The following is a 72,089-nucleotide window of genomic DNA, read 5'->3' on the forward strand; positions in this document are numbered from 1 at the left end:
TAGATTACCTAGGTAGTCAGCCTTGTAGGCCTTTTGCAAAGTCGGTCCCTTGTGTATTGCAATATGTGTTTACTCCCCAACGATGTCGGCTTCAAGTAGCAGAATTCCCAACTAATAACCCTACTTAGTAGTTGGATGTTATCTTGTCAGCCAGCAGTGAAGATACTGTCAGTCCAGGGTTATAGCAGCCAGTTCTTCATGCCTGCCACCAGGAAGCCGTCCCTGCAGGTCTGCTATGAGGTAGTAGGCCTCACCAGGCCTCCCCTGGATGCGAGTTCCTGGACCCTCCTTAGGGGTGAGCCCCGGGACCAGGATGCCTCTGGCAGCAGGCATACGGGACTATCAGGTAGTAGGCCTCACCAGGCCTCCCTGAAGGTTTGCCTTTGGGAAGCAGGCCTCAGGCCAGGCCTCCCCTGAGGGCACGTCCCTCGGCTTCAGTCACTTGGCTGATTAACATGGGCTGTTAGCAGGTGGTAGGCCTCACTAGGCCTCCCTGAGGTCGAGTTCCCGAGTCAGGATGCTTGGGCAGCTAGCAAAGCTTGCTATCAGGTAGTAGGCCTCACTAGGCCTCCCTGAGGGTGAGTTTCCGAGTCAAGGTGCTCGGGTAGCTTGCGTAGCTTGCTATCAGGTAGTAGGCCTCTCCAGGCCTCCCTAAAGGCTTGCTATCAGGTAGTAGGCCTCACTAGGCCTCCCTGAGGAAACGAGTTCCTAAGTTTTGGATTCTCTGACAGCTAGCATGGATTGCTTTCAGGTGCTAGGCCTTACCAGGCCTCCCTGAGGGATTGAGTTCTCAGTTCAGGAATTATTAACTGGCATAATGCTGAGAGCTAGTGGGGACCTTGCTATCAGTGATCTGGCCCTTATCAGGCAGCATCTGAGGATGGTCTTACCCTAGCGCGAGTGATGTCGCTTCTGCTGCTTGGTCCCCAAGCGAGGGAATTTAGCCTACAACCTGGCGTACCTACCGGGCAGCCCCCTTTAAGCTCCCCTCTCTTGGAGGGTCGTCTGTGAGCCCGAAGCTGCCTGGGCCTGATCAGATGGTCATAGGCCCCTAGTGAGGCCTCCCAATTAGATCAGCTTATAGGCCAGTCTGGCCTCCTGAGTGTTTTTATTTGATAATAGCCCAGTAGATCCTTGGATCGAGTAGATTAACTCCCCTCGCTAGCAAGGGTTGAAAGCACTATGCTGAGTACCGCTCTCCAGGATGCCCGTCTCTGAGATCCGGTCTGAGGAGGACACTGCCAGTTTGCAGTACCTTGGGTTGGATGCCTCTCCAGGAGGCGAGTGTCCAGAGGCTCTGTTCTCAAACAGACAAGGATGGCCTGGCCGAAGTGTCCCATGGAAGCGGCACCAAGCCAGGACTCCTTGGTGGCATTAGTGGCTGGCTGGGGCGCCCTAGGGGCCCCTAGCCATATTCCCTTAAAGGAGCCCCTTCTGTTGAATTGGTTGGATCTAGGCCTTTGAGCAGCCTGAGAAGGACCTTGTGTGGACACACTAAGGTTCCTCATAAGGCTTATAGCTTGGGCTATGACCGTAGGGAATGCTGTCACTGACAGCCTTGTTTGACCAGAGGGGGAGTGGTTCAGGCATTTCACTGGAACTTGCTTGTCCTGGCAGTTGTCACTGCCAGTGGGCATGCACTCCCCTCAGCATGGCGGCGTGGGTATATCGTTCCCCGTAGCGTCTTTCTGACACAGCGCAAGTTCACTTTCGAAAGGGAACGTCGGTTATGTATGTAACCTTAGTTCCCTGAGAACAGGGAATGAGACGCTGCGTCTCATTGCCATGCCTCAGGGCCTGCCTGCCAAACAGTCCCTTCAGACGAGAAGTGGCGTCATGTTTGCAAGGCGCCCTTATATACTTCCTGGTCGCACCTCGATGACATCATCGGCTGTCGTCGGTCAATAGGATTGATGTGAATCGATTGTGATTTAGACACCTGTCACGCTGGAGGCGTTCCCCGTAGCGTCTTTCTGACGCAGCGTGAGTTCCCTGTTCTCAGGGAACTAAGGTTACATACGTAACCGAGACGTTCGTTCAAACTAAACCCTAACGCTCAAAATAATGAGTCGACCCAACTCAAATTTCTTTTCTGACCCCAAAGGACGTTTGCTCAAATAAAAAAAAATAAAAAAATTCCCTTTGTCCAAATGGCATGAGACTTTGTACGGTTGTCAACACTCTCTAGATCTACAAATAAAAAAATTAATTGGATTGATATCTGTTTTTATGTTCGTGCGACATAAAAAGTCACACTCAGGGGCTTAGAAAATGGACAAAATTCATCCTCAAAAACAGAAACAACACAGAACACACATACAGACATGAAGTAACACACTTCCAACAATGCATAAAACATCCAAAATGATCATGCTCACACACACGCGCGCACACACACACACGCACTCGCACACACACACGCACGCACACACACTCCTACACACACACACACACACACACACACACCAACACACTCGCACACACACACACACACACACACACACACACACACACACACACACACACACACACACACACACACACACACACACACGCACACACACACATTTATTATTGCTGTTCAGTTCATTGCATTTTGATGTTCATGTTGTGTATTTTTTACTCAATATGTAATATAACTGTTAATTTCTGTTAATGTTTGTTCTGTCACATTTAGTAACTGAAGTGTAGATTAAATGTTTAGAATTATAAGAAAATCAGACGTTTGTAATAAATGATAAACTCTAAAGACTCCCAACTTTTCTCTTGTTCAGGTTTGATTGTAATCGTAATGTAACATCAATGAAAAAAATATTTTTTCAGTACAAAAAAAAACGTTGACAAAATGATTTAATTTTAATTGTTATAAATGTGATTTCATAACATTTAGAAATGAATCCAACTGAAAGATACTTGTGAAAAGATGTCTTTCAGTCAGTCAAATAGCACATTTACTGGTAAAAGTCTTTATTTTTATTTTAAAACTGTATTTTCTAAAAGATGGGCAAAAATCTTACACTAAACCATGTCAAATTATCCATGTTATCCCCACAAATGAAAGTTAGAAATGTGGGTCTTTTATAAAGTGAATTTTACATAAAAAGCTGATTTTGTGTGAAAATCCATTAAAAATATATATTTTTTATTTATTTATATAAATTTAAAAATGATTATAAATACTCCAAAAACTGCACAGATGTTGAGTAAAAACATTAATAAACACAGTAAAATTACATTTGTTCTAAAAAAAAACAATTTTTTTTTACAAAATTACATTGTGTTGCCTGTGGTCTGTGGAGACCCCAAAGAGCCTGAGTGTAATTCCCAAACGAAGACCGTACACGGGTTAAACAAGTGAGTTATGAGTGTTTTGAACTTTCTTCTTCTTTTGAGTTCATGAACCCGACACATTTTAACCCTTAAATGCATGACTGTTTCGCCTATCATTCTCACACATTCATGTGTTTAGCGACCCGGATCTACATCTGACACCGGTCGTGATGATATAAAACTCTCCTGATATTAGAGTAACACTTACAGAAGAATAAAATAAAGCATATTTCCTTCTGGAGCTTGTGAGGGTTCAGTGTGAGCAGATGTTTTCAATAATAACCAACTGCAGAACCGCAGAACCCATATATGTCACTCACAACAGTCTGAGGACAACAGCGCCACGCCACAGTCTCATGCCGGAAGTGGGCGGAGTAGCAGCCTCAGATCGGAAGTGGGCGGAGTTAACGAAAACTAAACAATCGGCATGGCGGAAAAAGAGAACACGGTAAACAGTTTCAAGTAGATATATTTATATATAAGCACAATGTGCTTAAGCTAACAAAATACAAACAATATTTCATGTGTCTGAATATGTCCTATTAAAATCAAATCAAATACACAACCAAACATGTGATATGAATTGCCAAATATAGATATTGTTCAATTGGATGACGTTCTGAAAGTTTCTTTTATATTCTGAATTTGCAGTAAGTGGTCATTTTTGCTTGAGAACAATGAAACTGGTCTCTCTTGTACAATTTTTATGGTTACATTATATATAATATTTCTGTTTGATTATGTTGCAGTAAATTGACAAGCAGACTCACCCCAGCACAGGACAATGGAAGCTGATCAAAAACAAGGTTAGTTTTAAAAGGCTCTCATAAAGACATAAGCTACTTATACAGATAGTGTGTTGTTATATCTGTCACATCTTTTCCAGGAATAACTTAATAATGTTCTATTGTTTTAGACTGTTCCACAACAGTTGGTCGGCTCTATTGACTGTGGGATATTCATGTTAATGGTAAGACATTTTTTTAAAAATAAGAGCTTCTCTTCATTAGGATGAAAAACATGAGGGCTTTTCACACTTGAAATAGTAAACCCTGGGTATACAGAATACTTATCTTGTTTCACACTGATCATCATTTACCTGAGATGAACAATTAATCCTGGGTATTCATACACTGCCGTTCCACACTGTACTGTACTGAGCCATAGGATAACATCCTTATTTGCAGTGTCACTGATTGGACGAACACTGCACACAATATGTTTACATAAATGCTCAAGCTTTGCATGTCCTCGTATTACAAGTTTATCCTGAATGGACATTTAAGACTATAAAATAATTAAAATGGTCTCTTCTTCACTGCAATTGTTGCGTTTTCTGTCAGCATTTGACGTTTTTCCTCTCCAACGCTGAATTTATTATTTATATGCACAGTGTTTCAGTGACTGTCCAAAGCACGTAAATATAAAAGTGTGAAATGTTACTTTACCCGGGGTTAAAAGTGTGTTTAGAACGACGATAAGCACAGTGTGAAAAGCTTGCCTTTGATTTCTGTATACATTTTGAACTGAAAATGGTTAATTAATTTGATTTGTGACAGGGTATGATTTGTCACAAATATAGACATGAGGAAAATTGAATTTCAAAACTTTTTTACAAACTATTATACATGCTACATCCTTCAACACACGAGATTGTTAAAAAACTTCCAACATTTCATCCCATTTTTTGTACCCTTCTCTCATGAAGGAGCCACGGATGACAGAAGACCTCTGCACTGCAGGCGAACTACCAAACGTTTTCAGAGGTTTCGTGGAGGAGCCGTGCTTTCTGAAATTGAAAGAGGAAGACCAGGAAAAAGCCCTTCAACTTTCACAGGCTGAAATGGTTGACCAACAACTTGCCAAAGAGCCTTTAGTATTTTTTAAGTGTTTGGACTAAAGGAGTCTCAGAATTAATTGTATATTTATGGAGATTTCATTTGATTTAATTTGTCATGTACCTGCTGTGCAATAACTTTGAACCTAGTTCAATATATTCTCTTTGGTCTGATTGTGTATTTTTTTAAAGCAAACCCCAGCTAGTATATGATGCCTTTGGGGAAGTAAATAATTTGTGTGTTGTTTTGGGATTTGATTAATCTGAATCTGCTTGAATTATGCATTCCAGTGTAGAATTGTGTAATGTGTATTATGTACTATGAAAAAAGGTTCATTCTGAAATGCTTGAGTAAAAAATATTTTGTCATATAAATAAATGTTCAAATGCTCAATCTTTGTTTTCATTTTTAGTGTTTTAAGCTTTATGTTCAATTGATCTAATATAATCTTTAAAGACATAATATAAATAGAAACTTTTTACTTTAAAAATCCTTAACAAAACGTTGCAATGGGGTTTATATACTTACATTTATAAACTTACATTTTATATATATATATATTAATTTACATTTCATATTTAAATTGCGTTATATATATATATTCAATGTGTAATGTGTGTATTTTTATGATTTAACTATGTACTATTAATGAAAAGTGAGTCTATCTATGTATCTATCGATCTATCTATCTATCTATCTATCTATCTATCTATCTATCTATCTATCTATCTATCTATCTATCTATCTATCTATCTATCTATCTATCTATCTATCTATCTATCTATCTATCTATCTATCTATCTATCTATCTATCTATCTATATCTCTCTACAATTAGAACGTATTAATAAAATACTTGACATTATTAACATGGTTTTAAACTTGGGTTTGAAACGCTCCAATGTATGATTGCTCCATGAGCATTGAGCAATGTATACGAAGATAAATCAGCTCCGCCCACTTCCGGCATGAGACCATGGTGTGGTGCTGTTGCTCTCAGACTGTTGTGAGTGACGTATATGGTTCTGCGGTTATGCAGTTGGTCGTGTCTCGATGTTTTACACCATCATCACTGTCCTCGACAGATCTCATTTCCTCATTTCAATCATATTCATCATCATTCAATCAATATTCTGATCTCTGACAGCTTCTTCACCAGATCCACCATCAGTGACACTCATATCTGACTGAGAGTTGCTGATGATTCCTCCTATTCTAGTGTTTTCTGCCTGCGCTGACTATGAGTGTTTCGTCTCTTCATCAGTGTGTCAGACATCGCCACCTTGAGGAATAAAGGTGAAGTACACTTCTTCAGTCAAAGATTCAATTATTGCTCTGCAGAAAAAATACACATACACTGTTACACACCTCGGGTCATTAGCGACCCTATACAATTTCCACAAAAAATGAATGGAAAAACAGGCATTATTTTATAATTGTATTATTTATTCTTGTTCTGTTGTTTATAATGAATTGATTGAGGAATGCGAAGAAGGTTGATGATAAAAGAATGACGTCCCGGGTCACTAAAGACCCGAGGTCTGTGTTTAAAGGTTTAGTAATCTGAAGTGTTTCAATGTTTTGAGTTTTATGAACTTGTTTCTTTTAATTTTAGACAAACATAGCATGTGCTATGCTAATGCTAATGCTACCAAAGCATTGCGTCACCAATTAACTATGGCATTTATTGAATTAGCTAGTTAAAGCTAGCCAAGTTTCCACTACTAAAAATATTTAAATGTATTAATTATCTTACTCAAATATTTGAAGTTAAGAGCAATTATGTATGAAAAAATGTATGAGTACGAAACAAAAAGTTCTGCTTACTTAAACTTAACTTAAAGAATGTGATGTTTGCCAGCTTATACGGGTTTACAGTGCACATACACGGACATTAAATACTAAAGTATTAAACGTCACAGGTGAAACTCGGAAACCTCCGCCGGCTGAATCTCACTGTCCTCAGAATGTGATAATGTTCTTATCAAATCTTTAAACTGAAAAGGTGATAATGTTGTAAAACTCTTTGTAACGTATGGTGAGGTCACCCCAGTTTCCCTCACAAGTGGCACGTTAGAGCCCAACACATTCTCACCAGAGCCTCTGAATCTCCGCGATTACACTCCTCACGATCTGCTCTAATCTGCTCATTGTCACTTTGGGCCTTCCTGGTTTGGCTCTGTCATTATCTCATGACCTTTCACCCCTCGCTGACCCCTGGTAAGAATCTTATGAAGCTCAAAGACGCTGCTGTGACTCTTTTGCGTTCAGACATCTGATATTTCCTGACTGAATCCGACTTGAGTTACACTGAGACTCACAAACACAAACCCGACATCCGTGACTCTCTCACCTCTAAACGCAGCTGAAGGAACAAGATATTCAACACCCTGTAATTCTGCCCTGAAGACACACACACAGAGACACACACACACACACAGTAAAAAATCTGATAATTTCTTTCTTGGAACCAAATCTTCAAAAGACAAAACTCTAAGCCTGTAAAGAGCGTTTAATAAACTGCTGATATTTTGTGATTTTATTTATATTTCCAAAGAATTTTCTGTATTACAGTTTTTTCCTATTGCTTGAACACTTATTTCAACTCTTCGGCTCATTGTGTCCAAGCTGTACACACAAGCACACAACACTGGGAAATAAACTATTCACATCTATGTCGAATTGAAACTCTGCTATCAAAACCTAACAACCCTTTGTCAAAATGATATACACTTGCATCATATGAATACACTTTCAGATAAGCAGCAACACACTAGTGTACTTTATATAACACACTGCAGTCTTTAATGTTCACTGTTTTTATTCCCTTCATCAGTCAGCATTCTATGAAGCAATGAACACTTACAGTTTTTGTTCTTTTTCTTTCTCTTTCCAAAGGTTTTCACAACAACCAACAATGAAAGCACTGAAAGGTTACACATTACATGAACTCAATACTGTACATCACAGTACTACACTTCACAGTACAGTAAATACAGTAACGCAAGTACAAAAATAAAACAATACACAGCCCCACTTTATATTAGGTGGCCTTAACTTCTATGTATTTACATCAAAAAATAAGTACAGTGTACTTACTGTGTTCAAATTGTATTGCAAAACCCTTTATTGAGGTATTGAGGTGGGATATGGGCAGGGTTAGGGACAGGTGTGGTGGTGTGGGTAAGCTTAAGGGTAGGGTTAGGGACAGGTGTGGTGGTATGGGTAAGTTTAAGGGTAGAGTTAGGGACAGGTGTGGTGGTATGGGTAAGTTTAAGGGTAGGGTTAGGGACAGGTGTGGTGGTGTGGGTAAGCTTAAGGGCAGAGTTAGGGACAGGTGTGGTGGTATGGGTAAGTTTAAGGGTAGGGTTAGGGACAGGTGTGGTGGTGTGGGTAAGTTTAAGGGTAGGGTTAGGGACAGGTGTGGTGGTGTGGGTAAGCTTAAGGGTAGGGTTAGGGACAGGTGTGGTGGTGTGGGTAAGTTTAAGGGTAGGGTTAGGGACAGGTGTGGTGGTGTGGGTAAGTTTAAGGGTAGGGTTAGGGACAGGTGTGGTGGTGTGGGTAAGTTTAAGGGTAGGGTTAGGGACAGGTGTGGTGGTGTGGGTAAGCTTAAGGGTAAAGTTAGGGACAGGTGTGGTGGTGTGGGTAAGCTTAAGGGCAGAGTTAGGGACAGGTGTGGTGGTATGGGTAAGTTTAAGGGTAGGGTTAGGGACAGGTGTGGTGGTGTGGGTAAGCTTAAGGGTAAAGTTAGGGACAGGTGTGGTGGTGTGGGTAAGCTTAAGGGTAGAGTTAGGGACAGGTGTGGTGGTATGGGTAAGTTTAAGGGTAAAGTTAGGGACAGGTGTGGTGGTGTGGGTAAGCTTAAGGGTAGAGTTAGGGACAGGTGTGGTGGTATGGGTAAGTTTAAGGGTAAAGTTAGGGACAGGTGTGGTGGTATGGGTAAGTTTAAGGGTAGGGTTAGGGACAGGTGTGGTGGTGTGGGTAAGCTTAAGGGTAAAGTTAGGGACAGGTGTGGTGGTATGGGTAAGTTTAAGGGTAGGGTTAGGGACAGGTGTGGTGGTGCGGGTAAGCTTAAGGGTAGAGTTAGGGACAGGTGTGATGATATGGGCAAGGGTTAGGGACAGGTGTGGTGGTGTGGGTAAGTTTAAGGGTAGAGTTAGGGACAGGTGTGATGATATGGGCAAGGGTTAGGGACAGGTGTGGTGGTGTGGGTAAGTTTAAGGGTAGGGTTAGGGACAGGTGTGGTGATATGGGTAAGTTTAAGGGTAGTATTAGGGACAGGTATGGTGGTGTGGGTAAATTAAGGGTAGGGTTAGGGAATGGTGTGGTGGTGTGGGTAAGTTTAAGGGTACGGTTAGGGACAGGTGTGGTGGTATGGGTAAGTTTAAGGGTAGGGTTGGGAACAGGTGTGGTTGTATGGGTAAGTTTAAGGGTTGGATTAGGGACAGGTGTGGTGGTGTGGGTAAGTTTAAGGGTAGAGTTAGGGACAGGTGTGGTGGTGTGGGTAAGCTTAAGGGTAGAGTTAGGGACAGGTGTGGTGGTATGGGTAAGTTTAAGGGTAGGGTTAGGGACAGGTGTGGTGGTGTGGGTAAGTTTAAGGGTAGGGTTAGGGACAGGTGTGGTGGTGTGGGTAAGCTTAAGGGTAAAGTTAGGGACAGGTGTGGTGGTGCGGGTAAGCTTAAGGGTAGAGTTAGGGACAGGTGTGATGGTGTGGGTAAGTTTAAGGGTAGGGTTAGGGACAGGTGTGGTGGTGTGGGTAAGTTTAAGGGTAGAGTTAGGGACAGGTGTGGTGGTGTGGGTAAGTTTAAGGGTACGGTTAGGGACAGGTGTGGTGGTATGGGTAAGTTTAAGGGTAGGGTTAGGGACAGGTGTGGTGGTGTGGGTAAGTTTAAGGGTACGGTTAGGGACAGGTGTGGTGATATGGGTAAGTTTAAGGGTAGAGTTAGGGACAGGTGTGGTGGTGTGGGTAAGTTTAAGGGTAGAGTTAGGGACAGGTGTGGTGGTGTGGGTAAGTTTAAGGGTAAAATTAGGGACAGGTGTGGTGGTGTGGGTAAGTTTAAGGGTTGGATTAGGGACAGGTGTGGTGGTGTGAGTAAGTTTAAGGGTAGAGTTAGGGACAGGTGTGGTGGTGTGAGTAAGTTTAAGGGTAGAGTTAGGGACAGGTGTGGTGGTATGGGTAAGTTTAAGGGTTGGATTAGGGACAGGTGTGGTGGTGTGAGTAAGTTTAAGGGTAGAGTTAGGGACAGGTGTGGTGGTGTGAGTAAGTTTAAGGGTAGAGTTAGGGACAGGTGTGGTGGTGTGGGTAAGTTTAAGGGTAGGGTTAGGGACAGGTGTGGTGGTGTGGGTAAGTTTAAGGGTAGAGTTAGGGACAGGTGTGGTGGTGTGAGTAAGTTTAAGGGTAGAGTTAGGGACAGGTGTGGTGGTGTGAGTAAGTTTAAGGGTAGAGTTAGGGACAGGTGTGGTGGTGTGAGTAAGTTTAAGGGTAGAGTTAGGGACAGGTGTGGTGGTGTGAGTAAGTTTAAGGGTAGAGTTAGGGACTTACTAGTCATCATCATATGACTAGTAAGTCAAAGTCCAAATAACAGTATTTGCTGTCCTAACTTAATTGACATAAGTACCAATGTAGAACATTATATAGAAACTGTGTCTGAACATAACTGTGTAGAACATTATATAGAAACTGTGTCTATTCCTCGTTTAGTGAGGTCAAACATTAAATCTACTGTAAGATCTAGGAAAAATCTAATTGTGATTAAACCAGAAAATCTCAATATTAGTGAACAAAACCAATTTTGTACTAACTTAATTGACATAAGTACCAATGTAGAACATTATATAGAAACTGTGTCTATTCCTCGTTTAGTGAGGTCAAACATTAAATCTACTGTAGGATCTAGGAAAAATCTAATTGTGATTAAACCAGAAAATCTCAATATTAGTGAACAAAAACAATTTCTAAAACTAGGTCTTCTAAACATTAGATCGCTCACACCTAAGGCGGTTATTGTAAATGAAATGGTCACAGATAATAGTTTCGATGTACTTTGCCTTACTGAAACCTGGCTTAAGCCAAATGATTATTTCGGTCTAAATGAGTCTACTCCACCAGGATACTGTTATAAGCATGAGCCCCGTCTGATTGGTCGTGGCGGCGGTGTTGCAACAATATATAGAGATATTCTTAATGTTACCCAGAAAACAGGTCACAGGTTTAATTCATTTGAAGTACTAGTGCTAAATGTCACGCTATTAGATGTAAGAAAGAAATCTGTATTATCTCTAGCCTTAGCTACTGTATATAGACCTCCAGGGCCCTATGCTGCTTTCCTAAAAGAGTTTGCAGACTTTCTCTCAGATCTATTGGTCAACGTCGATAAAGCATTAATTGTTGGAGATTTTAACATACACGTAGATAACACAAATGACGCGTTAGGGGCTGCGTTTACAGATCTATTAAATTCCTTTGGGGTCAAGCAAAACGTCACTGGTCCCACTCATCGTCTTAATCACACACTAGATTTAATTATATCACATGGAACCAACCCAACCGACATAGATATTATACCGCAAAGTGATGATGTCACTGACCATTACATGGTAACTTGCATACTGCGTACTGCTGAAATCTGTCATGTTGCGCCACGTTATCGTCCAGGCAGAACAATCCTTCCAACCACTATAGATAGATTCTCAAATAGCTTACCTGATCTGGCTCAGCTGCTAAGTGAACCCAAACAAACAGATGAACTAGAGGAAATGACTAGCAGTATGAGCACCATTTTCTCTAGTACATTAGAAATTGTAGCACCAATTAGATTAAAAAAGGTTAGAGAGAAAACTAAAGCACCATGGTACAACAGTGCTACACATGTTATCAAGAGAGAAACTCGTAACTTAGAGCGTGAATGGAAACATACTAATTTAGAGGTCTTTAGAATCGCATGGAAAGAAAGTATGTCACGTTATAAAAAGGCCCTAAAAGCAGCCAGGGCTGAGCATCTCCGCAAAATAATAGAAAATAACCAAAATAACCCAAGGTTTTTATTTAACACTGTGGCTAGACTAACAAATAAACAAGCATCGCCTGAACAAAATATTCCGTTACAGTTTAGTAGTAATGATTTTATGAACTTCTTCGCTGACAAAATAGAAAGCATCAGAAACAAAATTGTAAATGTACAATCATTAATGATGTCTTATGATTCAACCGCAACTATCGCCCCTCAAGAACTACTACAGCGCTTTACAACTATAGGACAGGAAGAGCTAAATAAACTTATCATTGCATCTAAACCAACAACATGTTTATTAGATCCAATACCCACTAAACTACTGAAAGAGTTGTTACCTGTAGTGGAAGAGCCTCTTCTCAATATTATTAACTCGTCTTTATCTTTAGGTCATGTTCCAAGAATATTCAAGTTGGCAGTCATAAAGCCTCTCATTAAGAAGCCACAATTAGATCATAATAACCTAGCAAATTACAGACCAATATCAAATCTTCCATTCATGTCTAAAATACTAGAAAAAGTTGTGTCCGCTCAATTGTGCTCTTTCTTGCAAGAAAATGATATCTATGAAAAATTTCAATCAGGATTCAGGCAGCATCATAGCACAGAAACCGCACTCGTTAAAATCACAAATGATTTACTTCTAGCTTCTGACCAAGGCTGTATCTCAATACTAGTTCTACTCGATCTTAGTGCTGCGTTCGATACTATAGATCATAAAATACTATTAGATCGACTTCAAAATTACACTGGTGTTCAGGGACAGGCATTAAACTGGTTTAGATCGTATTTATCAGACCGCTACCATTTTGTCTGTCTAAATGGGGAAAAATCAAAGATGACGTCAGTAGACTATGGGGTGCCGCAAGGATCCGTGCTAGGCCCTCTGCTATTCTCAATATATATGCTGCCACTTGGTAATATTATAAGAAAACATGGAATTAATTTCCACTGTTATGCTGATGACACTCAATTATATATTTCATCACGACCAGATGAAAACGCTAAATTATCTAAACTGACAGCGTGTGTTGATGATATTAAACACTGGATGACGTGTAATTTTCTGCTATTAAATTCAGATAAAACGGAGGTGTTACTTATTGGTCCAAAAAATTGCCCACAAAACCTCTCACAATACAACTTTAACTTGGAAGGATGTCCTGTCGCTTTATCCACTACAGTAAGAGACCTGGGTGTTATATTAGACCGCAACTTATCTTTCGAAAGTCATATTTCATATGTTACAAAAACGGCATTTTTCCACCTTAGAAACATTGCCAAGCTACGTAACATGCTATCTATTTCTGATGCAGAAAAGTTAGTTCATGCATTCATGACCTCGAGACTAGATTACTGTAATGCTTTATTAGCTGGTTGTCCTGCATCCTCAATAAACAAACTGCAGTTAGTTCAAAACGCAGCTGCTAGAGTGCTTACTAGGTCAAGAAAATATGATCATATAACACCAATTTTATCATCCCTACACTGGTTACCTATTAAGTTCCGTATCAATTACAAAGTATTGCTACTGACCTATAAAGCCCTAAATGGGCTAGCTCCAGTGTATTTAACTGATCTTTTATCGCCCTACAATCCATCGCGCTCTTTAAGATCACTAAACTCGAGGCTTCTGGTCATTCCTAGGATATCCAAGTCCACTAAAGGAGGCAGGGCATTTTCACATTTAGCTCCTAAACTCTGGAATAGTCTTCCGGATATTGTTCGAGGTTCAGACACGCTGTCCCAGTTTAAAACTAGATTAAAGACGCATCTCTTTAGCCAAGCATTCACATTATAATTAAGTTTTATACTACAGTTAAATCGCACCAACAGCATTAATATTCTGAACAGCAGCTATGCTAATTATTTCCCATCTGCTTTTCTGTTGTTATCTCGGGACACTAGTCCCGAGGTAACTAGTTCGTCAGCTCCAGTTTGTATCCAGCCTCTGATGGAGACTTCAGATGCCCCGACACCTGTGATGAGACGACTCGACGCCTGTGAAGAGACGACTCAACGCCAGCGTTGTTATGGCCTAAAATAATACATGATTGATTAACTTATCCTAACATTTTTTCTTTAACATTCTCTTTTCTAACATTTTTCAATGTACATTTATGAAATGCACTTTCTGTGAAGCTGCTTTGAAACAATGTGTATTGTGAAAAGCGCTATACAAATAAATTTGAATTGAATTGAATTGAACAGGTGTGGTGGTGTGGGTAAGTTTAAGGGTAGGGTTATGGACAGGTGTGGTGGTGTGGGTAAGTTTAAGGGTAGGGTTAGGGACAGGTGTGGTGGTGTGGGTAAGTTGAAGGGTAGGGTTAGGGACAGGTGTGGTGGTGTGGGTAATTACAAATGTAACTACAGAGATTAATTACAGGTGTAATTACATGCAGGTATTTTTAAAAATGTAAGTACAATGTAATGACATGTATGTACACAGTAAGTGCAATGTATCAAATGATTAATTAAAATGTTAGTACATAGTAGTTAAGGCCACCTAATATAAAGTGGGTCCCAATACACTTCTGTAAATACAGACAAACAAAAAAGCAACAGGGAAAATAAAGCCTTGTGTGCCGGATCATCCATGGATTGACGTTACCTCAATGTCTCCGCAGGCCTGTAGAAGAGGCGGTCATATGGAGTATGAGCGGGAGTATGTGTTGCGTATTGTAGGGACCTAGTTTGGGATGGTGTAGTAGCCCTTCGGAGGCTTATGGCGGCACACATTACCCCCGCGCTGCCCCGGGACGTGCACAAGTGCCCTTTGGCCAATTACATTACGTCCCCGTCGTTAACTTCTGCTGAGGTTTAAACCAGCCTGATCAATGTAAATCAATTCATGAGGCTGTGCAGCTCCATCCAGTTAAGACTTTCTGCAACAAAAAATGCATAGCATGGATGGCTGGCATTACTCAAAACACACAACTGCACATACAGAACACCCCCACACACCCCCACCCCAACACACAGGTACCCATGTCCCTCTCTGCATGTATCCATGTGGTACTGATACAATGGTACATATTCAGCTATTAATGTACTGGATTACATAAATACGGTGTTGTAAATGTAAAGGACGGCAACACTTACCTGTACATATTCTTGTCGAAGTCCTTTGACCCTGATTCAGTTGCTCTCTCAAACGGGACCTTGTTCAATTGCTTCAATGTGATTTTGTGCTTTACCAAGACACGTGTGATCGTGGTAATGCCAACTCGATTGATGTTGATGAATACTTGCTGATCTGCAAGTGTTTGTTCCTGTAGCTGCTGGAGACGGATTGCATTGTTTGCTCTGACCATTTCCATAATGACAAGTTCCTGCCCCAGAAGGTCTTCTAGTCATTCTGTGGAAAAATGCAACCACAAATTGTTATTGGTTTGGTTCTTTACTGTATACTGGACACAGTACTGTAAAGTCTCAATGGTACAGTGCTATGTTCTGTACTGTATGTTCCACAAAACTACCATTTTTTGTTACAAAAGGAGCACTAGCCAACTTGCAATACAGTAATGGGCTACAGTACAGTACTGTAAATACTGTAGATCCAGTCTGGAGTGGAGAGTTGAAGACTGACCTGTTTTCCAGTCTGAATGTCCTTATGATGGATGCTCTCCCTGCCTCCATGAGGCCTATTTGTGATTGGCTGATTGGTGATCAGTTTTGTAAGGAAGTGTTTTCAATCACCCAGTGTGTTTTGTGTTTTGAATAGATGTGTTTACCCAATGATACCCATGAGATTTAATTTATGAAGTGTCTTATGTGTGAAATAGTGTGTAGAGTGCAGGAGCAAGTGTGTTGCAGAATCGCAACTGAAGTTATGGTAACAAAAGCTTCAAGTTGTGTAACTTAGGTCTAAGCTTGTGTCTGTAGTGTTCAAGCAATGGGCAAACCCTGTGAATTACAGCTGAGGCCGATCCTCAGACGTCTCTCTGTTCGGCTTGCTCTTCACTTGCAACAGTTTTTCCCTTTCATGCTGAGAGGAGATACCGATATAACCCTTCCCTCATGTTGAGTGTGTGTGTGTGTGTGTGTGTGTGTGTGTGTGAGAGCACTCTGAGAAACCAGGCAGTCGATCAGGCATAACATTATGACAGGCGAAGTGAGTAACACTGATGATCTCTGTTAGTGGGTGGGATATATTAGGCAGCAAGTGAACATTTTGCCCTCAGAGTTGATGTGTTAGAAGAGGACCAGTGGAGAACCGGCCACAGGGTCATGGAGGACCAGTGGAGAACCGGCCACAGGGTCATGGAGGACCAGTGGAGAACCGGCCACAGGGTCATGAAGGACCAGTGGATAACCGGCCACAGGGTCATGGAGGACCAGTGGAGAACCGGCCACAGGGTCATGAAGGACCAGTGGAGAACCGGCCACAGGGTCATGGAGGACCAGTGGAGAACCGGCCACAGGGTCATGAAGAACCAGTGGAGAACCGGCCACAGGGTCATGAAGGACCAGTGGATAACCGGCCACAGGGTCATGAAGGACCAGTGGAGAACCGGCCACAGGGTCATGGAGGACCAGTGGAGAACCGGCCACAGGGTCATGAAGGACCAGTGGATAACCGGCCACAGGGTCATGAAGGACCAGTGGAGAACTGGCCACAGGGTCATGAAGGACCAGTGGAGAACCGGCCACAGGGTCATGGAGGACCAGTGGAGAACCGGCCACAGGGTCATGGAGGACCAGTGGAGAACCGGCCACAGGGTCATGGAGGACCAGTGGAGAACCGGCCACAGGGTCATGGGCAGCCGAGGCTCATTGATGCCCGTGTGGTCCGATCAAACATACGCGCTACTGGACCTCAAACTGCTCAAGAAGTTAATGCTGGTTCTGATAGAAAGGGCTCAGAATACACAGAGCATCGACGGGTCAGCCAAACAGGGACCAATACAATGTTAGGTCATAATGTTATGCCTGATTGGTGTATATGTCTCTATTTTTTTGTCTGCTGAATGTGTTTTCAAAAATGTGTTAAAAAAAGTTATAAAAGGATATTGTGTACATTCTCTAAGATCTGTTGTTGGTCAGTGGTTTGTCACTCAGCTCATATTAAGGCTCAGAACAGACGTGTTTCTCCAGCGTGACGTTCAGGAGGAATCAACTGTTTACACGACCTGAAAGAGAAACACGTTTCGCATGAGCGCGCAGATACAAGCCTCTCTCAGACACTGCGACTCCTGTGTCTGTCTCACAGTCACTGAGTGTGGCAGATCATTAACTAAACTACATGTATCCAGTTTGACAGGCCACAGACTGATTCAGGATCTGAGGCGTTTGATGGAAAACTCTCAGGTGATAAAACTCTCTGGTGTTTGTGGAGAGCGATGGCAGCACACATTCTGTTCAGCATGAGCGAACGCTGCGTTTGACATGCGGCTACATGATCAGGAGTGTTTGCTGAACGAGTGTGTTATCAGGAGTGTTTCCTGGCGGTCTTATGCTCTCCGTCCAGATGATGGTGAACCATCTCTAAATGCCATTGCTTGGAAAAGAAACAAAATCCTCAGGCCAAACAAAACCTCTCCAGACTTTATCTCAGCAGTTTTTTGCTAGTGTGTTTGATCTAATCCTGCCGATAACATCAGGCTCTTTATTCCCAGCTGTTGTTTGTGTAGGACAGACGCGCGGTTCTTTCCCATAACACCCGGCAAGAGCCACAGAGATGGTGTTTATCTGATAGTGTTGCTGATTGTCTCGCTCTATCTTTGTTTTAATTCCTTCATACTGTCATGTGGAAATATCTGGCAGGAATAGTTACAGGTTCCTCTAAAAAGGTTTTGTGCAATCTTTAAATCTAGAATGAAAAAAAATGTTTGCAGTTGTGAAATCCTCAATGATAAATGTCCATACTCATCATAGATCTATGGAGGCCACAGAATAAACAAATAAAGGGAATTGAGACTTTTTTTTCAAAATTGTGAGATATAAAGTCAGAACTGCGAGATATGAACTCTTTATATTGACTTAATATAAAGCAATTCTGACTTTATAACTCGCAATTGTGAGATACAAAGTCGCAATTATCTTTTAAAATGTTTTATTCTGTGGCAGAAACAAGCTTCCATATACATCAGATTACAGTTTTTTACAATCGCTATGACAATTATTTCAATACTTTTAACACATTTCCTAAACTCTTAACGCAGTTAGCACAACATCTGTCTGTGTAGGCTATACTATTAACACATTCAGGGACGGATTGGTAATCTGTGCGTTCTGGAAAAGTCCAGAACGGCCGTCCAACTGAGGGCCGTCGCCCGGCCGTCGGCAAAAAAAAAAAAAAAAAAAAAGTCTATGGCTAGCAGAAAACGTAAGGAGAAAAGTGGATGGGAAAAAGTTTCCAAGTCTCTCGAGACTACTGGCTTTTTGGTTGCAGTGCAACTGCCAGCACACTACATCGCTTAGCCACACTAGGTACGTTTACATGGAGCACTGTAATCGGTTTAAAAGTCCAATCCGAATAAAAATACTCCATATAAACACCTCAATCGGAATAAAAATGGCCAAACCGAATGAAATTGTAATCGGTTTGAGAGGGGTGGGATAAACCTTTTCATGAACCGATCAAACGAAAAATTCCACCATGTAAACGACCTGATCAGATTACTTTGAGTGCACGTCTTTCTGTGACGTGATATACAGCGCGCGCCTCCTCAACTGAAGAGCACGCGCTCACACCACGCTAATGTTGACAAGAGAGGAAAGTTCATTTTTCTGAGGTATTAAACGTTTTATTTCGGAACATGTTATGAACATGATGTTGGAATAATGACACAGACATAGCCTGGCTACACCATCTAATCTTTACAGCGTTTGTCCTAGGCTTTAACTGCGCCTGACAGAATAATTTATTTTTCTGAGGTGATTCTTACACTTTACGACAAATAATAAATAGCTTTTATAAAACTGTACAAGTCCTGGTGGCCGTTGAGAGCTGCCATTTCAACGGGGAACATTCAAGCTGCTCTCTGTTTCTCGTTAGTTAAGCTGTCTGTCTAAATGGGGAAAAATCAAAGATGACGTCAGTAGACTATGGGGTGCCGCAAGGATCCGTGCTAGGCCCTCTGCTATTCTCTATATATATGCTGCCACTTGGTAATATTATAAGAAAACATGGAATTAATTTCCACTGTTATGCTGATGACACTCAATTATATATTTCATCACGACCAGATGAAAACGCTAAATTATCTAAACTGACAGCGTGTGTTGATGATATTAAATACTGGATGACGTGTAATTTTCTGCTATTAAATTCAGATAAAACGGAGGTGTTACTTATTGGTCCAAAAAATTGCCCACAAAACCTCTCACAATACAACTTTAACTTGGAAGGATGTCCTGTCGCTTTATCCACTACAGTAAGAGACCTGGGTGTTATATTAGACCGCAACTTGTCTTTCGAAAGTCATATTTCATATGTTACAAGAACGGCATTTTTCCACCTTAGAAACATTGCCAAGCTACGTAACATGCTATCTATTTCTGATGCAGAAAAGTTAGTTCATGCATTCATGACCTCGAGACTAGATTACTGCTTTATTAGCTGGTTGTCCTGCATCATCGATAAACAAACTACAGTTAGTCCAAAACGCAGCTGCTAGAGTTCTTACTAGGTCAAGAAAATATGATCATATAACACCAATTTTATCATCCCTACACTGGTTACCTATTAAGTTCCGTATCAATTACAAAGTATTGCTACTGACCTATAAAGCCCTAAATGGGTTAGCTCCAGTGTATTTAACTGATCTTTTATCGCCCTACAATCCATCGCGCTCTTTAAGATCACTAAACTCGAGGCTTCTGGTCATTCCTAGGATATCTAAGTCCACTAAAGGAGGGAGGGCATTTTCACATTTAGCTCCTAAACTCTGGAATAGTCTTCCGGATATTGTTCGAGGTTCAGACTCGCTGTCCCAGTTTAAAACTAGATTAAAGACGCATCTCTTTAGCCAAGCATTCACATTATAAATAAGTTTTATACTACAGTTAAATCGCACCAACAGCATTAATATTCTGAACAGCAGCTATGCTAATTATTTCCCATCTGCTTTTCTGTTGTTATCTCGGGACACTAGTCCCGAGGTAACTAGTTCATCAGCTCCAGTTTGTATCCAGCCTCTGATGGAGACTTCAGATGCCCCTGTGATGAGACGACTCGACGCCTGTGAAGAGACGACTCAACGCCAGCGTTGTTATGGCCTAAAATAATACATGATTGATTAACTTATCCTAACATTTTTTCTTTAACATTCTCTTTTCTAACATTTTTCAATGTACATTTATGAAATGCACTTTCTGTGAAGCTGCTTTGAAACAATGTGTATTGTGAAAAGCGCTATACAAATAAATTTGAATTGAATTGAATTGAATTAGCTATAAAAAAAAAAAAAATTCAACAACTGCTTCAAATTGGTTAAGTAACATTACCCACAGTCTACTTTAATTACTTTTGTTAATATTTATACCTTTGTGATTATGGTATCGTTCCTTAATCATCTGAAATATATATGTTTAGTACTAGAAATGATGCGGAGCACGTCTTGAATGCTTCATTCATGTTTCACCGTATAGGCTATCCTATGTTTTTATTAATAATTTGAGTGCATTTTATTGTTAATTTTGTGTTTTTCAAAATAAATGAATTGAATTAATTTTTGATTCCGCATTCATCATTCACAGCTGTTGAAATAGCCATTGTATAGGACATAAATTAGGTTAAACTACTGCATGTCCGCCCACAGAAAAATAAATAAATATAAAAATTACCAACACAGAACTATTGATCCACGATACGTAACGAATCGGAGGCGGCAGACAAACTGTGTGCGCATGTCACAAAATGATTCCTACAGAAAGTCAGCGCATGTAAACACCAGATCGGTTTAGATAACGTCTCATGTAAACAGTCCACCGAATCTTTCAATCGGAATGATTTTAATCGGAAAGACAAAAAGTGCGCATGTAAACGTGGCTAGTGAGACTGTAGAGGACCAGCAAGTGGAAGCTGAGCCTGAGCTTCCACAGCCTGGTCATGATGAGGAGGGACAGACATAGTTAACTTCACACCAGCAAGAGGTCCTGGTAAGTGCCAGTAGTAGCAGGACACATAATAGGCTGCCTTATCCCTATCTTAGTGAATTGCATAGTCAGCTAGCTAAATTAATGTGTGTGTGTGTGTGTGTGTGTGTGTGTGTGTGTGTGTGCGTGTGTGTGTGTGCGTGTGTGTGTGTGTGTGTGCGCGATGCCGCGATCGAACAGTGGAAACATAAAAACAATACATACTCCGTCATTTTGTTCATACAGGACATCATTCAAACTGCAAAGTGTTTGCTTATATTTGTGTACACTCACAATAAAACAAAACGTGCTTTTGTCAAAATGAACTCTTGTCAAGCTGTAACCAAAATCTCTCACTCACTCACCTAATTGACTACATTTTTGTTTAACCAAAAAATCCTAGCTTGCACTTTCTGTCTGTCTTCCATCAGAGTGCAGTTTTTCCTTGTCTTTGGAATTGGCACAATGTGGTGGTTGTTTGTGAAAGCTTCACAGACAAAATTAATAGGGCCTAGCCATTTTCATCATTTCACAGCCTTAATATAAATCAAAGTTTATTATCATCATTGGTTTTGAGATGTTACTTGTTGTGAATACCTTGTCTGATAGTCTGACAGTATTGTGGCATCGTACATCCTGGCTAGTGTCTGTTGCGCACGGCTAAGGGCGAATGGCCGGATGATGGGCCTATTTGGGAGAAAGTCCAGGGCTGTTTTTTAGCCCCAGTCCGTCCCTGAACACATTTATGGTTGCTTTTACACAAAATGCATACAGTTCACACAAATTTTAAATGCTTGAACTTCTTTTACACACAAGCTCAACCAAGACCAAAACAATGGATTTTTACTGCCAGATATACCAATGCTTTACAGTTCCCTTTCGAAAGGGAACTCGCGCTGCGTCGGAATGACGCTACGGGGAACGCTTCAGTGTGACGGGTGTCTGAAGCTACTATCAAATCACGGCAAACTCATTGACCGACGACAGCCCATGACGTCATCATCGTGCGACCCGGAAGTATATAAGGGCGCCTTGCCAACACAAACACATCTTTTTCGTCTTCAGGGACTGTCTGTTTGAAGCGGTACTGCGGATCTGGTAATAAAGAAAGAAAACTATAAGAAAAGAGAAATGAAACGCACAGAGAAGAGACAGAGTTTCAGGAAGTGTGCTGACCCGCGTCAGAGGTTTCTGACACCGGAGGACACACACACTCTGTGCGTTTTCTGCCTGGGTGAAGAGCACGCACAGGCAGTTCTCGAGGGAGCTGCCTGTGCAAATTGTGAGCGTTTTCCCTTGAGAACGCTCCGCTCTCGTCTGGCCCTCTTCTCGAGGGAGGAGGGCACAACATCTGGTGCTGCCGATGTGAGTCCCGCTCGCGCTGAGTCGGAGCGGCGACGCACATCGTGGGGTTCCCAGATGGAGCTCGCCGATCGTCTGGAGAGAGGTGTTGTTCTCTCAGACGATCTGGCGGCTGACGAGGGCGAGCTCCAGGTTGATGTGGAGAATGAGAGTTCTCCGCTGAGCTCTGCAGCGAGTGCTCTTCTGGACGGGCAGGAGATGGCTGAGGAGGGTGGTAACAGCGACCAGGATCAGCCTGGAACCTCTCAGCCCCCCTGTCCCACATACACTGAGCTGCTGGACGCTATGGAGCGCTGGGGGAGAGATCGCTTGCGGCAGACTCGACGATTGATTTCTCCCCGGCCATAGACCAGCACCTCAGACGAGCCTTCCATTCCTCCTGGACCTTCATGCTGAGGTCCAGGCGGCATGGAAGAACCCGTTGTCTGCCCGCATCCACCGACATCAGCGAGCTAGCATGGACATGGGTATGTGTCGATGACCCCATGGACGAGACGTTTGCGAACTATCTCGTTTCCGGGCGGGCATCGACACTGAGAGCTCCAACTCTGCCATCCAGACCACTGAAAGCAACCTCGCGTTGAATAGCAGGGCGGACGCGGCAGCAGGTCAGGCTGGTGCGACCCTGCACACGATGGCAGTGCTGCAGGCGTACCAGGCAGACTTGCTGGCGGATCTCGACCAGGGGGCGGGGTTGTCCCCTGAGGCGGTTGCTGAGCTGCGCCGCACCACAGATCTGGCTCTCCGGGCTACCAAGCAGACGGCTGCCGCGATCGGCCGATCAATGCCGGCTACGGAGAGGCATCTGTGGTTGAGCCTGGTCGACATCGGGGAGAAAGAGAAGCGATTTCTCCTCGATCCAACGGTTTTGCCTACTGAACTTTTTGGCACCTCCGTGGAGGCGGTGGTTGGAAAGTTCAGGGACGCTAGGGACCTGCATACCGCTGAGATCCGCGTCCACACCCAGGCAGGCGGGACCTGGTCCTTCACGGCTCGAGGGCCGTAGGCAGGACCAGAGGGTTAACGTCTCCTCTCGTGGCCCCCCTCCGTTGAGGAGTAGGACACAGAGGAGACAGGAGTCCTGCAGGAAAAAGGATCTGAGAGGGGGTGATCCAGGACAAACGCGCTCGGCGTTGGTGATGGATCACTTCCCTTGAGGGCGTTTACATCTTAACCCTCTCCTTTTTCCTTTTTAATCTCTTTTAATTCCCAGGCGCTTCTTACATCAGGCCTGAGGCGGGCCTATGATGAGTGGAACTATGTTCTGACGGCCCGCTTTGACTTGGTTAGTGAGAACGGCGCTTTCAGGCATGCAAGGGCGGTAGAACATTGCGGTGAGAGCTGCGTGGTGAGTCTTCGCTCAACGTGCCGCAGGTGAGATTGGTCATTTTTGTGTGTTAACACTAAAAGATGTATTTCTTACAGACCTCCGTTCCCTGTATAGAGTATGGGGTTTTACGTCAACCATAGGCGGAGGGAGTTAACTGAAGTTTCCCCTGTGGGTGGCTTATTACAGTGCCAGGATCTGGGCTGTGGAGGTAAGTGTGTGTTGGCTTCCACCCTTGTGGACTTGCGGGGCAGGCCACCGCTCATGGTGTTCATATGTATGTAACTTAGGCTTCCTCTCATGGTGAGAGATGTGTGAGGCCGCCGCTCATTTCCACTGAAATGTTAGCGGAATTCTAAGCGGTAGGACTTTCTTCTGGTAGAATGGTGTGTTTGCTGCCGCTTGGGGTTTGTTACTGTGTGTCTTCAGTTCCTTTAAGCCACCGCAGGTTAGAGTAGTTTGTCTCTTCTAGAGTGTGTTTACTAGAGACTGACGCTGGAGCTTCAGTTGGGTATGTTTGCTTAGTTGGCCTAGGCTGTAAGGTGGATGGAGGTGTGTTGCTGAGGCAGTGTCACCTCTGGCAGTTAACTATGTGAATTTGAGCCCATATACCATCCCTGTGTTATCAGCCTCCTCTCATGTGAGAGTCGCGCGGTCAGAGCCAGCCCATTTTTCGAATGTCTGGGTGCATAGCAGCTGCGACCAGGTAGCTAGCCTTAAGAGGCCTCTTGGGAGCGGCCCCAGTTTGTGTGAATTGGTGTGATATGCTTCCCAAAGACTTTGGTTTTGTGAAGACTTGTTACCAGCTAGTAGGCTCCACGAAGCCTCCCTGAGGACGAGTCCCCATCAGTGGAATGGGTAGTTATTAGTCAGCCAGTAGTCTAACTGTCAAGGTTTTCTTATCAGTCAGTTGTAAACTTGCTACCAGGTGGTAGGCCTCACCAGGCCTCCTTGAAGATGAGCCCCAGGGTCTTCTGGTTACTCTGATAATTTGCAGAAGTAATTGCTATCAGTTAGTAGGCCTCACTAGGCCTCTCTGGAGGAGTGCTCTGAGTCTCAGTCACTTGACGGTTAGCATTTTGATGCTAGCAGGTGGTAGGCCTCACTAGGCCTCCCTAGAAGGCTTGCTATCAGATAGAAGGCCTCGCTAGGCTTCTTTTTGAAGGTGGGCTCCCGAGGCAGGGTGCTTGGGTAGACTTGCTATTGGGTGGTAGGCCTCACTAGGCCCAGGCCTCCTTGAAGGCGAGTACTCATGTACAGCATCTGGGTATGTAGCCTAGCAGGCTATCAGGTGGAAGGCTATCTAGGCCTCCCTGAGGCTAAAATCCCAGGTTGTGGTCACTTTGACAGTTAGCATGAATTGCTATCAGACAGTAGGCCGCACCGGGCCTCCCTAGAGGTGATCTCAGCTGCTTAGGATTAGCATGCATCGCTGGCAAATAGTAGGCCTCACCAGGCCTCCCTGAAGGGGAGCTTGAACGCTCTAGAAGCCGGCATAAATTGCTATCAGGTGGTAGGCCTCTCTAGGCCTCCCTGAGAAACTTAGTGTCAGGTAGTAGATCCGCTGGGCCTCCTCGAGGGCAAAGTTCCCAAGTTTAGGCACTTCTCTGTTACCAGTTCTCCGTGAGTAGAACCTATGGTAGCTTAGCCTACAGCTGGGGGTTACCCGCCAGGCAGGCTCAGGTGCTCCCCTCACTGAGGGTCGTCTATGAGCACACAGCCACCTGAGTCCGGTCTGTTAGATCAATCCGTAGGCCTGTCCGACCTCCCTACCGCTTTGAAACACAAGTACTTGGTAGATCCTTGATTTGAGCAGGTAGACTCCCCTCGCTAGCAAGGGTTGTAAAGCGCTACGCTGAGTGTTGCTCTCTGGGATAACCCGTCTCTGAGATCCGGGCTAAGAAGGACTGCCAGTTTTTCAGTCCTTTAGTCTGGATGCCTCACTGAGGCACTGTCCGGAGGCTCTGTTTCTGAACAGACAGGGTTGGCCAAACCGAAGTGTCCAAACACTTAGTCAGGTCAGGCCTCCCTGGTGGCACTCGGGCGAATATGTTCCCCGGGTAGTGACTTGGCTGGGGTTCCTTCGGGTCCCCTAGCCACATTCCCTTAAAGGGACCCCTTCTGTTGAAGTAGTTGGTCCCAGGCCTTTAAGCAGTCTGGATAGGACCTCATGCAGTTGCATTAAGGTCCCGTTTTAGGCGTATAGCTTGGGCTATGACCGTAGGGGATGCTGCCACTGACAGCCCAGTGTGACCTGAGGGGGAGTGGCTCAGGTTTTTCAGTTGAATTTGCTTGTTCTGACAGTTGTCACTGCCAGTGGGCATGTGCTCCCCTCAGCGTGGCGGCGTTGGTATATCGTTCCCCGTAGCCTCTTTCCGACGCAGCATCTCGTTTCCTGTTCTCAGGGAACAGAGGTTACATACGTAACCCAAGACATTTCTGTAATTCCATCTGGTGTTGGTGTTTTTATGACACTGTGCAATGATTGACTAAATGTTCCTGTTGGAACAGAACATGTGTTAGGGTTTTGGTAGACATAGTTTATTGTGTTAGTGAATTATTGTATTTTGAAAATTAGTTTTGGAGTTTAGTTTACAAAGTGTGATTTTGAGCATGAAATTAATGATTTTGGCAATTGCGTGATGTAGGTGTGTTGGTGCGTTAAGAGTTTAGGAAATGTGTTAAAATTATTGAAAAAATAGTCATAGCGATTGTAAAAAACTATAACAGGAGTTAAAAAAGGAAATATTCTATATAAAAGTCAATGGGTTTTTATTGTTAGTGGGTCTGAGAGGTACATTCCTACTAAATGTTATTGTTTTGCTTATTTAAATAATGTAATGAGTAAATAATGATTTATACTGTCTATCACTGGTATTGTTCTAATCAGCAGTTTTGAGTGTGTATGTGTGTGTAGATCAATGTCCTGCACTCAGAAAAGAAACAAATGTTAAGCTAATTAAGCAGATCTTTCAGTTGTCCATAAGAGCCGCCATCGGATCGTCTCCCGGCCCGGCTCTGAGGAGCGCTGGTGCATTGTGGGTCAGTGACCCCTGTGGTGACCCCGTCGCAGCTGCGGGTAGAAGTCCATTAGTGTCTGCATCTGCGCAGCTGCTTAACAGAGTCTCTGACCCTTGACCCTCGACCCGCTCCCCGTCACGGGCTCTTAGCGTGAGCTGAGGAACATGAGTGTGTCTCCTTCCCGAACAATGTTAGGAAGAGTTCCAGAGTTTAGGAGCTAAATAGGAAAAGGATCGACCGCCTGCAGTTGATTTGGATATTCTCGGTATGATCAACTGGCCAGAGTTTAGAGAGCGCAGTAGACGTGATGGAGGATAATGTGTTAAGAGCTCGCTCAAGTATTGGAGATAAACCATTTAGTGCTTTGTAAGTAATAAGCAAGATTTTAAAATGTATGCGATGTTTAATAGGCAGCCAGTGCAGTGTTGACAGAACTGGGCTAATATGGTCATACTTCCTGGTTCAGGGCGTGAAGAAATATAGAGCTGAGTATCGTCAGCATAACAATGAAAACTAACGCCATGCTTCCTAATGATATCTCCCAGTGGTAGCATGTACAGGGTGAAGAGTAGCGGTCCTAGCACTGAGCCTTGTGGTACTCCATACTGAACTTGTGCTCGCTGGGACATCTCTTCATCTATAACCCTGAGTGTTCAGAAGGAGCTGCTTCTGTCAGATACTGTGTGTTTTGTTGTAATGATGTTCTTCTCTCTCTCTTCTCTCTCTTCTCTCTCTCTTCTCTCTCTCTCTCTTCTCTTCCGGTGGTCTCGAGCACAGATACGATCATCAGGGACCCTCAGGCGTCTCTCGCCTCAGTGACCGCACACACACACACTCACACACTCACACACTCAGACGGAGAATGAAAGAGCGTCTGTCCGTGACTGAGTGAACGTTTCTAAAAGCTTCTGGTCAAGAGCAGCTCATGGTCAACATGACGTGTAAAGAGTCACTTCAGAACCACACGCTTGGAAACTCTTCTAGAAGTGTGTGTGTGTGTGTGTGTATGTGTGTATGTGTGCAAGAGAGAGTGAGTGTGTGTGAGGCCTAAAGAAACCATGCTTAACTTCTGTTTACACACACACACACACACCACACACACACACACACACACACACACACACACACACACACACACACACACACTGTTGCTCATGTGTGTAGAGGTGCTCCGATAAGATCCGCAGATGGAGATCCTGTGGATGAAATGATAACATCCTCCTTTCTCTCTCTCTCTCTCTCTCTCTCTCTCTCTCTCTCTCTCTCTCTCTCTCTCCCAGAAGAACACGCGGGCGTTTCGCCGAACAAATGAATGCAAATACCAGGAAAACTCTGAGTGGCTGAAAGTGGAGATTATTCCTGCGATTTAAAGAGACGAGAGATAGAGGAACATAAACAGAAGATATGAGTGAGTGTGTGAGATACAGATGTTTAAGGTCTGACAGACGTCGAGATCAGTGCTGGAAATAAAACACAGTTTATTAAATCACATCAAGCAAAACTGAATTACTTAAAAAAACAATAGATTTTGCTGAAGGCATTTTTAAGAAAAATAACGATGTCATCCCATTCTTAAATACAATCCTGATTATATTTATTCTGTAATATCGTTGAACATTTCACGTTTATTTATTTATGGTTTTTTTTGGACGGATGCACTTTTATGATGATAGATGCACTTTTATGATGGACAGATGCACTTTTATGATGGACAGATGCACTTTTATGATGGACAGATGCACTTTTATGATGGATAGATGCACTTTTATGATGGACAGATGCACTTTTATGATGGACGGATGCACTTTTATGATGGATAGATGCACTTTTATGATGGACAGATGCACTTTTATGATGGACAGATGCACTTTTATGATGGACAGATGCACTTTGCACTTTTATGATGGACAGATGCACTTTGCACTTTTATGATGGACAGATGCACTTTTATGATGGACAGATGCACTTTTATGATGGATAGATGCACTTTTATGATGGATAGATGCACTTTTATGATGGACAGATGCACTTTTATGATTGACACTTTTATGATGGATAGATGCACTTTTATGATGGATAGATGCACTTTTATGATTGACAGATGCACTTTTATGATGGATAGATGCACTATTATGATGGACAGATGCACTTTTATGATGGACAGATGCACTATTATGATTGACACTTTTATGATGGATAGATGCACTTTTATGATGGATAGATGCACTTTTATGATGGATAGATGCACTTTTATGATTGACAGATGCACTTTTATGATGGATAGATGCACTATTATGATGGACAGATGCACTTTTATGATGGACAGATGCACTTTTATGATTGACACTTTTATGATGGATAGATGCACTTTTATGATGGATAGATGCACTTTTATGATTGACAGATGCACTTTTATGATGGATAGATGCACTATTATGATGGATAGATGCACTTTTATGATTGACAGATGCACTTTTATGATGGATAGATGCACTATTATGATGGATAGATGCACTTTTATGATGGACAGATGCGCTTTTATGATGGATAGATGCACTTTTATGATTGACAGATGCACTTTTATGATGGATAGATGCACTATTATGATGGACAGATGCACTTTTATGATGGACGGATGCACTTTTATGATGGACAGATGCACTTTTATGATGGATAGATGCACTTTTATGATGGACAGATGCACTTTTATGATGGACGGATGCACTTTTATGATGGATAGATGCACTTTTATGATGGACAGATGCACTTTTATGATGGACAGATGCACTTTTATGATGGACAGATGCACTTTGCACTTTTATGATGGACAGATGCACTTTGCACTTTTATGATGGACAGATGCACTTTTATGATGGACAGATGCACTTTTATGATGGATAGATGCACTTTTATGATGGATAGATGCACTTTTATGATGGATAGATGCACTTTTATGATGGATAGATGCACTTTTATGATGGATAGATGCACTTTTATGATGGACAGATGCACTTTTATGATTGACACTTTTATGATGGATAGATGCACTTTTATGATGGATAGATGCACTTTTATGATTGACAGATGCACTTTTATGATGGATAGATGCACTATTATGATGGACAGATGCACTTTTATGATGGACAGATGCACTATTATGATTGACACTTTTATGATGGATAGATGCACTTTTATGATGGATAGATGCACTTTTATGATGGATAGATGCACTTTTATGATTGACAGATGCACTTTTATGATGGATAGATGCACTATTATGATGGACAGATGCACTTTTATGATGGACAGATGCACTTTTATGATTGACACTTTTATGATGGATAGATGCACTTTTATGATGGATAGATGCACTTTTATGATGGATAGATGCACTATTATGATGGATAGATGCACTTTTATGATGGACAGATGCGCTTTTATGATGGATAGATGCACTTTTATGATTGACAGATGCACTTTTATGATGGATAGATGCACTATTATGATGGACAGATGCACTTTTATGATGGACAGATGCACTTTTATGATGGACGGATGCACTTTTATGATGGATGGATGCACTTTTATGATGGACAGATGCACTTTTATGATGGACAGATGCACTTTTATGATGGACGGATGCACTTTTATGATGGACGGATGCACTTTTATGATGGATAGATGCACTATTATGATGGACAGATGCACTTTTATGATGGATAGATGCACTATTATGATGGACAGATGCACTTTTATGATGGACAGATGCACTTTTATGATGGACGGATGCACTTTTATGATGGATGGATGCACTTTTATGATGGACGGATGCACTTTTATGATGGATGGATGCACTTTTATGATTGACAGATGCACTTTTATGATGGATGGATGCACTTTTATGATGGATGGATGCACTTTTATGATGGACAGATGCACTTTTATGATGGACAGATGCACTTTTATGATGGACAGATGCACTTTTATGATGGACAGATGCACTTTTATGATGGACGGATGCACTTTTATGATGGATGGATGCACTTTTATGATGGACGGATGCACTTTTATGATGGACAGATGCACTTTTATGATGGATAGATGCACTTTTATGATGGACAGATGCACTTTTATGATGGAGAGATGCACTTTTATGATGATAGATGCACTTTTATGATGATAGATGCACTTTTATGATGGACAGATGCACTTTTATGATGACAGATGCACTTTTATGATGGACAGATGCACTTTTATGATGGACAGATGCACTTTTATGATTGACAGATGCACATTTATGATGACAGATGCACTTTTATGATGGACAGATGCACTTTTATGATGATAGATGCACTTTTATGATGATAGATGCACTTTTATGATGATAGATGCACTTTGATGCACTTTTATGATGATAGATGCACTTTTATGATGATAGATGCACTTTGATGCACTTTTATGATAGATAGATACACTTTTATGATGATAGATGAACTTTTATGATGGACGGATGCACATTTATGGACTTCACTCCATTCACTGCCATCATAAAGCTGGGAAGAGCCAGGACATTTATTAATATAACTCTGATTGTGTTTGAATGTCACACACACTGAGGATGAGCTGAGGGAGAGTAAATCATGGGGTGAACTATCCATTTAATGATCCTCATACAGTTGATGAGCAACACTGGAGTTCAGAGAAAGAAGGAACTCAGTGTGTGTGTGTGTGTGTGTGTGAGAGAGAGAGGGGCGTATCGGGTGTTGTGTTTCTCCTTTGTTACCTGCAGCATTAAATCTTTGGCTCATTCACCATCAGCGCGCACACACACACACACACGCACGTGCGCGCGCAGTGATGGACTCCAGCAGCGGGCGCTTCTCTCTCCTCTCCCCGCACCCGGCGCTCTTCCTCCGGCAGGAGGACCGGAGTTACCCGCGGAGCCCGAAGTGCGCGCGCTGCCGGAATCACGGGGTGGTGTCGGCGCTGAAGGGACACAAGCGCTTCTGCCGGTGGCGCGACTGCGCGTGCGTCAAATGCGCGCTGATCGCGGAGAGGCAGCGGGTCATGGCGGCTCAGGTCGCGCTGCGGAGGCAACAGGCGCAGGAGGAGCTGCAGATGATCTTCCCCGCCGCAGGAGCGTCAGAGGCCGGCGCGAGCGTCTCCGGGGCGCCGCTGAGCGCCTTCAGTCCCGGTACGAGTTCAGTTCAGCGGCAGGAGAAGCAGCTTTTGTTGCGGACAGATCTCCGATGCAACAACTTCTGAATAAAATTAATGTCAATATAAGAAGCATACGGTAACACTTATAAAGCATTTATTTATCTTTGTTAATGATAATCTCGACATTTACTAATGCACTATTAATATATTGCTAACATTAGTTAATGCACTGAACTAACATGAACACAGAACTAATGCTGAGCTGTTCATGCTAACTAATGAACCTGATTGTAAAGTGTTACCAAACATATATAGACCTACTATAATAATAATTATAATAATAATACAATTTAGTTGTTTTTAACTGGTGTTCTCCGGCATACAACAAATAGCTTCACTCTAAAAAAAACATAAACAGTTTCAATATTTGCTGATAATATCGCATAAGGAGATTTATAACACTCTAAAAAAAAGGTTCTATATGGCACCAAAAATGGTTCTTGGCTCGTAATCATAGGGGAACATTTTTAGTGCCATATAGCACCAATTTTTTTTAGAGTGTTATAAATCTCCTTATGCGATATTATCAGCAAATATTGAAACAGTTTTCTCTCATTTGGGGCTGGTTTGTGTATATAATTACATCTGATTAATGATAGGCCTCATTTATTGAGTAAAAAAAAGCATTTATGAATAATTTCCTCAGTTTTGCAGAGCCAGTGTTTCTCCAGAGTCTTGATCAGCTCATCTCTGGAAAACTGCACAAGTGTAATAATGTAGTTTTACTGCACTGATTCATATTGAATATCATTTAATACTGGAGTACACGTAAGAAAGTACTACACTTTGTATTTAAGTATTAAAGGTAAAAGCCTTATATTTATGAAAGTGCAGTAAAGAGTATGAGATTATATATTATCTTTGGTTTGTAATGAAGTAAAGTGTCCCAGAGATAAACTGATGAAGCACACACTCTTGAGTTCTTCACCTCTATTTTAACCCGGAGTGTATCGCCACGAGCTGAGGAGAAATTAATGATCAGATTTTTCAAAACGCCTGCATTGATCAACACAAAACGGTGTCATTTGAAAACTTAGAGTCTAAACTTTACAATGAATGCAGCCATTATGAGCATCTCCAAAGTAGTGATGAGTTAATGGATGATAAAATTAAAAAATATATCATAATTTATGGAGGGGGGGGGGGGGGTTCTGCAATGTGTTTATCACATCATACAGCTCAGATTGTCTAATTGTTCTGGGCTTTGACTAAACTTGAGTGAGTTTGTGTAAGTCCTTCAAGACCCATGTAAATAATATACTGATGCTGCGTTTTTCACTCGTAACTTCGTGAAATGTGGAAAATGTAAATCATTATTTACAGCAGATTCTCCCGATTAAAAACCACAATCGGTCTTTTGGATGTAAAGATATTCCTCGTTGAAGTATAACACATAAACAGCACAGACGCTCATGAGTAAAGAATCCCAGCAGCTGAGCCGAGCGTGTCTGAGGAGAACTCATGAAACTGAACATGCCTCAGCTTATCAACAGCAGATTCTCACAGCTCCAGCTATTCCTCCTGCAGTTATAGCACATTATAACCGCACCGGAGCTCATACGCCGGGGCAGATGGATGTTGTGGACACACCTGAGACAGGACACAGATGTAATACAGTATCTGTAAAAGTTCCATCAAACAAAAAGTTGTAATGGCTGAAATGTAAATATTATTAGTGAGTTATAACTCTATTCTGCTTTAAATGAACGAGTGCTCTTAGGTCAGCACAGGTAAAACACACTGCAGAAAAACTCTTTTATCCAGTCCAAATATATAGAAACGGTCCTTTAACTAAGGAAAATCACACGCTATATTTTTTCTTGATTTCTGGGGAATTATGTCTGTTTGGGACAGAAACGAGATTATTTTTCTCACCCCATTGGCAGATCATTGTGTTTGTTTTAAGCAAAAACTCACTTCCATTTCATTTTATTTCCTTATTTTATCTAGTAAATGCATCTTGATTTAAGAATTTTTAGATATTTTGACTGGAAACAAGACAAAAATACTACAGAAGAGTTTTGCAGTGCACACATGGCAAAAAGTAGAACATTATTTATGAAAAAGTTTATGACAAAAATAGTCTGTAATTTGGAATTTATTACTCATTTAATACACATCTACAGTAAAAATAAATAAATTAGACATTAACCTTCATTTCTGACAAATTACCCCAGTTACGGTTAGTGTTACCACGGTTACGGTTAGTGTTACCACGGTTACAGGTAGTGTTACCATGGTTACGGTTAATGTTACCACGGTTACTGATAGTGTTACCAGGGTTACGGTTAGTGTTACCACGGTTACAGGTAGTGTTACCAGGGTTACGGTTAATGTTACCATGGTTAAGGTTAGTGTTACTACGGTTACGGTTAGTGTTACCACGGTTACGGTTAGTGTTACCACAGTTACGGTTAGTGTTACCACAGTTACGGTTAGTGTTACCACGGTTACGGTTAGTGTTACCACGGTTACAGGTAGTGTTACCATGGTTACGGTTAATATTACCACGGTTACTGATAGTGTTACCATGGTTACGGTTAATGTTACCATGGTTACGGTTAATGTTACCATGGTTACGGTTAGTGTTACCAGGGTTACAGGTAGTGTTACCAGAGTTACAGTTAGTGTTATCACAGTTACGGTTAGTGTTACCAGGGTTACAGGTAGTGTTACCAGAGTTACAGTTAGTGTTATCACAGTTACGGTTAGTGTTACCACGGTTACAGGTAGTGTTACCAGGGTTACGGTTAGTGTTACCACGGTTACTGATAGTGTTACCAGGGTTACGGTTAGTGTTACCACGGTTACAGGTAGTGTTACTACGGTTACGGTTAGTGTTACCAGGGTTACAGGTAGTGTTACCAGAGTTACAGTTAGTGTTATCACGGTTACGGTTAGTGTAACCACGGTTACAGGTAGTGTTACCAGGGTTATGGTTAGTGTTACCATGGTTACGGTAAGTGTTACTACGGTTACGGTTAGTGTTACCAGGGTTACAGGTAGTGTTACCAGAGTTACAGTTAGTGTTATCACAGTTACGGTTTAGTGTTACCACGGTTACTGATAGTGTTACCAGGGTTACGGTTAGTGTTACCACGGTTACAGGTAGTGTTACCATGGTTACGGTTAGTGTTACTACGGTTACGGTTACGGTTAGTGTTACCAGGGTTACAGGTAGTGTTACCAGAGGTACAGTTAGTGTTATCACGGTTACGGTTAGTGTTACCACGGTTACAGGTAGTGTTACCATGGTTACGGTTAATGTTACCATGGTTACGGTTAGTGTTACTACGGTTACGGTTAGTGTTACCACGGTTACAGGTAGTGTTACCAGAGTTACAGTTAGTGTTATCACGGTTACGGTTAGTGTTACCACGGTTACAGGTAGTGTTACCAGGGTTACGGTTAGTATTACCACGGTTACTGGTAGTGTTACCATGGTTACTGGTAGTGTTACCACGGTTACAGGTAGTGTTACCAGGGTTACGTTAGTGTTACAGCGGTTACAGGTAGTGTTACCAGGGTTACGTTAGTGTTACCACGGTTACAGGTAGTGTTACCAGGGTTACGTTAGTGTTACCGCGGTTACAGGTAGTGTTACCACGGTTACAGGTAGTGTTACGGTTAGTGTTACCAGGGTTACGGTTAGTGTTACCACGGTTACGGTTAGTGTTGCCACGGTTACAGGTAGTGTTACCACGGTTGCGGTTAGTGTTACCACGGTTACGGTTAGGTTACAGGTAGTGTTACCACGGTTACAGGTAGTGTTACCACGGTTACAGTTAGTGTTACCATGGTTACAGATAGTGTTACCACAGTTACGGTTAGTGTTACCACAGTTACGGGTAGTGTTACCACGGTTATGGTTAGTGTTACCACAGTTACGGTTAGTGTTACCACGGTTACAGTTAGTGTTACCACAGTTATGGTTAGTGTTACCACAGTTACGGTTAGTGTTACCACGGTTACGGGTAGTGTTACCACAGTTACGGGTAGTGTTACCACGGTTACGGTTAGTGTTACCACGGTTACGGTTAGTGTTACCACAGTTACGGTTAGTGTAACCACAGTTACGGTTAGTGTTACCACGGTTACGGTTAGTGTTACCACAGTTACGGTTAGTGTTACCACAGTTACGGTTAGTGTAACCACAGTTACTGGTAGTGTTACCACGGTTACGGTTAGTGTTACCACAGTTACAGGTAGTGTTACCACGGTTACGGTTAGTGTAACCACAGTTACGGTTAGTGTTACCACAGTTACGGTTAGTGTAACCACAGTTACGGTTAGTGTAACCACAGTTATGGTTAGTGTTACCACATTAAAGCCATGATAAATGCTGGTGAAGTGTTGTTTGAAGAGTATTCAAACTGGATGGGCTCTGATTTGCACATTAGTGTTGTTGATTTAGTCAGCGCAGTTTCAACAGGCGTTAAACTAAATCAAATCCCCGAGAGATGTGCAGCTCGTACCGGAGACCTCAGCGCCAAACTCAAACGCTTCTCATTGGCTGTTTAGTGGTCATGTGATCGAGACACTCAGCCAGTAAACACATCAGAGTCAGAGCTCGTTTCGTTCTGCTTTTGGCGTGTTAATGTTTTCCTGGCCTAAAGTCTAGAACTGCCGCCTTGTGTTGACATCGTGAAACTGCACGATTTGTAAATTCTGCGTGGCGGGTCACATATATTTTAATAGACACGCTGTGACCAAGGCATTTGACCCGCGGGCTTGACTTCAGACACCCCTGACATAAGCTAATAAACAGTAGCTCTAAAGTGGCGTTTACGCTTGTAACTTCACGAGAAAAGCTCTGATGGTTGAAAACGGCACATCAGTTACAGTTGATGCTCCCGATTGAAATGAGTCCAAAAGCAGGAGATATTCCTCACGGATGCTGGGTTGATCCGGTCAGTTTTGAAAAAATAAAGCAATTTATGTTGATAGCAGCTCGGAGGCGCCCGCGGGCCGTACACTCGGGTTTAGAGGAATAACTCAGCGCTCGTTATGAGAATATCAAAATGGACGGATGCGCTGGAAAGCTGAGATTCTAAGCTTTAAAATGATACCCATTATGAGTTATTATACAATATAATATAATACTGTAATAATATGTGTTTTATCAGCAGTTTCTCAGCATTAGATTGACCAAATGTAATAAATATTAATATTTTCTAAAAATATTAAGTTTTTTAACAGATGATACATACTTTCTATAACTATAGTTTGAGTTATGAGTCTTTAAATGTGTGTATGTCACTCAGTGTGCTTTAGTGTGTGAGCGCCGTCCGTCATCCCTGCTCTGACAGAGTGTGTGTGTGTGTGTGTGTGTGCAGAGAAGAGCCTGACCCAGAGCAGTGTGTTCAGTGGACTGGCTCCGTTCTCCTCAGGCCCGAGTGAGCCTGGGCCGGACCGGCTGTCTGAACAGCTCTCGAGTGGCGGGTCGGCTCTGGAGTCGGGAGGATCCGGCCCAAACCCCTCGGCCGTCCTGACCAGGATCTTCCCCCAGGTGAGGCGGGACGCTCTGGACTCGGCTCTGCAGCTCAGCTCGGGGGACGTGGTGAAGGCCATCGAGCTGCTGCTCAGCTCACGGGAGGGTCAGAGGTCACCCTTGGGCTCCAGGTCGGCCTTCTCTCCGCTCCACTCGTCCTCCGTGAACTCTCTGAGCGGCGACGGCTTCTTTAACCCTCGCTTTGCCATCGGCCCGCTGAGACTGGCCTACTCCAGCGCCAGCTTCCTCCCGCCCTATCTGACCTCCGGCCTCGTCCCGGCGATGACCCTGCGGCCGGCCGACCATCGGCTCCTGCCCTACCCCAAAGAGCCCTTCAGCCCCGCCGGGTTTTACTCCAGCCTCGACAAATAAACACAACTCCACCTCAGCCGCTGCATATAGATTTATACATTAGTGTTTTATTATACACACACACCAATCAGCCGTAATAACACTGATGATCTGTTAGTGGGTGGGATATATTAGGCAGCAAGTGAACATGTTGTCCTCAGAGTTGATGTGTTAGAAGCAGGAGAAATGGGCAAGCGTAAGGATTAGAGCGAGTTTGACAAGGGCCAGATTGTGACGGCTAGAGGACTGGGTCAGAGCATCTCCAAAACTGCAGCTCTTGTGGGTGTTCCCAGTCTACAGTGGCCAGTCTCTATCAGAAGTGGAGAACCAGTGGAGGACCAGTGGAGGACCAGTGGAGGACCAGTGGAGGACCAGTGGAGGACCGGCCACAGGCTCATTGATGCGTGTGGCTGATCAAACAGACGAGCTACTGGACCTCAAACTGCTCAAGAAGTTAATGCTGGTTCTGATAGAAAGGGGTCATAATATTATGCCTGATTGGTGTATATGTGACCCTGGACCACAATACCAGTCATAAGGGTCAATTTTCTGAAATTTAGATTTATACATCATCTAAAAAATAAATAATCTTTCACTAATGTTTGGTTTATGAGGACAATATTTGAATATCTGGAATCTGAGGGTGCAAAAACATCTGAATATTGAGAAATGATCCTCTAAAGTTGTCCAGATAAAGTCCAAACACATATCACTACTAATAATACATTTATGATGTGAAAATTTACCAAATATCTTCATGGAATATGATCTTAATATCCTGATGATTTTTGACATTAAAGAGAAATGTATAATTTTGAGCCACACAATGATTGGCTGTTGGCACAGATACACCTGAGACACACGACTGCTGTTGAGGTCAAGGGTCACAGATAGAAACACACATTATATATATATTGGAAATGTATGTTTATGTATATTTGAATGTCAAGTTTTTAATAAAACCTAAACACAACTTGTTTTCATTGACTATAGAAGAAACAGCTCCATCAATCCCATCAGAGAAATATGTGGCTCACAACTGAGGAAGCCTGAAGTGATACACACACACACACACACACACACACACAGATACGCACGCACACACACACACACACACACACACACAGATACACACACACACAGATACACACACACACAGATACGCACACACACACAGAGATACACACACACAGAGATACACACACACACACACACACACAGATACACACACACACACACACACACACAGATACACACAGAGATACACACACACACACACAGATACACACACACACACACACACACAGAGATACAGACACACGCTGTGCAAACATTTACATGATTATCCTACTAATAATGAAGCCGCTGCTTTACAGGACACACGCGCGCGCGGGGCATGTTTTTGTGAAATATCAGGACACAAATGTGTATAATGACATGGGTATTACAAAAAGAGGGTGAAATATGAGGACGTTCCCCATGTCCTCACTTTTCAAAATGCTTATAAATCACAGAATGAGGTTTTTTTCACAGAAAGTGAACTGCACAGTCTCCTGTGAGGGCTAGGGGCAGTGTGTGTGTGTGTGTGTGTAGTGTCCCAGAAAGCTCACAGATCCCAGATCAGTTGATCAGCACACCAGTTAAGATCATGTGATGTTAGTGGATTCAGATCATCTGTTGAAGTATAATCGGTGCGGTGATGATGAGCCTTTAGTTTTCTGGCACCGGTGGGAATCTGGGACTCAACATTGAGTGGAAGACGCTTGAGGACACGTTTGACTGCCTTTCGTGATTATGATTGAGATTCACAGTTCTGGCCACGCCCCCAGCCCAAACATGTCACTGTGATTGGCTGAATGCTCCAGAACATTGCCAGATCTGCTGTCCCTGATCAAACCCAGCAGTGCATTATGGGTAAACTCACTCTGCGATGTCGTAAATGTGCTTATGCAGTGGGGCAAAAAAGTATTTAATCAGCCACCAATTGTGCAAGTTCTTCCACTTAAAAAGATGACAGAGGCCTGTAATCTTCATCATAGGTACACTTAAAATATGAGAGACAGAATGAGAACAAAACTCCAAAAAAATCACATTGTCTGATTTTTAAAAGATTTTATTTGCAAATTATGGTGGAAAATAATTATTTGGTCACCTACAAAAAAGCAAGATTTCTGTCTCACAGACCTGTCACTTCTTCTTTAAGAGACTCCACTCCTGTATTAATGGCCCCTGTCTGAACTGGTTATCAGTGTAAAAGACACCTGTCCACAACCTCAAACAGTCAGACTCCAAACTCCACTATGGCCAAGACCAAAGAGCTGTCAAAGGACACCAGAAACTAAACTGTAGACCTGCTCCAGGCTGGAAGACTGAATCTGCAATACGCAAGCAGCTGGTGTGAAGAAATCAACTGTGGAGCAAGACATACAAGAGCACTGATAATCTCCCTCCATCTGGGGCTCCACGCAAGATCTCACCCGTGGGGTCAAAATGATCAGAAGAACGGTGAGCAGAAACCCCAGAACCCCACAGGGGGACCTAGTGAATGACCTGCAGAGAACTGGGACCACAGGAACCATCAGTAACACACTCCGCCTCCAGGGACTGGAATCCTGCAGTGCCAGACGTGTCCCTCTGCTGAAGCCAGGACATGTCCGGCCCGTCTGAAGTTTGCTAGAGAGCATCTGGGTGATCCAGAAGAGGATTGAGAGAATGTCATATGGTCAGATGAAACCAAAATATAACTTTTTGGTAAAAACTCAACTTGACGTGTTTGAAGGAAAAAGAAGAACACTAACCCTACTGTGAAGCATGGGGGGGGGGGGGGGGCTGTTTTTCTGCAAAGGGACCAGGATGACTGATCCGTGTAAAGGAAAGAATGAATGGGGTCTTGAGTAAAAACCTCCTGCCATCAGCAAGGGCATTGAAGATGAAGCGTGGCTGGGTCTTTCAGCATGACTATGATCCCTAACACACCGCCCGGGCAATGAAGGAGTGGCTTCGGAAGAAGCATTTCAAGGTCCTGGAGTGGCCTAGCCAGTGTCCAGATCTCAACCCCATAGAAAATCTGTGTTGCCCAGCAACAGCCCCAAAACATCCCTGCTCATGAGGAGATCTGCATGAGGAATGGGTGGAACAACCTTGTGGAGACTTACAGAAAACGTTTGACCTCTGTCATTGCCAACAAAGGGTATATAACAGTATTGAGATGAACTTTTGTTTTGTCCACCATAATTTGCAAATAAATTCTTTAAAAATCAGACAATGTGCTTTTCTCCTCATTCTGTCTCATATTTGAAGTGTACCGATGAAGAAGATTACAGGCCTCTCTCATCTTAAGAAGTGGGAGAACTTGCACAATTGGTGGCTGACTAAATTTTTTTTTGCCCACTGTATTTAATTGTCTAGCGCCTAAACACTTATTCTTTTTTACAGTAAATCCCAGAATATGAGTCTTCACTCTGAGGATTTCTTCCTTTAGGGGCCGCTGGGATTGGTCCAGGACGCTTTGGATAAAAACATCAGTTAAACCAATAAATGTCAATGTTGTGAACACATGAACTCAGAAAACAGAAGGTTTCAAATCCTCTTTTATAAAAATAGATGCTCTTAAACGTCAGTGATGTGTTGCCATATAATCACTTTAGGGAATTCGGCCTTTTTACATCAAGACACATTCTGCAAACTAACAAACTCAAGAAACTCAAGTCAAAGCAAAGAAACTGAAGATGGAAATAAACTTTAAAGGATGAAGAAATGAAGACGTCTCAAACCAAAGCGTTCAGCGTAACTGGCTCTTATCCAATCCAAACAGTTTTTAAAAGTAGCCCATGTTAAGAACACGGCGTGCCTCAGGCGGTGTGTGTGTGTCAGGCGGTGTGTGTGCCAGGCGGTGCGGTGTGTGTGTGTGTGTCAGGCGGTGTGTGTGTGTGTGTGTCAGGCGGTGCGGTGTGTGTGTGTGTGTGTGTGTGTGTGTGTCAGGCGGTGTGTGTGTCAGGCGGTGTGTGTGTGTCAGGCGGTGCGGTGTGTGTGTGTGTGTCAGGCGGTGTGTGTGTGTGTGTGTCAGGCGGTGCGGTGTGTGTCAGGCGGTGTGTGTGTGTGTGTGTGTGTGTCAGGCGGTGTGTGTGTCAGGCGGTGTGTGTGTGTCAGGCGGTGCGGTGTGTGTGTGTGTGTGTGTGTGTCAGGCGGTGTGTGTGTGTGTGTGTGTCAGGCGGTGTGTGTGTGTGTGTGTGTGTGTGTCAGGCGGTGTGTGTGTGTGTGTGTGTGTGTGTGTGTCAGGCGGTGTGTGTGTGTGTGTGTGTCAGGCGGTGTGTGTGTGTGTGTGTGTGTGTCAGGCGGTGTGTGTGTGTGTGTGTCAGGCGGTGTGTGTCCTGCTGGTTTTGAAGGACACCTGGAGCACGCGTTCTCCGAGCCGGAAGCCGTTCAGACTGGCGATGGCCACCGCCGCCTCCTCGTAGCTGCTCATGGTCACGAAGCCGAAGCCTTTGCACTTCTCAGAGCTGAAGTCTCGGATCACCTTCACATTGGTCACAGCGCCGAACGGCCCGAAGATCTGCCACAGGACGCTCTCATCGGTGTCCGGGGCCAGATTATACACAAAAATACACCAGCCAGCGGCGTGAGGCGGGAGACGGCCCACTGCATCAATGGAGACGGGAGAGAACCTGCTGCAGAACACACACACACACACTCCATCAATGGACACGGGAGAGAACCTGCTGCAGAACACACACACACACACACACACACACACACACACACACACACTCCATCAATGGAGACGGGAGAGAACCTGCTGCAGAACACACACACACTCCATCAATGGAGACGGGAGAGAACCTGCTGCAGAACACACACACACACACACACACACACACACACACACACACACACACACACACTCCATCAATGGACACGGGAGAGAACCTGCTGCAGAACACACACACACACACACACACACACACTCCATCAATGGAGACGGGAGAGAACCTGCTGCAGAACACACACACACACACGCACGCACGCACGCACGCACGCACGCACGCACGCACGCACGCACGCACGCACGCACGCACGCACGCACGCACGCACGCACGCACGCACGCACGCACGCACGCACGCACACACACACAGTAGGGATAGGTCTGTAACGATTTGACCAAAAAATAAAAACCTTGATTAATTGAACATTTGACCTCGATTACGAAATAATGAACAAGTATTTAGCTGGTTTTTTTTTTTTGCCCTCATAAGGTTTTTGAGTAAGTTCACTAATAAGGTTTGTACTGTAAATATTTTCTACTATTAAAAGGTGGATTTTTTTTTCTAATGAAAAAGTGCATTGTGATTTTAAAACACTTGAAGGAAACGGTTGACTTTCAGCAGTTATTGTCTATGGGGCAGATTTCTGCTTGTACATCAGATACATTAACACAGTAGCCCACATTACATTCATCTGAGTGCATTAATGAGAGAGTGAGTGTGTGTGAATTACTCTTACTGTCTCTATTCATTATGAAGCTGTGGTTTGTACTTACTTCAAAGGTATTAAAATGTATGCCTATAACGGTTGAGTTTCTGCTACTGTAGTGACTTTACTTTAGTCACAGCTTCTGTCTGAGTGTTCGTTTGTCAAAATATATCAGGCATTAGTTCAACATAACACACATCTGATGGCTGAAACTCGCTTTAATGTTCAAACTGGCAGGGCTTAAACCACATACAAATGACAAAGCTCTGTGAGGACGCAGGTGAAAGATCTGCCTTCAGCGCGCGTGTAGAGGACTTTACTGTGTGTGTGGATGACCATGTCTGTCAGAGACCACCGAAGAACATTTCTGACCCAGGAAAAACCCTGCTAGGGATTACCAATCCACACACACACACGATAAATCGGCCAAGAAATTATTGCGATAAACGATAATATTGTCATTCTGAGACCAATTTTCATCTAAAATAATGATAATGGCATAATGCAGGTACACCTTTTCAGAGATCAATAAACTTGTATTTCTAAAGACTATTAATCACTGAAAACGGAAAGCATTTTAAATATCCACAATAAATGAACAAAACAATCAAAACAATAAAAGCAATGGACTCTTGAATAATAAACAGCTGAAACTGCAGAGGATGATCGTGTTTTAGGCAGTGCTGGGAATCAATTAAAAAAATACTAATTAATCACATTTTTTTTCTGTAATTAATCACGATTAATACGTTTTTAATGTTTTGATATTGTAATAATTTCAGTTGCTCTGTAGAATGTAGAAACAATGTAAAGCCAGCATATTTTAAATATGTGTTGTATTGTCATGTTTTTATGAATGAAGGCCAGAATCACTGATGTCTCTATGAAACATTAATGATGTCACATTACAGTATAACTGAAAGATGCCAATCTCAACATTAAAAGTAGTTTTTTTAAAGCCTAATAAATGTTAAGTCAACTTAATCTTTTCATAACCCATTATAATAAATGTTATATTTACCTGTGGCCTTCCCTGTTAGACATATACAGAAATGTAATCGCTTTCAAACACCTTTATTTACTGCATAAATAATAAGTGAAATATAGATCAATCATCATTAAAGCTACATTTGTCTCTGTTCCCGTTGTTCTGTGATGAACATTAATGACATCATCATCAGTGCTACTGTCTCTTTAAGAACAGCCGCGCATCTCATTATCTCACAATTCGAAGTTCATTTAAAGGTGGGGTAGGTAAGTATGATCTAAAATACTTTTGTCCAAATTTGTTTAAACTGTCTTTATATGTCAATACATAATTAAAATGTAAGTACTCTGAAAAAGAGAGTATAAAAATCGAGTGACTCTAGACTTTTTAATCTGCAATAAACACCGCTCATTATTTTCGTTCGGGCCGAATCAAGTGATTGGCTTGGGCGCCTGTCACTCTCTCTCGTTACCATGGCTACCGCCGCTTTTGCTCAGGATCCGCCCACATGCACCCCAGTGTTGCCAAGGGCTACTTCAGCACTGTTGCTGCGGCTGTTTTTCATGTCCGCGGGTTGAAGCGACCCCAATTATGGGATATTTTGCCCCGGGATTTGTGAATTTTAGCAGGCAGCCCTACCGAAAAGACACATATTTTACCCCCCAAACGCGATTTTTACCGGAGAAACACGATCGGGCTTGTTTTGGGCTAGTTTTGAGTAGCAATTGGGCGGATTTTGTTGTGAAAACCTGGCAACCCTGGCGCACCCGTTTGAGTTCAAGAGGCTGTATTTCTGCTGGACAGGTCATCTTTCATTCTGATTATACATTTTTTTGGTTTATGTTTTCATGAAGCATGTCTCACTAGCACACGTAGTTGCCTAATATAGCTAACATAACATTACTTAGCATAAAGTTACAATGTTATACACCTAGGGAACCATTAGTAGAGATGATAAATACTCAATATGCCTAGCTCAAGTTGATCGCTGTCGTGTTGAATTTCGCAAAATGTAACTTTAGATAACAAAATGCGTGTGTAAAAGCTAGTCCACCGCATCCAGGAACTTTCTTTAGAACTGTTAGCTTTAGCTGCTACCCTCTGTCTAAACTCTTCTACCATGTTCACCGGGAACTTTACCTGCACGTTTATTTCGGTCTTTGGTTTGTTTTTATATTCTCTACTAATGTTTTTATCTTGTATCTGTGTGTGTTGTGTGTGTATTTTAAACTTTACCAGTATCGTTATTCTAGCTTGATAGTGAGTACTAAAAGACATCTTATTTGTTTATATTCATAATGATAAAGTTAGATTTTTTATCACATGTGATTCTGACATGATGTCACTACATGCACTTCTTCTCCGCTCGCCTCAGGTTAATAATGCGTCAGCTGAGCTGATCGCGGTGGGCGTGTTCATGTGTTTTGGGGGCGTGGCTTTGGAAAGAGCCCAGAAGGGAGAAGGTGGAGTGAAGGGAAATAATGAGCTGTCTTTAAAACAGTCGTGAGAGGTCTACAGACACTCCATTTTCATACTTTCTTTTTCAGAGTACTTACATTTTAATTATGTATTGATATATAAAGAAAGTTTAAACAAATTTGGAAAAAAAGTTTTTTAACCAAATCCTACCTACCCTACCTTTAAGACCCTAATATGAGAATACTCAACATTCTCTGTGTTGTTGTTATTGTTTATTTTTCTCTAATGGATCAGTGTGAGATGAGCAGCACTGACAGGACGTACCTCTTGACTCCGTAAGACACGTTGAGCAGGTTGTCCAGCCTGAAACACACACACACACACACACACACACACACACACACACTCAGTGAAAGCAGCTCAGACGGAGTTCAGCTCCAGCATGAGCGGGTCAGTACCTGAATCTCTGGGCCGGATGCATTAGCGCTCCAGCGTAGCGTCTGCTAGCCGATACCAGCGGCAGGCTCTTCTGACTGGGGTTGTTGGCGAACTTCACTGTGATTGGCTCGCTGGAGCCCGGCGGCTTCTGAGCGTTCAGCGCTTTAATGGCCTCCTCAGCCTCAGCACGCCGGTCGAAGCGGATGAAGCCCACGCCTCGGGACACGCCTGAACACACACACACACACACACACACACACACACACACCGCTAGTCCAGTCAGATCAGACACCAAACACACACACACACACACTAATAATGATCAACACTAGGGCTGCACGATTAAGCAGAATCAAATCTAGGGACGCACCGAATGTTCGCAACCAAAATTAATCGGCCGAAAATAGCAAAAATGTCCCTTTCGGTGAGGAAAATCATGACATTATAATGACCTCAGTCAACATCAACACCAACCACATGACCGTTTAATGCTAACCCTATAAAGCTAAGTCATTTCTTAAGTTTGATAATGGATCTGCCATGTCATGTTTATGACAGGTTATGATGTATTGGTTTATGGCAAGTTGTCATAACTAAGACATCTCAAATGATGTCATCTTTGCATTAAAAATGATATAATGACACTTAATGAGAGTTGTCATAAACATGAGGGATGCACCGATGTATCGGATGATTCTTGATCAATGTACACCCATCAGCATATCGGCTGTATCATGAGAGAGATTTAACACAACGATGGTTTATTAATGTAATGTCTGCTGCATAACCCAAGATTATAATGTAATATTCCTGCTGCGCTGCGTCTGTTTTAATGTTTATCAAACAACAAAAGACATCGCTCACTACTCTCGACTAAAATTCCTTAAGTATTTATTTCTGTGATGCGGAAAACGCAGATAGAATACAGTCATAAAAACGGGATTTACTGCATAATGTGGAATGGCACCTAATTTGTTTTGATGAATAAATAAAACGTTGGTCAGTCACTTAAAACAAATCGCGTTATACACTAGTGTCTGTGAATATTAAGCCGCAAAAAGACGGTTTAAATATGAATCCTGCATGTTTCTGTGTGAATGAATGCACACACACACACACACACACAGTCAAAATAAAAGTTGAGTTTAACAGTAATTGTGACAGGATTAATGTTGTAAAGAAGAGCTACGTCTCAATGTAATATATGCATTTAGTTTATACGGTGAAAAATATGCAGTTTTTTAACTTAAAGGTGAACTATGTAGGATTTTTGCAGTAAAACATCCAGAAACCACTAGGCCAGTGTTATATATTTTGTTCAGTTGAGTACTTAGAATATCCCAAATGTTTCCAACTATTTGTAAATCGTGAGAAATTGCTATTTTAACCGAGGAACCGGGACGTGTGAGCTATGCGTTTGAGGGCGTCGCCTGTCGATTGCGTCATATCTGCGTCACCCTCGGTCTCCGGTTTTATTCAGTGAAACGCTTTACTCTCACTGCAGTGTGAACAAGTGTCATAGCAGCCGCCGAGCGAACGTCGTAACTTCCTTCTCAACACACTCAGATATATCTAATACGATAAACAGAGCTGCGTTACCTCACACTCAGCACTGGAGAAGAGGAAGTGCCGCCGGCAACCGTGTCATAATAAAAGTCCCGCCAGCGACTATGTCATAATAACAGTCCCGCTCTTCAATCGCTCCTGCGGCCTTGCTCAGCTCCACAACACTCGCTCCTGCTCTGCTTCACTACAGTAATGTTAATAATCACATCCATGAACATGATTTCTGCCCGAGTCCTATCCTGACTGTTTCCCACCGGCTGTGAGGTGAAGACCACATGTCCCGAGATTCTGCGCTCAAACGTGCCGTCATCAAACTACGCCTTTGTTTTGAACAGGCGACCTCTAGTGGACGGAAAAGTTACATAGTGTAGCTTTAAAAAGCACTGTTTATTTCATATTTTCTGTTGTGTGTATATATATATATATATATATATATATATATATATATATATATATATATATATATATATATATATATTTATTTTATTTTATTTTATTTATGTTGGCCTGGTGAATGATTATAATTCAAATAAGAAGGCAAGTGACGAATATCGGTATCGGCCAATAATTGTAATCGGTGCATCCCTAATAAACATGCATACACACTCCTTCATATTCATGTCTTGTCAGTCTTATGCACAACTCTTTCAAGTAAAGCGTTACCAGTCTATTATTATCACCCATAAAAATCTGATCAAAGTAATCGAGCGATTATCAGAATAATGAGCCGATGTGGCCATCAGTAACTCCGTCAGTCACATGACCGGCCTCACCTGAGATCAGTCACATGACCGGCCTCACCTGAGATCAGTCACATGACCGGCCTCACCTGTGATCAGTCACATGACCGGCCTCACCTGAGATCAGTCACATGACCGGCCTCACCTGGGATCAGTCACATGACCGGCCTCACCTGGGATCAGTCACATGACCGGCCTCACCTGAGATCAGTCACATGACCGGCCTCACCTGGGATCAGTCACATGACCGGCCTCACCTGAGATCAGTCACATGACCGGCCTCACCTGGGATCAGTCACATGACCGGCCTCACCTGTGATCAGTCACATGACCGGCCTCACCTGGGATCAGTCACATGACCGGCCTCACCTGAGATCAGTCACATGACCGGCCTCACCTGAGATCAGTCACATGACCGGCCTCACCTGGGATCAGTCACATGACCGGCCTCACCTGAGATCAGTCACATGACCGGCCTCACCTGGGATCAGTCACATGACCGGCCTCACCTGGGATCAGTCACATGACCGGCCTCACCTGGGATCAGTCACATGACCGGCCTCACCTGAGATCAGTCACATGACCGGCCTCACCTGAGATCAGTCACATGACCGGCCTCACCTGAGATCAGTCACATGACCGGCCTCACCTGGGATCAGTCACATGACCGGCCTCACCTGGGATCAGTCACATGACCGGCCTCACCTGGGATCAGTCACATGACCGGCCTCACCTGGGATCAGTCACATGACCGGCCTCACCTGGGATCAGTCACATGACCGGCCTCACCTGGGATCAGTCACATGACCGGCCTCACCTGGGATCAGTCACATGACCGGCCTCACCTGGGATCAGTCACATGACCGGCCTCACCTGGGATCAGTCACATGACCGGCCTCACCTGAGATCAGTCACATGACCGGCCTCACCTGGGATCAGTCACATGACCGGCCTCACCTGGGATCAGTCACATGACCGGCCTCACCTGAGATCAGTCACATGACCGGCCTCACCTGGGATCAGTCACATGACCGGCCTCACCTGGGATCAGTCACATGACCGGCCTCACCTGGGATCAGTCACATGACCGGCCTCACCTGAGATCAGTCACATGACCGGCCTCACCTGGGATCAGTCACATGACCGGCCTCACCTGGGATCAGTCACATGACCGGCCTCACCTGTGATCAGTCACATGACCGGCCTCACCTGAGATCAGTCACATGACCGGCCTCACCTGTGATCTGGTCCGTGAGGATCCTGGAGGTGATGATGCGTCCGTATGGAGCGAACAGCTGGTCCAGCTCCACCTGGGTCATGGTCTTCGGCAGGCCGCTCACGTACAGGTTAGCATCACGGATGGAGGCCGAGCTGGGGCGGGCTAACGACACCTGGAACACACACACACACACACACTGTGTGTGACACAGACGGAAGACGGCGTGATTGACAGGTCTTACCTTGATGGTTTTGGCCTGCAGTCGGAGTCCATTTAAAATGTTTATGGCTTTTTCTGCGTCTTTAGGATCCACATAGTTCACAAACCCGTAACCCAGACTCTGACCTACACACACACACACACACACACACACACACACACACACACACACACACAACACACACACACACACACACACACACACACACACACAGAGTTATAATCATTACACACTGAAGACAGGAATTGAATAAAGAAACACATGTAAAATAAAACATTGCGCACACTTCCCGGTATAAATGACATGTGTAGTGATTTCTTCTGGTTTGATGATGGATTATTAGGCTACTGTCACTTTAAGAGCTGCACAGATCCAGTACACTGACACACACACACACCTCAATCAGACGCTCTCCTCGCGGTCCTAAAGATGCAACTGTCTGCTTTACACAGAGACTGGCATATTGTGTGTGTTTGTCGGTTTAGACACGCACCTGAGGGTGTGTAATGCAGAGACTCTCCTCATGTGCAGTTTGAATATAAAGCTGCATTTAAAGGGTCCAAACGTATCAGTGCAGAAGCTCTCAGTGAAATATAATGTGGATAACACTCAATAAACATCTGTTCGTCAGGTTAATACTGATGATCACTCAAGCCCCTTTATCTAAACCGCTCTACTCAACCATCCGCCATGTTTGTAGTTTATCACTTTTTATCAGCGTTTGTAGTTCTAATTGAATCTTCGTCTAACTCGCATTGGGTTGTGGGTAAGATCCGCCGTTAGAGTGTCTGATTCTGAGCGGGAACAGTAGCTCATCTGGGATCTGAGGAACGCTCTTCAACACACTAGGGTTTGGGACGCACTCGTTCTCTCTTCGAGTAGTGTTAGCATGGGCGTCAGAACCACTGTATGAGGGCGGGACAAGACTAGCCCACTTTTACCATCTAGAACACTGTTCATCTACCCTCAACCAATAAACACTATTATTAAACACACGTTAGATGCTTTATTCCCACTTTTCGAATGTTTATATTGAAAATAAATGCCTGATCTGATATATGATGGGAAAAGGGAGTAGAGCGAGTTCAGCAAAAGGCAGATTCGACCTGCGTTAAACCCCCCCCCTACACTCCTGTCACTGTAAGGCCAATCCAATTTCTACCTCTTAGCCCGTCTCTTTCCTCTAGCCCTTCGTTTTGCGCGTTCACGTGAAGGGTTAGGGGTGTCTCGCTTCCCTTTTGGCTGGAGTGGTAGAGGAAGAGGATTTTTCAGGACCACACTTTGAAGGAAGGGGAGGAGTTTCCCTCCAGCGACTGCCGTGCTGCTAGAATGTGTGTGTGTTGCCACTCAGGATCGATCACTTGTGTCGCCTGGCTGCCAGTTTCTCTGTAGCTTGCTAAACACACTATTTGAGTGATGTGAACACGTTAATAATAGTAAAATTAAAAAAAACCTGGTCATCCTTCATAACGCAGTCGATATTTACATCATGTATCGTCTGTAAACTCTTGTGTTACAAAGCCAACGACTGACTTGACGTATAACATATGAACATTATCACAGCACCATAGTAGAGAATGAAATGCCGATCAGCACGGAATGGAACGTTTAATAAACAAAGATAAAAGTTTGGCACGATGGAAAAGCGGCTTCACTAGTCCGATAGCCCACCGCCAATGTACGCTCCACCAGTAAGAAATCTATGAGATACCGAACACTAAAATACATAATATACACAATATACTTTCACCAATTACGATTTATTAGTTACTCCATAACCAAATACAAGTAGACCATAAATGTTCTACAGTTACTGCTCACCCATCATTGTGTTCAGGATATTATAAACAAAAAAGGCTGATGATGGTTAAACGTCATACAAAAATAGAACCAAAGACAGATTAAACACAAATAGTAAGATTAATAACAAACTACAGTGTTCACTAGCAAAAGTGTTTGTTTTCCAGTAGATGGCAGCAATCTTCCACTAAACTATGGCACATTTCATATTTTCACTATGAATGAAACTGAGTAGTAGATATTTTATTTGAATTTGACATAAAATGTTGCTATTATATAAATAGACTATTATTACAAATTTACATGTACATTTAATTTAATATTTAATCAAATTAAATATGAATTTTAATTAATAAATAAAAATTTAACACAACTACACAAAACTACACAACTGTAGAGTAAAAACATTAATACAAAACTGATATTCCATGCGTTTAAAAAAATCTGATAAGATTAAGGTAAAGTCACACTGTCTGGACCTCTCTAGACAACCCAGCACAATTGCTAGCATAAAGTTTAAGGTAAAAATAACTGCCATTCATTTACTAGTATCTTAATACTATGCAATTTGATAAACGGTTCATTCATTACATCACTTTACCTCTGTCTTTATCCCCATTTTCCATCTTCCCTGCATCAGAGGGCTTTGGTCTTTTTGATACTGTAGGGTATAGGCTATGGCAGACCATAATGCTCATTTATAATGTGTCATGTGAATTCGACCATCTGTCACAATCAGGTAACTTTTTGTCTACACCTTGTGCGAGTTAAGCACCCTCAAACGAAAGCAATGCTTTCTACATTGAATGTGGCAAGACGCGACGCGACACAACACAACAGTTACGTTAATTCATTTTATACCAGCAGGTCAAACAAAATCATACAAGAAACTAATTATGGAGCTTTGATATTACAGAAACGCCAACTCTATTCATTCACTAAAATTAGCTGAAAGTCAACCGCACAACTGTGCAACGTGCATGTTCACATTTTAATTATCCATAACAACCCCAAAACTTGCCCGCTTGCCTTGCACATCTGCTAATAAACGATGGCCAACTTTTTTCAACTATTTTTCTTACCTTATTTATTTTTGTTGTTGCTGTGGATGTTATTGAGCTTGTAGAAGTTTAGCTCTTGCGTTCTTCTGAACATCTCGCGCTGCCATTGCCCGATGCCATTTTTATATCACTCCATAATCTGTCTATGTTTTAAATGCCTATTCCCCGAGTGGTAGACTACAATGACTGGCTGTTTTAAAATATCTACGAGAAGAAGCCTAGGCCTCCATACTGACAGCTGGGCTCATAGCTTGCAGGTTTGCTTAGTGCACTGTAACAATATTTAAGAATGTATATATTTTTTTCCATTTGATTGGTTCAACCGCCACTCACCCAAAAAAATTTTAAATATAATTTTTCGTCAAGTCACCCGCGGCTGTAACCGTATCAGCGCATCTCTGTTACGCGGTTCAGCCATGGCCTGCACGCTGCAGTTATCCGGCCTGCCCAGCTTGCTTGAGGCACTGAAATGAAACGAACGCGCGCGGCGCGGCGCGGGCTTGAAGCATTTTCTAGGAGGGGCGGGCATGTAAGCGGAGGGTTAAAATGAAGCGCTCTGATTGGCTGAAAGCTTTTCACTCCACTTTCACGCTGTGGCTCAGCAGCAGAATCAACGTCATAGACTGCACTGAAACCGCCGAAATGCGAGATGCAACAAAATGCGTACATAGAGAGCAGCGAATCGTACAAGCGTACCAAAGGGTCAAAATGCGTGCCGAGTACGAAAAATGCGTACATGTTGGTAGGTCTGGTCTTGTATGTTCTGTATCATCTTCGGAAACTCTGGCTCATACGTTTGTGAACTGAAAACAAGCGCCGTTTTATTAAGTCCAAATACAGTGCAAAACTCCATTCCTCAGGTCCACAACACACCCTGCTGGAGCTCAGCTCCGTCTCCTTCAGCACCAAATATTGTTATTAGACTTTAATTATTGTTCGTCTCCTGGCAAATAAAGGCTGAATGGAATTATCAGATGCCATAATGCATTAATCGCTGCATTCTCTGGTTCAGCCCCGCGGCCTCAGCCATTAGGTAAAAGAGATGTGGTTGAAAACACTGAATAGTTGTCATGAGATGTGGTTGAAAACACTGAATAGTTGTCATGAGATGTGGTTGAAAACACTGAATAGTTGTCATGAGATGTGGTTGAAAACACTGAATAGTTGTCATGAGATGTGGTTGAAAACACTGAATAGTTGTCATGAGATGTGGTTGAAAACACTGAATAGTTGTCATGAGATGTGATTGAAAACACTGAATAGTTGTCATGAGATGTGGTTGAAAACACTGAATAGTTGTCATGAGATGTGGTTGAAAACACTGAATAGTTGTCATGAGATGTGATTGAAAACACTGAATAGTTGTCATGAGATGTGGTTGAAAACACTGAATAGTTGTCATGAGATGTGGTTGAAAACACTGAATAGTTGTCATGAGATGTGGTTGAAAACACTGAATAGTTGTCATGAGATGTGGTTGAAAACATTGAATAGTTGTCATGAGATGTGGTTGAAAACACTGAATAGTTGTCATGAGATGTGATTGAAAACACTGAATAGTTGTCATGAGATGTGGTTGAAAACACTGAATAGTTGTCATGAGATGTGGTTGAAAACATTGAATAGTTGTCATGAGATGTGGTTGAAAACACTGAATAGTTGTCATGAGATGTGATTGAAAACACTGAATAGTTGTCATGAGATGTGGTTGAAAACACTGAATAGTTGTCATGAGATGTGGTTGAAAACACTGAATAGTTGTCATGAGATGTGATTGAAAACACTGAATAGTTGTCATGAGATGTGGTTGAAAACATTGAATAGTTGTCATGAGATGTGGTTGAAAACACTGAATAGTTGTCATGAGATGTGGTTGAAAACACTGAATAGTTGTCATGAGATGTGGTTGAAAACATTGAATAGTTGTCATGAGATGTGGTTGAAAACACTGAATAGTTGTCATGAGATGTGGTTGAAAACATTGAATAGTTGTCATGAGATGTGGTTGAAAACACTGAATAGTTGTCATGAGATGTAATGTGACGAGCGCTGAGCGTCTTGTCTCTGGCTCAGCCAAAGCACGTTTTAATTTTGGCACCGAAATGAGGAACCGAAATCTAGAGAATCTAGAAAACAGTGCATGTCTGCCTCATTCTGTCCAACAAAATACTATTAAACGTAGACGTATTTTGTGGGCAGGTAAGCATTTATCACATACGTGTACCAACACCAATATCCCCCAGAAAGAACTACAACACAGCGAACGAACGCTCTGAGGGCGGAGAAGCAAACACTCTAGAGCTCCGCTTTGTAGTCATGATTCGACACTTTTTTGCTATTGTGTAACGTTAATAACTTTCTGCGGCCAGCGTTTCTGGAAATTAATGAGGATAAAACCTTTTTTTTTTAGACCTAACTAAATGAAATTTAAGACCTCGGATAAAAATCTGGCCGTTTTTAAGGCCTTAAATAAAAAAAAAATGTTTTAGACATGTTAAGACCCCGCGGGAACCCTGAATAAAACAGAATTGGGATTAGGCCTAAATGATTGGGTGACTTTTGTAAATTTGTCTATCCCAACCAGACGTTTAGTAAACGATGCAGAATATTAATTGCTCCTAAAAATTGTTTTGCTTCTGACGCCCATGCTATTTAGGAAGGATAGGGTGCGGACTAAAAAAAAAACTATGACTTAAATGAAAGATAAATTGTCACAAAAGAACTTTAGAAAGGCTTGGTTCAATATTGATCAGTGTTTCCCACATAGACTAATTCGTGGCGGTTCACAGAATCAACAGCGGCCGCCACATATTGCGTGTCGTTATTCTTTTTGTTTAACGCTATTTAAAACAGGCGTATTGGTTCAGCTGCGTCTCTCTCTCACCGGTGATCTTATCTCTGACGATCTTGCAGGACTCGATGTCTCCGATGCTGCCGAACAGACTCTTCAGCTCGTCCGGGCTCATGTTCTGCGGGAGATAGTTCACGATCAGGTTAGTTCTGCTGTCGTCTACGGGCGATGTGCAGCTCGATCCATCGCACAGCTGCGTCTCCATGGCGACGGTCACCTGACACACACACACACACACACACACACACACGGTCATCACTGCGACTCCGTTACCAAACACAGAACGAGCGGCATTTGCTCTTAGTTTGTATTATGTTCGGTTTGCATCTTAAAGGCACAGTGTGTAATTACTCGACTCAGAGGCGTGTCTTGACTCGTGAGTGGGCGGAGCTTTATTTATGCTGCTTCCACTTCTTCCGCTCATGCGTGTGTGTGTGTGTGTGTGTTTGATCCTCTCACACACACGTGAGTGTGTTAAAGTGATGATGTAATGTTGTCTGGGCGCTACTATGAGACACTTGTTCACACTGCAGTGAGCGAGATCATATGAGGCGGTAAAACAAGGCATTCTGGGTAAATCAACAACAGCAGATTTACACACTCAGACTAACTGTGTTGAGCTGGAGAACAATGAGGAGTTTCTGTCCATCAATGATCCAAACAGTGGCTAATAAAACACAGCAGATATTAAAGCAGCTAGTGTTGCCATGGCTACCACACAATAACACCGGACGCGGGGATGATGTCACTGATGGGCGTGTCCTGGGGAAAATCACTGGATTTAACTTCTTAACCCGCACCGGTTCTTGGGCGTGTCTGTACTTTTATTTTATACAAAATATTCAATCAACTAATCACAAACTGTGCATCATTTGAAAGCTAAAACGCTCAAGATTCATGTTCTGAACTAAATACACCAGAGAGGAAAGGGTTAAATGAAATGCTAAAGGGCCGGCCATGTAAACATTAGCATAATATTAGCGATACTCATCTTTCATCTCCTGCCGTTCAGATCAGATCGGACGAAACCAATAAACACCCGCGTAAGAGTCCACTCTTCAAAATCCATCCCACTTTTTAATCCAAAACAACGAAAAAATAGGGAAAAAACTCCATTGTTTGCAAGAGAGTTTTGAGTTAGCGTAATCAATCATGTCCATTTTCAATGAAATATCGATTCTAATCAGTTTCTGGCAAACTCCCCCTGCTAGAATAGTGTCTTCCTCGTAATATAACCCCGCCCTCGTCTCTCTCCTCCAATCAGAGGCTCTCCTGTGACGCATCATATAACAATACTCTGTGACGGACACTTCTTATCAACTAAAGGAGTTTTTTACACTTTGTAATTTCTGTAAATAGTTGCTTTAGTTTCTCAGTAACTGTTTATCCATTATAATTAGCAGTTTATTGCAGATTTATTTGAATGAAAAACTACTCTTTACAAGTGCAGATGTCCTGAAATAAATGGCCTTTTTGAAAGGACGCCTAGACTTTTCTTGACATAAAAGCTCACAGAAGCTCCATTAAATAAGAGAATCATCCTCATATTTGAATCATGACATGATTAGACATTCAGTTTTATATTGAAGTTATTTTCGGGCTCTTAACATTAAATTATCATATTTTTTTCCCTAAGTGAAAAGTCACTTACATGTATATTACTCTGTTCTCATATTACTTTGAGTTATTATGACTCTTGGGTAGCAACATTTCAAATGTCTAGTTTAAAATAAGACGAGATTTATGAATATAGACCATAGGGTTTAAGAGCTGCAGATAGTTTCATTTTGGGTATATCGTTTTCAAAAAATCTCAAAATAGGGGAGCAGGTTAAGAGGTTAAACAATCTTGGAGTGTTTTTTTTTTTTTTTTGGACTTCATCTCAAATGCTGGAGTTTCCAAACACTGAGTTATGAATCTTCACGTGAACCCGCAAACGAAGATTTTTGTATTTAAATTCTCTAGATCATGATCTAGAGGATATTTTAATACTAAAATCTTACATATTGTGCCTTTATGTTTAGAAGAGAGAATGTGTGTGGGTTCATTGTGTTTGTGTCTGAGTGAGAAATGAATGAAAGTCATTTGAAAGATGACAAATCAATAATAACTGATCTCAGTTCAGCTCAAATGCAGAAATGACCCTTCGACAGACTCGCGCCATCTCGCGGCCAGACACCGGGACTTAAACCTTTTATGTTGACTTTGAAAGACTTTAAACTTTAATATTATTCAAAAGCACGTCTCAAAAAAACAGTATGGCGTCGCTTTCCTTCGTTTGCGGGTGCACGTGAAGATTCATAACTCAGAGTTTGGAAACTCCAGCATCAACACAACAGATATAACGCCAATAAACAAACAAACAAAACAACAGATCATAAACTAGAGGAAAACATCGGGTAAACACTAGCAAACAACGGCGAACTACGCCGGGTTACGGACATCCTCCTCTCCGGTGTGTGTGAACCGGTTCCCTCAGGAATAACACACTCAGATAAAACCGTGTACATCTACATTATAGAAGCATAAACACCGCCAGTTCTCACTAACTGATATCTGATTAAATTAAATAAACTCACGACGAGAAAACACGCTTATACATAATAAAACAGAGCAAATAAATCGCCTTTCTTACCTGATTTGGGTCTATAAATCACCTGTGTGGGCACTGATGATCTGCACGCGCGCACGTTAAGGTGGCGATGGCGGGAAACAGCGGCTCTAAGAAGACTGGCGTGTGAATGAGCCAATCATGGCGTCTCGTTACGATTCCCTCGCACGCTATTGGACGATGTGAAGCGCGAGGGCGGAACCTCCGTGAGTCAGCAGGTGCGGCGGATCCAGGTGTGATGAGCGCGCGCACTTAATTGTATTCACGTTTACAGAACAACATTAACAAATAATTTTTTTCCATCGCGTACAAGCAACAACGTTGTCAAGACGATCCGGTTCACACAGATCCGTGTCCAGGCCAGCGTTTGGCAATGGCACTTTGTTATGAAACTATACACTGTGGACTGATCGCGTAATGCGCATGCGCGTTAGTGATGGCCAAATGAAGCGTTATTGCTTTCTGATACACATAGAAAATGGTTCATTAGTCGAAGCTTCATTCAGATAGAAATTGCAGCACCATCTCCTGGTGAAGTAAATGTAATGCAACAAAGCTGAACACCATAAAATACAAGTAGGCTTATATTAAAGGATTAGTTCACTTTTAAATAAACTTTTGCTGATAGTTTCCTCACCCCCATGTCATCCAAGATGTCCATGTCTTTCTTTCTGCAGTCGAAAAGAAATGAAGGTTTTTGATGAAAACATTCCAGGATATTTCTCCATATAATGGACTTCAATGGGCTCCAAACGGTTCAGTTTCAGTGCAGCTTTAAACGACACCAGATGATGAATAAGGGTCTGATCTAGACAAACCATCAGTTTCTGAGAGAAACCCAGCAGTATTTATGCTATTATTTTACCTCTTATCAGACGAGCGTGATCATCTCTGAGCTCAGACATAACTTCTGCTGAGTGAGGTCAAAATATAGATGTATACGTAGATGTCTCATCAACGCTTGCACAGATCAGTAGAATGAGGCATCTACGATCGATATATCTATGACCACGCTCGTATTTTGACCTCACTCAGCGGAAGTTATGGCTGAGCTCAGAGATGATCACGCTCGTCTGATAAGAGGTAAAAAAAAAGTGTGTGTTCATATACCAAGTACCAATAAAGTCACCAAGTTTCAGACCATTCCGATGAAGCTACGATTTTTAACACTTAAAAAAAATAATAATTCGGGTCAGAAATGACCGAAGAGCCCCAGAGTTTAAGGCCCTTCCGTATCGGCTTCAGGAGAAACTGCGGGAGGAGCGTTAACTTCCATGAAGACGGGAACTCTGTTAAAGTTTAAAACTATTGGATCTGCCATAACAAATCGCTAACGTTTGGTCATCTCAAACTAGCGCATTACATCATCATCATCGTTCTCAGCCACTCCCTCTGTTCCCTGATTGGCCGGTTCAAATCTGACCGCAATCCAAAACAAATGTATGCATAAATATGTGCATGTACCCATATGTGTGTGTGTATAGACCTGCTATTAACTGATAAACGTATCAATCCATAATGCACCAATACTTTTGTCAAGTGATATAAAAATGAAAGCCTAAAGCTGTAGAGGTGTAGCAGGTTATGACACAGAAGGGGTGTGAGATCTCACGGGATAAAAGCTTGAGCTTCCTCATCTGCTCCTGACCACTGAACAACAGCTGACCGACACAACGGTGAGAACACACACACACATTTAATAATAATAATCATTATAAATGTAGATAATAATAATAATAAACAGTAGATTTATAGCACTATACTTGGCATTAAATGACAGGAGATCACTGCTGTAGGAGAGCCTTTCTCTCGTCTGTAATCGATCTCTGCATATTGTTTTCCTCTTTAGGACAGTCAGAGAAATAAAATGTTTTTCTTTTGCTATCGGGGCAAATGGGAACACAGAAGTGATGTGTGCTGTAGTCTCCGGTTCACCCACCTATGATTTCCAATCGTATTAATGTCAGATTTTGCCTTGAATTGTGTTTCCTAAGACTCTTATTTGACTGTTCATTGAGTTTTATATTAGTTTTGTATTTCCTGTTCCCTTGGTTACGGAGTATACACTATTGAGTTTCTTCAGTTCGCCGTCAGTCATTGTCTTAGCCGGTGTGCTAAACTGGTTTCCCTGGTTTTATTATTCCTGTTGTAAAATATATGATTTGTGCTGAAGACTGCTGGCGATTAGACCCTCACCGTTTCTCCCAATCCTGCTTGACAAATTTGTATTTATTTTTATTATTATTGATTAACTGTTGATTGATTAAATCAGGGGCGCTGCTAGCAATTTTGGGCCCTATGAAAGAATCTGATGTTGGGCCTCTACCACACCAACCTAGCTATCCAAAATCTGTCTGCAATCTAATAATACTGACCGTTTAAGCTCTGCTTGCTCAACCCAGAATGCCCCAATTGGCTGATGAAACATTGATTAAGATACAATTTCTACAAAACAAAACTTAATGAAGTGTTCACAATCATGTCTGACCCACTCCATGTCTCCTGGCATTGCGCATCTTATGTGTCCTATCTCAGGCTGTTCACTTGTCATAATCGAAACAGATTGACAACATGGACATAAAAAATAACATTATAATATTTCAACATAAATATAAAAATAAATACCTTAATGGCTGCAACAATTAAAGTACAGAGAAACTTCATGTCGGAGTGGGATTTGAGCGTGAGCAGTTCATGAGTGGAGCGTTTTGCTGGATTTTGCCGGAAATGCAGAAATAAGCTAGCCTGGATGCCAGCCGAATTTAGCCCCGCCCACAACATTTTTACTCGGGCAGTTCGGTCTGGACTTGATCGGTAGAGAAGTAATTATGCCCGAACAGAAACTGTTCGGACCAATGAAATCATCAGGACGGGCTTTAGACGATGATGGACAGATGATCAACAGTAGCGTAATCATCCACGTCATCAAATGCGCTTGGGTTGAGTTTGTTCTAATCCTTCACGGAGAACTTGTTCGCATATGCGTTCACCTTTACTATTTCTCTCAGAAATGATGATGGTGTTGGTCAGTAAACTCTGTGTATCCTTTTTTTTACAACACCGGCAGAGATCGTTTACACTCATATTTTTCTTCTAATGTTAGGCTACTTATTCCAGCGTGTGTGCAGACAGGGTTGCCAAGTTTTTACAACAAAACCCGCCCAATTGCTAACGTTCCTCAAAACTAGCCAAAAACAAGCCCAATAGCTTTCCAGGGGGGGTTCTCCGGGAAAAAGGGCATTTGGGGGGTAAAATATGTGTTATTTTGGCAGGGCTGCAGCTAAAAATCGCATTCCTGGGTCTGAATATCCCATAATTGGGGTCGCTTCAACCTGCGGACTTGGCAACACAGTGCAGTTGAGTTCTGTTGATATTTAACAACTAACGTTATGCGTCGTTCCGTTGCTCTGATTGGTTGTAGGTCTATCCAATTGAGGTCTTTCCTGGTTCGGTTGAAACACACCCCATAATCACAGCCCAACGGAGCAGATCAGACTCATATTCTGACTAGAACTGAGTATGACGACGTCAGGCTAGAAATAAGCCATCTATTTATATTTGTAACTCTTTGGTAGATTATACATTTATAATACATTACTACTAGTACTGTTACTACCAGGGCCGGTTCTAGGATTTCCATTTTAGGGGGGCTTAGCCCCCAGTGAGGGTATTTCAGGGTCCAAATTGCGCCATTAACTAGTAGCTTACTAACATGCATATCCATAGGATGGCTGTTTATTAATACTTATAAAGCAATACTTATAAAGTTCCCCCGAGAAAAGGTTTATTTCTCTGATCTACATATGTGCATTTTAAGATGTTCTGAAGGCCAAAAAATTAGAAACAATAGCTTGAAAACCATGTCACTGGGCAGTAGATTATTTGTCTTTCTTATCTCCACATCTCTCTTTTTTCTCTGTTTTTCTCTTGCCCAGTCTCTTCCCGTCCTAACGCTGAGCTTTAACTGATAGTTTTTCCATTTTCGTTAGTGAAGAAAGTAAATATGGTTTACATATTAACATACTGATATTTATATGTTTTATGAATACCTTTCTTAGACACGTTAATTTAATGTTTATTAAAGTTTTAAGTTTATTAAATAAATTCACAAAATAAATGCATTCATTACTAATCTTATGCCCAATACAGGCTGAAATAGCTGAGCTTTTTTTAATTTACTGAAGGCTACAAATGGAATAATATTAATTTACAATATGTACACATTCATTATTAATCTTATGCCTAATCTGAAGAAAACGGCTTTGTTAATATTTCTTGTTTGTTAATTACATTATGAATCACATTGGCCCATTTTCAATTCAAAATTAGACAAAAGACTCGAAATTAGACAAAAGTTTATTCATTTGCCTGAATATTTTTGTCTTTGTTTAACATTTCTGACTTAAAGAAGCAGAGTCTTATCTTACATTTCTCTCACTTGACGTCGAGTCGGGCTGCTAAAATTTGCGTTTAGCCTCAGCAGATTCTGTGTGAACATAAAGCCCGCCTACTCTGATTTGATTGGTTTTCTCGAATATTTTGACATTGACGAGCGGTGACAGATCAATGAGGCTCAGATGAACACACACACCTCTGCTTCTGACGTGCGCTCTGCACCGCTGCGGATTGAAGAACACGCAGACTAAAAGACAGGACGAAGCCGAAGCCTCCAGTTTCATATGCTTAAAGGTTAATCACACATTTTTTAGGGGGACTGGGGCAGAAGTTAAGGGGGGCTGAATCCCCCCTAAAAAGGGTCTAGAACCGCCCCTGGTTACTACTAATAAACTAATCTCTGGGGGCCCCAAAAGTGTTTGGGCCCTTAGAATCGTCCTAACTCAAACCCCCCCCCCCTTAGCGGCGCCCCAGGATTAAATATTTGCAAGGGTGTAGATCTGGTTTTAAAGTTGGTTGGAAGGCGTCAGGAAACGTCTCAGGTTACGACTCTAGCCCTGAGAAGGCGTCTCAGACTCACACTATGGGGACCGGTCCTGAAGCACGTGTCACACACTGTTTATTGTTCTGGACCGCTTCCTGTTCTCCGGAGTGATGAGATAGTTAGCAGGCTATCATCACTCAATGGCTGGTTGTCTAAGTGGTGTCCGCAGAATAACATAGGGTTCATAGACTATTGGAAAAGCTTTTGGGGCAGACCTGACCTGTTGAAAATATATTGTTGGCAATGTTTAAGAATAAGGAAGGAAGAGGAAAGGATCGGCTTGGTTGTTGTGTTTATTTCAAAACAATAAAGCAAACCGTCTGCTAGCTGTCTCACGTTACCGGAGTCAGATAAATCCCAGCACATAGAGACTCTTTCACCTAGATATTATCATATAGAGACTCTTTCACCTAGATATTATCATATAGAGACTCTTTCACCTAGCTATTATCATATAGAGACTCTTTCACCTAGCTATTATCATATAGAGACTCTTTCACCTAGCTATTATCATATAGAGACTCTTTCACCTAGATATTATCACATAGAGACTCTTTCACCTAGATATTATCACATAGAGACTCTTTCACCTAGATATTATCATATAGAGACTCTTTCACCTAGCTATTATCATATAGAGACTCTTTCACCTAGATATTATCACATAGAGACTCTTTCACCTAGATATTATCACATAGAGACTCTTTCACCTAGATATTATCACATAGAGACTCTTTCACCTAGATATTATCACATAGAGACTCTTTCACCTAGATATTATCACATAGAGACTCTTTCACCTAGATATTATCACATAGAGACTCTTTCACCTAGATATTATCATATAGAGACTCTTTCACCTAGATATTATCATATAGAGACTCTTTCACCTAGATATTATCATATAGAGACTCTTTCACCTAGATATTATCACATAGAGACTCTTTCACCTAGATATTATCACATAGAGACTCTTACACCTAGATATTATCACATAGAGACTCTTTCACCTAGATATTATCACATAGAGACTCTTTCACCTAGATATTATCATATAGAGACTCTTTCACCTAGATATTATCACATAGAGACTCTTTCACCTAGATATTATCACATAGAGACTCTTTCACCTAGATATTATCATATAGAGACTCTTTCACCTAGATATTATCATATAGAGACTCTTTCACCTAGATATTATCATATAGAGACTCTTTCACCTAGATATTATCACATAGAGACTCTTTGACCTAGATATTATCATATAGAGACTCTTTCACCTAGATATTATCATATAGAGACTCTTTCACCTAGATATTATCACATAGAGACTCTTTCACCTAGATATTATCACATAGAGACTCTTTCACCTAGATATTATCACATAGAGACTCTTTGACCTAGATATTATCATATAGAGACTCTTTCACCTAGATATTATCACATAGAGACTCTTTCACCTAGATATTATCATATAGAGACTCTTTCACCTAGATATTATCACATAGAGACTCTTTCACCTAGATATTATCATATAGAGACTCTTTCACCTAGATATTATCATATAGAGACTCTTTCACCTAGATATTATCACATGGGGACACTAAATTTTTCAACTAAACATCGAAATACATCTAAATAATAAACTAAATTAACCATTTAAACTAAATTACTGATCAAATTATTGATCTAAAGCCCACACTGTCACTGTATGATACTTGAAATTTTTCCAGAATGGCTATACAGCTGAATAAAATTATGCTGCATTATTTTCCTGTTTAACACTGTAAAGCTGCTTTGAAACAATCTACATTGTTAAAAGCGCTATATAAATAAAGTTGACTTGACTTGACTTGACATAGAGACTCTTTCACCAAGATATTATCATATAGAGACTCTTTCACCTAGATATTATCATATAGAGACTCTTTCACCTAGATATTATCATATAGAGACTCTTTCACCTAGATATTATCATATAGAGACTCTTTCACCTAGATATTATCACATAGAGACTCTTTCACCTAGATATTATCATATAGAGACTCTTTCACCTAGATATTATCATATAGAGACTCTTTCACCTAGATATTATCATATAGAGACTCTTACACCTAGATATTATCACATAGAGACTCTTTCACCTAGATATTATCATATAGAGACTCTTTCACCTAGATATTATCATATAGAGACTCTTTCACCTAGATATTATCACATAGAGACTCTTTCACCTAGATATTATCATATAGAGACTCTTTCACCTAGATATTATCATATAGAGACTCTTTCACCTAGATATTATCATATAGAGACTCTTTCACCTAGATATTATCACATAGAGACTCTTTCACCTAGATATTATCATATAGAGACTCTTTCACCTAGATATTATCACATAGAGACTCTTTCACCTAGATATTATCGCATAGAGACTCTTTCACCTAGATATTATCGCATAGACTATTTCACCTAGATATTATCATATAGAGACTCTTTCACCTAGATATTATCACATAGAGACTCTTTCACCTAGATATTATCGCATAGACTATTTCACCTAGATATTATCATATAGAGACTCTTTCACCTAGATATTATCATATAGAGACTCTTTCACCTAGATATTATCACATAGAGACTCTTTCACCTAGATATTATCACATAGAGACTCTTTCACCTAGATATTATCACATAGACTCTTTGACCTAGATATTATCACATAGAGACTCTTTCATCTAGATATTATCACATAGAAACTCTTTCACCTAGATATTATCACATAGAGACTCTTTCACCTAGATATTATCACATAGACTCTTTCACCTAGATATTATCACATAGAGACTCTTTCACCTAGATATTATCACATAGACTCTTTGACCTAGATATTATCACATAGAGACTCTTTCACCTAGATATTATCACATAGAAACTCTTTCACCTAGATATTATCACATAGAGACTCTTTCACCTAGATATTATCACATAGAGACTCTTTGACCTAGATATTATCACATAGAGACTCTTTCACCTAGATATTATCACATAGAGACTCTTTCACCTAGATATTATCATATAGAGACTCTTTCACCTAGATATTATCACATAGAGACTCTTTCACCTAGATATTATCACATAGACTCTTTCGCCTAGATATTATCATATAGAGACTCTTTCACCTAGATATTATCACATAGAGACTCTTTCACCTAGATATTATCACATAGAGACTCTTTCACCTAGATATTATCACATAGAGACTCTTTCACCTAGATATTATCATATAGAGACTCTTTCACCTAGATATTATCACATAGAGACTCTTTCACCTAGATATTATCACATAGAGACTCTTTCACCTAGATATTATCACATAGAGACTCTTTCGCCTAGATATTATCATATAGAGACTCTTTCACCTAGATATTATCACATAGAGACTCTTTCACCTAGATATTATCACATAGAGACTCTTTCACCTAGATATTATCACATAGACTCTTTCGCCTAGATATTATCACATAGAGACTCTTTCACCTAGATATTATCACATAGAGACTCTTTCACCTAGATATTATCATATAGAGACTCTTTCACCTAGATATTATCACATAGAGACTCTTTCACCTAGATATTATCACATAGAGACTCTTTCACCTAGATATTATCACATAGACTCTTTCGCCTAGATATTATCACATAGAGACTCTTTCACCTAGATATTATCACATAGAGACTCTTTCACCTAGATATTATCATATAGAGACTCTTTCACCTAGATATTATCACATAGAGACTCTTTCACCTAGATATTATCACATAGAGACTCTTTCACCTAGATATTATCACATAGACTCTTTCGCCTAGATATTATCATATAGAGACTCTTTCACCTAGATATTATCACATAGAGACTCTTTCACCTAGATATTATCACATAGAGACTCTTTCACCTAGATATTATCACATAGAGACTCTTTCACCTAGATATTATCATATAGAGACTCTTTCACCTAGATATTATCACATAGAGACTCTTTCACCTAGATATTATCACATAGAGACTCTTTGACCTAGATATTATCACATAGAGACTCTTTGACCTAGATATTATCACATAGAGACTCTTTCACCTAGATATTATCATATAGAGACTCTTTCACCTAGATATTATCATATAGAGACTCTTTCACCTAGATATTATCACATAGAGACTCTTTCACCTAGATATTATCACATAGAGACTCTTTCACCTAGATATTATCACATAGAGACTCTTTCACCTAGATATTATCATATAGAGACTCTTTCACCTAGATATTATCATATAGAGACTCTTTCACCTAGATATTATCATATAGAGACTCTTTCACCTAGATATTATCACATAGAGACTCTTACACCTAGATATTATCATATAGAGACTCTTTCACCTAGATATTATCACATAGAGACTCTTTCACCTAGATATTATCACATAGAGACTCTTTCACCTAGATATTATCATATAGAGACTCTTTCACCTAGATATTATCACATAGAGACTCTTTCACCTAGATATTATCACATAGAGACTCTTTCACCTAGATATTATCACATAGAGACTCTTTCACCTAGATATTATCATATAGAGACTCTTTCACCTAGATATTATCACATAGAGACTCTTTCACCTAGATATTATCACATAGAGACTCTTTCACCTAGATATTATCATATAGAGACTCTTTCACCTAGATATTATCACATAGAGACTCTTTCACCTAGATATTATCATATAGAGACTCTTTCACCTAGATATAATCACATAGAGACTCTTACACCTAGATATTATCACATAGAGACTCTTACACCTAGATATTATCACATAGAGACTCTTACACCTAGATATTATCACATAGAGACTCTTTCACCTAGATATTATCATATAGAGACTCTTTCACCTAGATATTATCATATAGAGACTCTTTCACCTAGATATTATCATATAGAGACTCTTTCACCTAGATATTATCACATAGAGACTCTTTCACCTAGATATTATCATATAGAGACTCTTTCACCTAGATATTATCATATAGAGACTCTTTCACCTAGATATTATCACATAGAGACTCTTTCACCTAGATATTATCACATAGAGACTCTTTCACCTAGATATTATCACATAGAGACTCTTTCACCTAGATATTATCATATAGAGACTCTTTCACCTAGATATTATCATATAGAGACTCTTTCACCTAGATATTATCATATAGAGACTCTTTCACCTAGATATTATCACATAGAGACTCTTACACCTAGATATTATCATATAGAGACTCTTTCACCTAGATATTATCACATAGAGACTCTTTCACCTAGATATTATCACATAGAGACTCTTTCACCTAGATATTATCATATAGAGACTCTTTCACCTAGATATTATCACATAGAGACTCTTTCACCTAGATATTATCACATAGAGACTCTTTCACCTAGATATTATCACATAGAGACTCTTTCACCTAGATATTATCATATAGAGACTCTTTCACCTAGATATTATCACATAGAGACTCTTTCACCTAGATATTATCACATAGAGACTCTTTCACCTAGATATTATCATATAGAGACTCTTTCACCTAGATATTATCACATAGAGACTCTTTCACCTAGATATTATCATATAGAGACTCTTTCACCTAGATATAATCACATAGAGACTCTTACACCTAGATATTATCACATAGAGACTCTTACACCTAGATATTATCACATAGAGACTCTTACACCTAGATATTATCACATAGAGACTCTTTCACCTAGATATTATCATATAGAGACTCTTTCACCTAGATATTATCATATAGAGACTCTTTCACCTAGATATTATCATATAGAGACTCTTTCACCTAGATATTATCACATAGAGACTCTTTCACCTAGATATTATCATATAGAGACTGTGTCTGTTCCCCGAATTAACAAATACAAAAAAACATCAAAACCATTCAACAGTAAAAATGTAATTGATGTCCAACAAATAAACAACAGATATAATACAGATGAACAATTGATAAAGCTTGGGTTGCTGAATATTAGATCCCTTTCCCCAAAAGCGCTTATTGTTAATGATATTATTATAGATAATAATCTAGATGTGCTGTGTTTGACAGAAACCTGACGACTACATTACCTTAAATGAGTTTCAAATATAATTCCTTCGAAGTTTTGGTGCTTTATGTAACGCTATGTAGTGTACATGATAAAACCCGTTCAACATTTGTGTTAGCTACTGTATACAGGCCACCAGGGCATAATACAGACTTTATCAAAGAATTTGCTGATTTTCTATCAGAGTTAGTACTGGCCGTAGATAAAGTACTAATTGTTGGTGATTTTAATATCCATGTAGACAATGGAAAAGACGTATTGGGATTAGCATTTAAAGACACACTAAACTCTATTGGAGTTAGGCAACACGTGTCAGGAGCCACTCATCGCCATAATCATACTTTAGACCTAATATTGTCACATTGAATGAATGTTAATGGAGTTGTTTGTTTTGTTTAAAAGCAGAGGCTCTGTTCTTTCTTTTGATATATTGCACGTTCATATTCATGCAACAAAATATTTTGGGGGCCATGAAACATTTGTGAAAATGTTAAAAAATAGTGGGGCTGGCTGGCAACTTTTTAAAGTTAGAGTTAAGACCATGTCGTGATTTTTGTCTAATGTCTGTGCCGTGTTTCTTTTGTTCTCCCTCTGCAAAGCTTCCACTAATCTTTTATCATTGTTCTTTTGTTTTTATTCAGCCATTACTTGTCCATTGTCCCGTTCTTCTTGATTCCCATCTCCACTGGAATACGCAGTGTTGAGAAACAATAATCTCTTTTCTAACTGGGGGAGAAGACAAAAGAAAACAGGATTGATGATGTACCAATTACCTTCTCGCAATCCCAGTGAAACAATCTCAATTCCAATTCATCCTAGAGGTTCACTATCAGGCCTCGACATTGAATGGTCGGATATGTTTGGGACTATAAACCCGGGCAGAGCTAGACAGCAAGAGGCCGACTTTCTCAAAGGAGCCCCACCAACATGGCTGAATTTCCACACATCGGCAAACTTACCACTGGTCGAAAGGGACGGCTTTAATGATTTAATACAGTTAATCGAGAGAAGGAAAGATAAAAACTGTCTCATCACTGATGTTTCTTTACGATACCAGCCTGGCAGTGGAGGATCAACCCTCGGCATGCAGGTGCTCTGGCACTTCCGGAAAGATCTCAGGTGTGCCAGAGTGACCGATTCTGACTTAGACACCAAAGAGCTGTCGAAACAAGTGCTGGAGCTGTTTCTGCTGTCTCATGAAGAAGATCGGAAAACTGTGCTGCTGCTGCTAGACACCAGGGAAAAGACGGACAATGATCTGCCTATCAAGAATGTTCTCTGGGAAAACCTGATTGCAGAAATACATAGTAGGGGCATCGACACTTCCACTCCAGCTGTGATCATTTTGGACGGCAGCACTGAAGACTTCAGTCTAAACGACACACTGACTCTTAACTCCAAACTCTCTGAAGAGGAAATCAAACAATTCAAGGAAAGACTTCTGCAACAGATCCGACTACAGAGAAAGAGCCACTGGAAAGTTACAACCATAAATCTGTTGTACCACAAAGACAGCAGCGGATTAACACTGGTCAGGGCGGAACTGCAGAACTTGAGGGAAGAGTTCACATGTGAAACCCTGACAAGACCAATCAAAGCAGAGTTTGCAGAAAGCAAAGATGAGTTTAAAACAGAGATTGAAAATATGGCAAACACACTGCTCTACACATATGAAACACACAGACACACTGTGCTTCTCCTGTTGGACCATGAAGATGATAAGACACTCCGCTACTTGGTAAAGAGTCTGCAGTCAAAGCTTCAGCATGATCAGACTGAGCGTCCTGCATTCATCATTATCAGCGCTGTGGAGAAGAGGGTTGTCCGATCCCCAGGCCACGTCAAGCTGAAACTGGAGCTCTTACCACATGAGAAGGAGAGGTTTGCTCAGAAAAGGCAGGAGGCTGAAAAGAAACACACAGAAATGTCAAACTTCCACGCCTTTAACATCATGCAGAGAGGTTTCCAGAAAGAGGACGCAGAGAAACTGATCTCAGAAGAAATGGTCAATCACATGGGAAAGGACAAAGAGTCCAGCAGCACAAGACTTCTCAGTTTTTTAGCTTTGATAAATTCATATGTCCCTGGGTCACACTTGTCAAAGCCTTTGTGCAGGAAATTCATTGAACAGACAGAGGTGGAAATGATAATGAAGCCTTTCATGGATCTCATAGTCATCTTCTCTGACGGAAAGCAGAAAGCCAACTGCATACGTCTGGCACATCCGATGATCGCTGATGCCTGTCTGAAAATGCTCACCGAGAACAATCTGACGAGATTTGACATCGCTCTTGACTTCTTGAACAGCATGGTAAAAGGAAATGAGAGTAATTATGGGCAAATCTGCAAGAGATTGTTAGTCACAAGACTTGAGGGTTTGATAGAAAAGGATAAGTTTTCCAGACTGATTCTTGACATCATAAGGGTAGGCGAAACTAACCAATGCATTCAGTTGTTGGAGATGGCTTCAGATTTGTTCCCCACAGATCCGTTTTATCCTCAAGCACTTGCACGTTTGTATTACATTAAGGTAACTGAGGAAAACAAATATCACAAGGCAGAAAAATGG

General features: G+C 41.6%; 2 protein-coding genes across 2 annotated transcripts; one reads left to right on the top strand and one right to left on the bottom strand.

The window, feature by feature from the left end:
• The first annotated feature begins 31,666 nt into the window (after positions 1 to 31,666).
• Positions 31,667 to 39,018, top strand: LOC307121295 (doublesex- and mab-3-related transcription factor A1). The gene is made up of 2 exons (XM_079808821.1): positions 31,667 to 32,162; positions 37,525 to 39,018. The coding sequence occupies exons 1-2, from the start codon at positions 31,826 to 31,828 to the stop codon at positions 38,049 to 38,051; spliced, it is 864 nt and encodes a 287-aa protein (XP_079664947.1). The 5' UTR covers positions 31,667 to 31,825; the 3' UTR covers positions 38,052 to 39,018.
• Positions 39,019 to 42,384: 3,366 nt separating this feature from the next.
• Positions 42,385 to 56,007, bottom strand: LOC307139467 (ELAV-like protein 2; the record flags this gene model as incomplete). The annotated part of the gene is made up of 6 exons (XM_079838467.1): positions 42,385 to 42,697; positions 46,232 to 46,270; positions 46,366 to 46,573; positions 49,889 to 50,042; positions 50,112 to 50,215; positions 55,836 to 56,007. 6 exons carry the CDS (start codon positions 56,005 to 56,007, stop codon positions 42,385 to 42,387), a joined length of 990 nt encoding a protein of 329 aa, XP_079694593.1.
• Positions 56,008 to 72,089: the final 16,082 nt, after the last annotated feature.

Source organism: Gobio gobio (genome assembly GCF_949357685.1).
Source record: "Gobio gobio genome assembly, chromosome: 2".
NCBI lineage: Eukaryota > Metazoa > Chordata > Actinopteri > Cypriniformes > Gobionidae > Gobio > Gobio gobio.

Bases quoted from the DNA above. Each gene is read 5' to 3' on its own strand.
- LOC307121295 (XM_079808821.1), top strand. From the start codon at position 31,826: ATGGACTCCAGCAGCGGGCGCTTCTCTCTCCTCTCCCCGCACCCGGCG. The intron at 32,163-37,524 runs GTACGAGTTCAG...GTGTGTGTGCAG, and splicing joins GCTGAGCGCCTTCAGTCCCG to AGAAGAGCCTGACCCAGAGC.